This window comes from Beta vulgaris, chromosome 7, assembly GCF_026745355.1.
Source record: "Beta vulgaris subsp. vulgaris cultivar EL10 chromosome 7, EL10.2, whole genome shotgun sequence".
In the NCBI taxonomy this organism is placed as follows: Eukaryota; Viridiplantae; Streptophyta; class Magnoliopsida; order Caryophyllales; family Amaranthaceae; genus Beta; species Beta vulgaris.
This window is the reverse complement of record NC_079208.1, coordinates 60,604,781-60,665,728: the sequence shown is the minus strand read 5'-3', so window position 1 is coordinate 60,665,728 and position 60,948 is coordinate 60,604,781. Positions and strand designations below refer to the sequence as shown.

Here is a 60,948-nt window from a genome sequence, read left to right as displayed (position 1 = left end):
GTATACACGTCACGTGTTACCTCTGTAACTCCACTAAAATTGTCCAATCTCTATTATATAAGTCAAAGGGGAGCTATGATGTCCCCATTTAAAAAGTCCTTTTTGTCCTTAACTAAATATCTAAATTGATATTCAAATCTTCTACAATATATCCTTTCCTAATTTAAAGATAGGGTCAAAATTCTAATGATAAATTAATAAATAACCATTAACAAAGTAACATAATACAATTAGAAAAATGCTTATTTAATTTAAAAAAAGATACAAATTTAAATTGACTATAAGACCTTATATCTAAATGTTCATTACAATTTCTAATCACTTTACATCAGATTGTACAACAATAATTATAAATCACACTTCTAAAATTATATTTAGATGAAATTTATTAAGAACATACCCAAACAGTCGGCTAGTGTGTACATAAGTCATATCGATTAACAAAAGTAAACTTAGCTTGCAACAAGATTTAAACCCATGACCTCTTGCTATTATAATATGACACAATTACCATCTCAACCAACTTTTAATCATGCTTTAAGTGTCCACAACAAAAATTTAAATTATCATCTAGGAAAAGACATAATACAATAAGACGCCTTCAGAGAATCAACCCTCTTGGTAAAAATAAACCCGGAGGCCATTGCTTTGCATTATTAAAAAAGAAAACCTCACTTACAAAACTACAGAAGTAGAGGTAAGGATGTATAAATCAATAAACATTAAAAAAATCTAAAAATATATTTAGCATGGAAACTCTCATGAAGATCAAGTTTCCCATTTTCAAAACTGAAAACTTTTTATGAAAAACTAGCGAGTTTCCTGCCTTAATGATCTTCAGTCACAAATGATATTTTCCCAACTAAAAATCTCTTAGCTAACTCTATAGTCTATGCCCTATCATATACATCTTTTGTCAGTAATAAACAAAACTACAACAACTTTCTATGCAACAATAGTTATTTAATCCTAAATTTGGGTTTCATGATAAATGAACCAATGAGGTGTTCAGAGGCTTTTTCGAGACAACAGAAATGTGCCAAGCATCAGCGCAACGTTACAAGTCATGTCGGCTTTCCTTGGAACGTTTAGGGAGAAAATATGACCAGGCCCGGAGAAGTCAAAAAAATGTCCCAAAAACAGCCAAAATTGAAAGTTATAATACAAGTTTTCGGTCTTTCCCGGGGCTCGAGCTACGAACGCCACGAGATGCCTCGTCGCAACATGGGAGGTTAATGGAAGTATTCATGTGGCTTGGAACGAATATGTAGATGCATTTACGTTCATTTCGAGGCGAATTTGGGTTTCAAGAAAAATGAACAAATAGGGTGTTTAGATGCTATTCCAGGCAACACAAATGGTGCCATGCACCCGCAAAACGCTACAAGTCACGTCGGCATTCCTAGGAACGTTTTGGGATGGAGAAAATGTGACCAACACCGTAGAAGTCCAAAAATAATCCAAAAACAGCCAAAATTGAATGTTATATACACGCTTTCGGACTTTCCGGATCCCACGGACGCCACGGGATGCCTCCTAGAACCATGGGAGGTCAATGGAAAGTAGTCATGTGGCTTGGAACGAAATGTTGATGTCTTTACATTTATTTTAATGCAACGAGAAATGCACAAATGGGGTGTTTAGAGGCTTTTAGGGGCAGCACAAATGGTGTCAAGCACCCGCACAATGTCACAAGTCACATTGGTCTTCCTAGAAACATTTCGGGAGAAAATATGACCAGGCTCGAAAAAGTCCAAAAATTTCCCAAAAACAGCCAAAATAGAAGGTTATAATACACGATTTCGGACTTTCTCGGGGCCTGAGTTCCAAACGCCACGGGATGCATCCTAGGGCCATGGGAGGTCATTGGAAAGGATTCATGTGGCCTGGAACGAATATGTGGATACCTTTACGTTAATTTCGAGACAATTTTAGATTTTACGAGAAATGAACAAATGGGGTGTTTAGAGGCTTTTTCGATGCAACACAAATGGTGCCAAGCACCCACGCTATATTACAAGTTACGTCGGCCTTCTTAGGAACGTATCGGGAGAAAATATGACCAGGCCCGAAAAAGTCCCAAAATGTCCTAAAAATAGCCAAAATTGAAGGTTAATACACGCTTTTCCGACTTTCCTGGGATCTGAGCTCCGAATGCCACGGGATTCCTCCTAGGTACATGGTAGGTCATTGGAAAGGAGTCATGTAGCTTGGGACGGATATGTGGATGCCTTTACGTATATTTCGAGGAAATTTGGCGAGAAATGAACAAATGGGGTGTTTAGAGGCTTTTCGAGGCAACACAAACAGTGCCAAGCAATCGCGCAACGTTATAAGTCACGCCAACCTTCCTAGGAATATTTTGGGAGAAAATATGATCAGGCCCCAAAAAGTCCGAAAAAATCCCAAAAACAGCCAAAATAGAAGGTTATAATACATGCTTTCGTACTTCCTCGAAACCCGAGCTCTGAACACCACGATATGCCTTCTAGATCCTTGGGAGGTCATCGGAAAGGAGTCATGTGGCCTAGAACAGACATATGGATGCCTTTACGTTCATTTTGATAAAATTTTGTGTTTCACGAGAAATGAACAAATGGGGTGTTCAGAGGCTTTTCGAGGCAATGTAAATGATGCCAAGCACACGCGCAATGTTACAAGTCATGTAGGCACTCCTACGAATGTTTCGGGAGAAAATATGACCAGGCCCGAAAAATTTCAAAAATATCGCAAAAACAACAAAATTGAAGGTTATAATACACGGTTTCAGATTTTCCCGGGGCCTGAGCTCCGAACGCCACGCAATGCCTCTTATGGACATGGGAGGTCATTGAAAAGGAGTCATGTGGCTTGGATTGAATATATATGTATGCCTTTACGTTCATTGCGAGGTAATTTAGGGTTTCACGAGAAATGAACAAATGAGGTGTTCAGAGGCTTTTCGAGGAAATGCAAATGGTGGCAAGCACACGTGCAATGTTAAAAGTCACGTCGGTACTCCTAGGAATGTTTTGGGAGAAAATATCAACAGTCCCGGAGAAGTCCAAAAATGTCATAAAAATTGAAGGTTATAATACACGCTTTCAGACTTTCTCATGGCTCGAGCTACGGACGCCACGGGATGCATCCTAACTATATGAGAGGTCAATAGTAACGAGTCATGTGGCTTGGAACGAATATGTGGATGCATTTACGTTCAGTTTAAGGGAATTTTAGGTTTTACGAGAAATGAACAAATGGGATGTTTAGAGGCTTTTCGAGCCAACACAAATGGTATCAAGCACCCGCACAATGTCACAAGTCACGTCGGCCTTCCTTGGAACATTTTAGGAGAAAATATGACCAGGCCCGAAAAAGTCCAAAAATGTCTCAAAAACAGCCAAAATAGAAGGTTATAATACACGCTTTCGGACTTCCTCGGGTCCCGAGTTTCGAACGTCGCGGGATGCCTCCTAGGGCCATGGGAGGTCATTGGAAAGGATTCAAGTGGCCTAGAACGAATATGTGGATGTTTTTACATTCATTTCGAGTCAGTTTTAGATTTCACGAGAAATGAACAAATAGGGTGTTTAGAGGCTTTTTCGAGGCAACACAAATGGTTCCAAGCACCCGCGCTACATTACAAGTTATGTTGGCCTTCCTAGGAACGTTTCGGGCGAAAATATGATCAGACCCGAAAAAAGTCCCAAAATGTCCCAAAGATAGCTGAAATTGAAGGTTACAATATACGCTTTTGGACTCTCCTAGGGTCCAAGGTCCGAATGCCACGGGATTCCTCCTAGGGACATGGTAGGTCATTGGAAAGAAGTCATGTGGATTGTGACGAATATGTGGATGCATTTACGTACATTTTGAGGCAATTTGGGTTTCACGAGAAATGAACAAATGAGGTGTTTAGAGGCTTTTCGAAGCAACACAACGGTGCCAAGCACTCGGGCAATGTTAAAAGTCACGTCGGTCTTCCTAGGAATGTTTCGGGAGAAAATATGATCAATCCCGAAAAAGTCCAAAAATGTCCCAAAAATAGCCAAAATAGAAGGTTATAATACACGCTTTCGGACTTCCTCGTGGCCCGAGCTCCGAACGCCACGGGATGCTTCCTAGGGCCTTGGGAGGTCATCGGAAAGGAGGCAATTTTGGATTTTTCACGAGAAATGAGCAAATGGGGTGTTCAGAGGCTTTTCGAGGCAACACAAATGGTGCCAATCACCTGCGCAACGTCATAAGTCACGTCGACTTTTCTAGGAATGTTTCAGGAGAAAATTGATCAAGCTTGGAAAAGTCCAAAAATGTCCCAAAAAACAACCAAAATTTAAGGTTAGAAGTAGTAAAACCTAAAGGTGACCCAATCTGATTAAAATTTAGCCGAACTAATACTCCCTCCGTTCTTTTTCTATTATAATAATGTGTTTGGACACAATTTTTAAGGATTTGGAACAAATGAGTAGTTTAGCATAAAAGTAACTCTGTAATTAACTAGAGTAGGAGAGAAATCATCCTCAGAAAATGAAAGCAATTTTATAAGGCAAAGTGAGTTAATAATGATTTTAATAAGATAAAATAACGACAATATTGACAACTAAAGTTGTTTCTTATACAAAAATTGGAATTGTTGCAATAGATGTGAAACTATGCAAAATAGTAATTATTGTTATATAAAAAGAACGGATGAAGTATATTGTAACATCGTCTCATGTACGAATCTATAATATGTAAACTTTTGTGTATTATAGGAGTTTTAGTGATTTACCATTTAATATTACCATACATCTTCTATGCTAAAATAAGTAAGATGTTGAAGACTGTGGAATTAAAGAAAGCAAAGAATTTGTGATTTATGTGCAGAAAGAGTCGGGACCTTATAAGAGATCATCTAATTTTAATTTAAAATTAGTCTCTTTTTTAAATAAGATGAAGGGGATTCACTTGAGGGGGGTATGGAAAATTACTCAAATGAGTCCTATGAGGTTTGATCCCTATAGCTCAGGGATAACATGCAGATGGAAAGTGATACGATTACTCCACCATCTCAACCTCAATTAGGCAACTATTCAAATTCAATATTAAGAAGAGAACACACAATTACCATTTCAACCAACTTCTAATCATTCTTTAAGTGTCCACATTATTATATTTGTATCTTTTAAATGTTGAGTTTTCCTTACTATATTTTATTGAGAATGGAAAAAAATGCATATTAAGTTCGAAAACACAATACCAACCCGGGACAACGCCCGGGGCCAAATACTAGTTATATCTTTAATATTTGATTATTAAGATTGTAAATCCAATAATAATAAATTACATATATGATGACACTCATTTTACATATATAGTAGCAAAAAATGTCAACTATAAAAGAACACAGAAGACATATTATTTTAGAGGAGATCCGACTACGTACTCACGAGGACTTTTCGTGATCGAGGTCTCAATAAAATTTCAAACATTTTCATATAATCATTTGTTCAATATAGAAAATATATAAGCAAAATTCCAGATCTTATGCTTCAAACGATGGATACAATCTTTGGAGAGCGAGGATTAAATTTCTCTACGCAAATTTATGTACACTTTAAGAAATTAAGATTAAAATTGATTTAAGAAAAATGAAGCTGAAAGAAAGGCCCTCTCCATGTGAGAACTGAGAGTTAGGGAAGAAAGCTATTAAAGGAACACATTAATTAGTAGAATATATATGCTTTAACTTGAAACAACATAAAAGTGCATCCTATATCCACTATAAAAAGAAGCATATAAGAGAAATGTCATACTCATCACCCAAAACATCAATCTCTCTCTTAAAACATCTTCCCTATTAATCAATTAGAAGAAAAAGAAACCCTATCAAAATGAAGGGAGCTAGGGTGGTGGCAATCCTCCTCCTCCTTGCCTTGGCTTTCGCCGAGGCGGCGACACCGATCCCTGAATATGAAAACCCTGGTGTTATCACTGACGTTCCCAAGAATCCTAAGGAGCCTAAGGGACCCAAGGAGCCTAAGGCACCCAAAGAATCTAAGGCACCCAAGGAGCCTAAGGCACCCAAAGAACCTAAGGCACCCAAGGAGCCTAAGGCACCCAAAGAACCTAAGGCACCCAAGGAGCCTAAGGTACCAAAGGAGCCCAAAGGGCCTACGGTGTACACACCACCTCCTCCACCCACAACCACCCCATCGCCTCCGACGACCACCCCATCGCCACCTACGACCACTCCAACTCCACCTGCATCATCATCTAGTGCTAAGCAAGTAAGGTGTATGGACAGGTACTATCCTGGTTGCTATTACAGGCAGTTTACTTGTCCGGCTGCATGTCCTGAGAGTTGTCAAGTTGACTGTAACACTTGCGGTCCAGTTTGTGGTAAGTTCTAATTATAGTACTCATTTGAAGCATCTAATTTTTTCGGTAAAAAACTTATATGAACTTGGTCCATACTAAATTACTGGACCTAATACTAATTCATGTGATTTGCTTTTTCATATAATATAAATATCATATAAAAAGAATATCAAAGAATATCAAAGTATATCGACGTTACTTTTTCATGACACATATATCATATGGAGTTAAATATATTAATGATCAAATGAGTACGTATATCTGATAGCATGTAATAAGTACGTAACTAGGTATAACATATGATGAATTAATGTCATGGAATTGATATAGACGTAGAGTACATCTATTCATCATAATAATTCATTAAAGCTGATTGAAGCTTAAACTTATTATTTTGGATGATACACAGACTGCAACAAGCCAGGTGCAGTGTGTCAAGATCCAAGATTCGTTGGAGCAGATGGCATAGCATATTACTTCCATGGCAAGAAAGACCAAGATTTTTGTCTAGTCTCCGACTCCAACCTCCACATCAACGCTCATTTCATTGGAAAGCGCAATGCAAACATGGGAAGAGACTTTACCTGGATCCAAACCCTAGGCATACTCTTTGATGACCATAAGCTCTACATTGGTGCCCAAAAGACCACCACATGGAACGACGCCATGGACCGCCTTTCTCTATCCTTTGACGGCCAACCCATCGACCTCCTCGAAATCGACGGAGCTAGTTGGACGTCCCCAAGTGGCTCAGTAACCATCACTAGGTCTAGGGCTACAAACGCGGTCGAGGTTAAGGCCGAAGGTAACTTCAAGATAAAGGCAGTAGTAGTCCCAATTACACAAAAAGATTCATTGATCCACAAGTATGGTGTAACTCAAGAAGATTGTTTAGCTCACCTTGACTTGAGCTTCAAGTTTTACTCATTAAGTGGAGATGTTAATGGAGTTTTAGGGCAAACTTATGCTGGTAATTATGTGAGTAAGGTTAAGATGGGAATAGCAATGCCTGTTTTGGGTGGGGAAAGGGAATTCCATTCCTCAGGTATCTTTTCCACTGATTGTGTTGCTGCTAGATTCAGTGGGAAAGGGAATGGGAATGATGAGCAGGGAATCAACTTTGCTGATCTTAATTGTGCTTCTGGTATCAATGGTCGTGGAGTTGTCTGCAGGCGTTGATAATTTCTCAACGAACTATGGAATAAGTAATACTATAATACATATTGTATTGAACTTACTTTGATTAAATCATTATATACTCTTACAGAGTTAGGAGTATAATTAAATAATAATACAATGTAGAATTCCTATACTTGTTTAAGTGTACTATATTGTTTTTACAAATTATACATCATTCTTGTGAAGAAATTATGAAAACATCAAGTTGTGATTATATGATATTGCTGAGTTGTTTGAAATATGGAAAATTATTATATATGCAGCTCTTAGGGTTGTATTTTAGAAGTTAAAAATGGAACAATGAAGCAATTATAGAATTAATTAGATCAATTAACGCAGAATTACTATTTACTAACTCTGTTTGATCCGTATATTATGTAAAAACAAAAGCTTGCGTAACTAGTGTTGAGCTTGAATTATGAGATAAATTTGATGGTTTTGAAATGGATACCTCCAATAATAACAATCCTTGATTGTCAGAGGTAAGAGAGGAAAAATAAGGGAAAGTGTTAGGCTATGTTCATTTCACCTCATTTTTGCTTATTTTAGATCTAAACAGATCATATCAGATCATATCGGATCAGATCAGATCAGTTCAGATTAGATCATGCTTATATTTAAAAACTCATTTTTACTATTAATACTATTATTTACTAGTACATTTGTTCAAATTAAAAGAGTTATTATTGTTGATGTTGTACTTATTAATTATTAATATTGATACTTATTATTAATCTCATTATTATAATTATAAAGTCATTGTTATTATTATTTTAAGTTATTTTGTTGCTATTAAATAATAAAATTAAAAGCTACGTGTTAAGAGCATAAGATTGGCGCAAAAATAAGAAATATATAAAATATGTTAGCTCAAATTCATGACAACGAAACTACTAAGTTTGAATTACATTTCAAAATAAGCTAAGTGCAAGATACAAATTATAAATTTAAATTCGGTATACCTCTTCCTACCGAATTCCAAATCTCTCTAGTTATTTGAAGTTGCACGCTATCTATTTCTTTCTTGCTCAAGTCATAGTTGTTTGTATATCTTATTTTATTTTATATGGAAAAAAAAGAGTTGAGTCTGTCCACTTCTCAAGTGTGAAACAGTTTTTTTGAAGGGAAAGTGTAAAACATTTTATAAGTGCTCTTATAAATTAATGACTTGGGTTATATAATTATTTTTAGTAATAATATATAATTATTATTATGATTATAATTATTGTTGTTGTTATTATAATAATGATAATAATAATTATTATTATTAATAAAAGTTGTGTAAAAGTTGTGATAGAAATAAAATGATAATAATAGTAATACTATAAAAAAGATCTTATAATGTATTGCATAATAATGAATTACAAAGTAATAATATAATAGTAATAATATATTTTATAAAAGATAAGATCTTGTAAATTTTATCAAATCAGATAAGTTCAGATTAGAAAATTTCAGGTGAACTAAACATAGCCTTAATGGGAAAGAAAAGAAACAACAGGAAGGTTAATTGAGGTCACGTCCGCCAATTATTAAAAGCAACTGAATATATTTATGATTGAAGGATAGATGACAAACTTTGAAAATATTGAGGATATAAATTGAAAAAAACTATTTAGGGGGTATATGATGAATAAAAAATTACTCATGATATATGGCAAAATTTCAAAAAACCAAATTCATATAATGTAGAATGTTTTTTATATCTTAATTTTATTGGTTAGAATAATATCACTATACATATTTTAGAATCAATATTGTTTGCGACAATTGTTACAATCTTAGGTCATGTTAACCTTATATTTTCATATATCTATATCTTTCTTTCATCAGCCTTACTAATAAATGACCCATCTACAATAGGTGGGTAGCTATATTTAAATTGGTATTTAATTCAAGCATTACTAATAAATGATGTTGTCCACCTTAATTATGCATATATAATTGATCTTTCATGTCTCTTTTATGTGTAACATTGATGATGGTGGATAACTTTTTCGAAAATATTGGAAGAAAAATCTCCGATTCTCATATTGTTTATACGTGAATCCCAAGCTAAAATTTCTGGATACGTCGCCGCGTGTTTTATTTTTGTTTTTGGAATAATTGAAATCAATTTCATTATTTTCTATTATACCACAAATTAGGATAAAAATTCAACGAACAATCGAGTGAAGGCCAACAGTTTAGCAATAAAAAGAAGAGCGAGTCACTGCTCAGTACTCACTACCCAAACAATCTTGTTGTTCAGCTAACAAAGCTAATTCGTGTGTTCGTTTGGGCCAAACTAAAACAAACCTACTCCAATAAAAAAAAACTAAAACAAAACTACCAATACTACCACAAATCACAATGTCCTCTTTCATTTATTGACGATAAAAACATGTTCTATTTTATTTTATACGTATGAACGGTACAATCTGACTTTTTGTGAATTCGGTTGACGTTAATACTAGTGTGTACCAATAAGTCAAAAGCACATAAATGTACGTAAAAAATACGCAGAAATGTTGATATATCATTTATGAACAATCCACTATATCATTCAAAAACCACTATATCATTCACAAACAGAAAACATCATTCAAACACATACTATATCATGCAGAATCTACATCATTTATAGATAATCCACTATATCATTGGAAACCTACTATTATTCAGAAACGCACTATATCATTATGAAATATACTATATCATGCAGATCCTACATCATTTATGAACAATCCACTATATCATCCATAGTCATCCATACTCTTACTGTATTATGCAGACACTCAGTATATCATTCAGACACTTATTATATTATGCAGAAACTACATCTTTCTATATATTAAAGCACGTGTTATGATATATATACTACATAAAGTACATCTTCCTGTATGTTAAAACATTAAAATCAGATCCTCTGCTATATTGCATATGTTGGAGTTCATAGCTTAGTCAAGTTGTTGAGTTAGTTGTTGAGTTAGTTAACTTAGGATTTTAGTTATTAGTTGTAAATCCTAGTATATAAATACTTTACTACTTTCATAACTACACAATTAATAAAAATATAGTCATTGCTCTCCCTCTGTTATCTTCTCTTTAAGTATAAATAGTGTCAAGATTCTAAATGAGAATGATAAAAAAAACAGAGGAAGTAGATAGTATCTAAGTTTCACTATATCTGTATAAAACTCATTATATGAAGTTAACTTCAATTACCAACCAGGTGCACACTAAATTTAGTGTGCACCGGGTTCATATAAGGTTCTTACTAAACGGTAAACCAATTTTTAGATCTTTAATAGAAAATTTAGGAAATAGTTTTTGGAGGTATAGGATGAATACAAACATAGATAGATTATAGATGTAAGAATATAGTTTCTTTTTAAGAATGTAGTTTTGGAATACAAATATACTTTATATAATGTACAAACTAACTTATGAACCTAAAAAAAAAAAAGTGAACACATATTCTTGAATAAAACGGATGCACAATAAATTATTGTGAGATCTATCTTTCAATTTTATTCAACAATAAAAGAAATTAATAATTCAAATTGAGAAAAAAGAAAAAAAAGTTGAATTGTTTCATCTATTGTATGCGTTGTTTAGGACCTACTATTTAAATGTGGAAAGCTACTAGGTTGGCTCAATAAATTCCACTTGATCAATAATAACTCTCGAGCAACCATGAGTGGTTGAGTACTAGCTACATGGCAGTTTACATTCCCAAAAAAATGGAAGTATTTTGATAAGAATGCGTAGGTCTTGATGTAACATGTTACATTATAAATTATTGTATAACATGTATCATGAATATATGGACTTTAAAAAGAATGACATCGAGTATACAAAGAATGACATGAATTTCGTGTCATTTTTTCATTTGTTTCACGTCATTTGAGTTCCTTTATTAACAAAGAAACGGTGATTTGTGGTTTGTTATATTATAAATTATAATGTAATCGTTGCACCCAAGAATTTGTGTTTCGATAATGGATCTTGTGAACAAGCACCCCTGGAGTTAGCTTAGCATTTAATACATTTTCTAAAATGATTTAAGTTTTGGAATGTAAGTTGAAATCACGCGTTAATCAGTGTAACACCCCTATACAGGAATTTCCACTCTCCTTTGTCTCACCCAACTGAATTGGTGTGGAGAGCATTCCACCAGTTTTTGGCAAAGAAGACTTCCCCTGATAGTATTATCAGACGGGAGCTTGCGGTTGTGTGTAGACTCTCGAGCTCTCAACAAGGTGGCCACATGTGAAGTGAAGGGAAAGGGTTGAAATACTCAATTCTTAATTAATATTTATTGTAATTATTATTTCCAATTTTAGCTACGTATATTCAACGTTCTGGGGACGGTTGTTATCTATTGCCAACCTAATAATAAATAATTATACTAGTATATATTCCGGTCCGGACGATGTTCGAGTCAGTTATAATTATCAAATATACTATTATTCATATATTTCATAATTGATTTTTTAGCTTTTCGTAATTTTCTAGTCTAGTATGAAAACTAGAAAATGGACGTTATCACGTTATGGCATGATAAGTTTTTTAAAATAATAATAAAAAAAACTTTCAAAGAATTGGGGATAAATTTAATATAACAATTTCAATGGAATTGGGTTGAGGGAATGTTATTACCTTAATAAAAGTGTTAGAAATCAAAAAGCTCGTCTATGACTTCATGGTACATATAAATATAAGACTTTATTATGTTTTGCTTTGAAACATTAAATATTAAAATTGTAGCTAATAGCTGGCAAAACTCTCACATTTTATTTCAAAGGTCATGTATTTGATTTCTATTAGCTACATATCACATATGGTTAATATTTTTAAATGAGATCATAAACATGTGTATTAGAAGTTTGAGAATAGCGTCAAGTGATACCATTCATTTGATAACTTTCAATACTACCTCTGTTTTTATTTAGTTGCAACAATTTCTACTTTTAGGTGTTTTTTATTAGTTGCAATATTTCCCTTTTTAGGAAAGCTTTTGGAATAATTTAAATATATTACCCTTACTTCACCTACTCTCTCCCCATCTAATTAGAGTACTAGTAATAGGGGCAAGTAGGACAATTATACTCTCTTTTCTTATTTCTTAAAGTTTGTGCAAAAAGGTAAATGTTGCAACTAAATAAAAACAGAAGTAGTATATTGTTATATATATGTAAAGAAAATTAACTTCCATCTCCATACCTACTCATCATAATTACTCACATAATAAACGAAAAAAACGAGATTTTTTTCCCTATATAGTAGCACCCTTATTTGAAGAGCCACGGCAGCCATCTCACATAAGTTGCTTAAGAATCCTTATTTCTCTTTCAGTACTAAAACCTTCTATTCCTCTTTGATTTTCTGCTTCAATTATTTGTTCTCAAATGAATTTGGGAAACGCAGTTGAGTTCCTTTGCAACAAAACAATCTTAGTCACTGGAGCAACTGGCTTCCTCGGAAAAGGTGACTTTCATTTTCCTTAAATCTACACTAGATTTTAAACTCGTGTGATCAATGCATGGGATCCATCATGAAATTTGTTAAAATAAGCATTGGGATTGTTACTTTTTAGTTTTTATGGGTAAAATTTGAATTGAATGCCAATTAATCAACTAATATTTTCTACACATGGAGAGAAGTATTCCAAAAAGTCTAACTTAATAATGTTCTTGTTCATACATTTTTAGAGTATGTTTGATTCAACTTATTTTGTCTTATCTGATCTTATAAGATAGTTTATTATGTATCTAACATCTTATCTTATCTTGTCTTATTTGATTTTATCTTATCTTATCTTATCTTATTTTTTCTGAAATAAGTTAAAATAAGTTAAATAGAATAGACTTTATTCAATAGTTTATTGTGTTCCTTTAGTTTTATCTTACATACGGATGGTATCTTAACATATTGTTTGACCTATTCGAAAATCTAGTACTTTTATCTGATAATTAACTTAAATATTTATATCTCTATTATATAAGGGAAGAGGGGAGTAATGATGTCCTCTTTTGAAATGCCTATTTTGCCCCCCTTTCTATTCTAAATCGCAAATTCAATTACAAATCAAAGGGGGCTTCAAACAAAAATACTAAAATTATAATTATAACAATCACTCATAAGTTAACTAAAATCATAAAATTGCATAATTTACGTTATGCAAATCACTAAAATGAGGAAACTTTATAAATTAAAAATTCACTTACAAACTACAACCTATAAAAAATTGTCTTGAAATAAAAGTATCCACTTTCTTTACAATTTATGAAATACTGTACTTAATTCAAAAATCAACTAAAAAATTATAATATTAGAAATCATAAACAAATTCAATAAAATTTCTATTTTGTTCATAGAATTTAACTTTGAAAAGTAAAAAAAAAAAAAAAGAATGGTGAGAGACTTAAGTGACAGATTATAAACCAATCAAATTTTGCAACTAAAAACAATTATACTTTGTATGTCTAATGCTCAAATTTTGACTCTTATGCCGAAGAAAATCGAGTTTTTGTTTCGAAAAAAATCCAAGCACGCATCGCGTGCAAAAAATTCTAGTCTTTACGAATTCTATCTATTTTCGTACCTTTGATTTTTCGATTTTCACCATGTATTCCTGTGGTTTTCCAAAATTTTATGGGATACTTCTGCTTTTTATAAAATGCACCAGTGCCCTTACTATTTCAATAAAATTCACGAAATACCCTCAATGACTAACAATGTCAATTACTTTCTGTTCGTCATTAACCCTCTAACCCTAATTAAGCCCTCTAACCTCAACCCAAAAACCCTAACCCTCTAACAACTCACCCCACCCTAAACCCTAACCCTAACTACCCAACCACCATAGTCCCCCTCTCCCCCCCACCCCCGTAGTTGCCCTCTCCCCTCCCTCTCTCTCCCAACCACCAACCATGAGCTTTTATTCGAAATCCATATTTTCCAAACCCAAAATCCCAAAACCAGAATTTATGGAGTCGACAAAAGCGCAAAGCCAAGCGACGAAGCATGTGGGGCCCAACACGCGCACTAAACTTCCTTCTTTCAGTGCTGAGACCTCAAGTACATATACTAAAATCTTAACCACTAGACTAAGTTGTATTTAGTGTTATTATCATAAAGTATTCTATTAATAAATGAATTTTTTTTCTTACTCGGGGTATAGTCCGAGCCTAATAACTAATTCTCTTTTAAAATGAGTGCAGTACTAGTGGAGAAGATACTTCGAGTTCAGCCAAATGTGAAGAAATTATATCTTCTTATAAGAGCCAAAGACAACAAGTCAGCACTTGAAAGACTACATGATGAGGTATGTTTACATTGTCATCTATACTAATATTTCAAAAGACATTTTTTAAATAAGGAACGGTGTCATATGGCGTACTCTCTAAGAGTATTTTACTCCATATAATTCACATGCATATGATAAAATAAAAATAGAAGTTGCATAGCATAAGGTTTGATCTCGTGACTTTAAATTTGTATACTAAAGTCTTAACCACTAGGCCAATTATTATTTAGTGTATCATTTCAATGTATAATATTAATAAATAAATTTTTTTTTACTCGGAGCATATCCCGAGCCTAATAATTAGTTGAAACTTTTTTTAAAAAATATTTTTGATGCAACCTTTACAACCCAAAAAAATAAAGGCCGTTTTAGCCTTGAGGGGATTCATGAAAATTGAAAATAACTTTCCAAAGTAAATTTTTAAAGGAATTTTCCAAGTATATTAATTTTTTATATTTTTGGAGGGGAAAACCCAAAGAGGATTAAGCATTTATATCTACAAACGCAATGTTAAGTATTGTTAACCACGTCCTCCGGTACATCAGCATCCCGACTACCCCCAACCCAGCTCCATAGTTTGGAAATGGGCTAAATAGTGGACAACTTTTTATTCCCAGAACGTTTTACAAGCAACCATTCAATACAAACTCTACTTAGTTTATCTTGCAACAATTTGAATTTCACACTATTTACAAACTCTACTTAGTTTATCTTTGGTGATTCATTATTCAGGATTAACATATCCATGTGGGATTTTATTAGATTCGTGTCACATATTTTCCGACAATCGTCTAATGCTTATAATTTTTAATAATCTACCTAAAGATATTAATGATTGAAGTTATGTGTTGGCAAGTGAGAAAGTCAAACGTGTTGCAAGTAAAAAAAAAAACGGATGAAGTATATGCGACATTTCATGTCCACGCACTATCCAATGCATTCCTTTGTTTCTTAGATGGTATTATGAAAGTAATCCATCCATTTTCTTTTGTTGTTCTTGTATTTCCCATTGTGAACTTCAGTATGTTGTTTACTTTGAATATATACGTAGTGCAGTTTTAGGACTTCAATTTTCCATTGGTTTCAATCTGCAATAAATGTGCTCCACATTATTCGGTAGTCATTTTTTGCTCTTTTACCCCTCAAGCTTTTGTTTTCATTATTGGTCGTCTAACATACAATAACTCAAAGGGGTAGAGGCTTTAATATTAATTAATTTTATATTATTTGAAATACTGGCCGGTCTTTCCTTTTTTAAAGTTGTATTGGTTTATTTTCCAATTCCAAATAAAAACAACTAACAAAAGAAAACAAAGGGATCGAGTATTTATTAAGACATATCAAATACGACTACACTTGACGATATTTTTTCTTATACATTTAAGAGATAATATAAAATAAGGATGTAGATAAATAGTGGTTACTATGTAAATGATGAGTAAATGTTGCATGGAATTAGGGCTTGAGGAAGTATATGCATTTGGTTACAACTCGTGTTGATAACCTGATTAAAGTGCATCTAAAGTAAAGTGCAAAAGAAGTGTTATCGGTGAAGGTAAAACACAACTGACGTGCGTGAAAAGCAATGCAATTATATGCATGCATGCATGTTATTTCTCACATAGTTCTACTCTACTGATAATAGATCCTAAGGGAGGAGTTGTTTCGGCTTCTGAGAGAAACACAAAGTGCAGAGTTCGATTCTTTCATAGTTGAAAAACTAGCTCCGGTTGATGGTGATACATCATTAATAAATCTTGGATTAAATGACAACAGCTATATAAACAAAGAAATTGATGTTATTATTCATGGAGCTGCACGGACTAGGTTCCAGGAGAGGTAATGAAATATTATTACTACGTGTGTTGTTATTAGGGTTCTAAATATTATATTCCTATCAATATATTTTTAAGTTTATATATATTACTCCTTCCGAAATAAATTACTAGCAACATTTGGTATTATTTGTGAGAAATAAAATATTCAATCGTTGTTAGTTTTTCGTTATAAAAGAAGTACATGTCAACATCTATCTAATCTTGAGAGTTATGATGTAGGTATGATTCGGCTTTGGGAATCAACACCCTTGGTGCTAAAAATATCTTGCAATTCGCCAAGACGTGCCCGAAATTGCAAATCCTTGTTCATGTATCAACTGGTTAGTAGAATTGAAGTTCTTGAAATTTCAATTCATTCCCCTTAAGTAGAGTAAGTACTATTGGTGAAACCTAATTTTAAGTGGTGGGAGCCTTCGAGCCGCATTTGTGCTTTACATGGATTTCAAAGAAGGGACAAATGACAATGTGTATAATGTTAAGGTGGATGGCTCTGTTTGGGGAAGCATTTTTAGCTACCTTATTAAATGACAAGGTGTTAATATATTTTAGGTGCTAAAATGATTAGTAGTGTTTGGGGAGCACCTAAAATAAAATTTCAGGTGGCTAAAATGACTTAAATGATAAGTTAAAAAATTTACCTTTTCACAATCAGATCAGGTGACTGAAATTTTGAAAAATCTTTCCAAAATTTTGACAACAACTAATTTTGCTAAAATAATTTATCAACTTAATCAATTAATTTTGCCAAACAGTTAAACTAATCAGTTACATTATCAGTGTCAGCACCTTATCAATTTCAGTTTTATCTTATCAGTTTTACTTAACTTATCAGTTTCAGTTTATTTTCAGCTAGTAATGCCAAACAGAGCCGTTGTCATATTTTATGAGCTAATATGATTCGTGATGAAACAATTTCAAATTATGTTATAATTTTTTTTAACTCAATTTAAGTGTTAAGTTAAGTTGAGATTGAAAATTAAAAGGAATAATTCACATGAGGGAGTCGAACTATGACCCATTTTCATTTATAAGTCCCGGCTATGGATTATTATCTACAGGTCCCAAGTTTACCATTTTGTGATTTTTATAGGTTCTGACTTACCTATAACCAGTTTAGAATGTAAGATTTTTAAACGTTGGTCCCAATTTATAGGTCTTTGTCACTTGATGGAAGTTCGAAGATTGCAAACGTCTAAAAATATTACCTTTTAAACCGGTTATAAGCAACTCATGAACTATGAAAATCACAAGATAGTAAACTTAAAACCTACAGGGAATAATCTATAGTTGGAACTTATTATAAAAGAAAATGGGTAATAATTGGACCCTCTCTCGTAAATTTTTCCAAATTAAATTGTGTAAAATAAAGTTTGGGACATACTCGGCTCGAATTAGGGTGCGTTCTGTTCAACTTAAAAAATTAAGTTTCAGGTCCAATAAGTTCAGATAAGTTCAGATAAGTTCAGATAAGTTGCAATAAGGTCTAATAAGTGCAATAAGTTCCAATAAGGTCTAATAAGGTCCAATAAGTTCCAATCAGGTGCAATAAGTTCCAATCAGGTGTAATAAGTTCCAATCAGGTCTAATAAGGTCCAATAAGTTCCAATCAGGTCTAATAAGGTCCAATAAGGTCCAAATAGTCAATGTTTAATAAACATTTGTATTATTGTCCACTATTTTGTTATTCATAATTTCGTATCACTATTAGCGGATTATGTTATTATTAGAATTTTAATTAAAGTACCACAATGATTATATAGTATTATACTTGTATTAGTGTCTATTATTTTATTATTTATTTGTATTATGTCTATTATTTTATTATTTATTTGTATTATGTCTATTATTTTATTATTCATATTACTATTAGCTGATTATGTTATTATTAGAATTTTTTATTAAATACCACAATGTATAGTATTATACTTGTATTATTGTCTATTATTTGATTATTCATATTGCTATTGAATAATATTATAATCATGGTCAAATAATTAAGGTTAACAATAATAATAATAATAATAATAATTACAATATTTTGCAATTCGTCTTTAAATAACTAGAGATAACATGTTTTCGTTACTATGAAAGATATGAATGTTATGCAGATTAAGCTATTGAATAACTATTATAATCATGGTCAAATAATTAAGCTGCTCAGATGAAGAATTGAAGGACGAAGAATGGCTTCGTGTTATGCAGATTTTGAACAAAAAAAAAGAAAACACAGAAGGAAGAAAGGAGAAGAAAGGAGAAGTAATGAGAAGAAATCTGAGAGGTGTTGAAGCTACTGTGACTTTGAACATTTTTTTCTCTTTCTTCTAGTAACATTCAAATAAATGAAAGGTGAAGAAAGGTGAAGAAATGAATGAAGGAGTTGTTGTTAGCAATAAATGTTCAGCTTATTTTCATTGATTAGGAAAAGGAGAATCAGGCCCATAATCAAGCCCTTCACAATGATAGTTCACTGCCTTTTGCTCGTCTTAGATTAGTAACTACTAGTATTTTATAAAATTAATTTTTTCATTTTCTACTAGTGTTTTATAAAATTAAAACAACACTATTAGATATATTAGTGATGAAAGTTATGTATAGGCAAATATATAAATAGTAATTTTTTTGTTAAATTAATTATCATAAGAGATAATTAATAATCATTATTTTTTAAAGGACGAATTATAATAATTATAATTCCATAAAAAATTTTGAGGGGTGGTATTTACGTTAGTGGTAATATTTATGTTATTCATGGTCAATGTTTTTGTCTAATAAGGTCAAATAAGTTTCAATCAGGTTCAATAAGGTCTAATAAGTTTCAATCAGGTCCAATAAGGTCTAATAAGTTTCAATTAGGGTCGATAAGTTCCAATAAGGTCCAATAAGGTCAATCAGGTTCAATCAGGTCCAATAAGTTCCAATCAGGTTCGATCAATCAGGTCCAATAAGTTGAATCAGGTCCAATCAGGTTTAATAAGTTCCAATAAGTTCAGTTCAGGTTCAATAAGTTCAGTTCAGATAAGTTCCAATAAGTTTAGGTCCAATAAGTTGAATAGAACGCACCCTTAGAATGCAACTATGCAAATGAGCCAAACACCCTTAAACACCGGCTTGGTTCCCCTCCATAACACACCTAGAAGTCCTAGATTACAGGCAAATTCGTTCTGAAAAAGCTTCTATTTTTAGCTAACAAGGATTAATTAAAGGATCAGACCAACAAACCTTCCCTATTTTTCTTTACTGAATAATATCACAACGAGCACTACTTGATTTTTATTGCTACTAAATATGAAAGTCTTGTTTCACCAGCTTATGTGAGTAAACAAAAGGCAGGGCTTATTCCAGAAGCAATAAGTGGAATAGCTGGATTGGACATTGATGAGGAAAAAAAATTGGTTGACCAAAAATTGGATCATCTCACAAGCAAGGGAGTTTCCACAATAAAAATCCGAGATAGCATGAGACGATTTGGCCAAAAAAGGTGATATCTGATGTTAGAGGGAAACATAGTACATGATATTACTAATTACTAGCTAATATGAGATTTTACCTTGAAATTTACTTCTACATGATATTTGTTTATTTGATAGGTCAACGAAGAACTAAATTTCTGTTATTGAAATTATTTGACTTCTAATGACTCAAAAAAAAGTTGTTAATTTGGAAAATGTTGTAGTTGTAAATCGTAATATATACGAAGATTAGACAAAAAAAAATTGCATCATTTATCTATACTAATATATTAAAAGGCGTTCCGGAATAAGGAATGACGGCACGTGTCGTTTTTCCTTAAGAGTGTTTTTTAGCTTCATGTTATTCCACGAACAATAAAAAAAAATGGAAAATGTGTTGTATGAGATTTGACCCCGTGATTACAAACATGTACACTAAATTTTAACCACTAATTAAATCAAAATACGTGATGATATTATTAGTTATTTACTAATAGTTGCTATATAAAATAATGTGTACGTTAACCTCGCCCTGATGAATGACTGATGAATTTTTTTTTATTTGGTTAGTAGGAAGGCAACATGGAGTAACTCATGAGCTAAGCCGTGACCTAATGCCTATTAGCATCCCAAATTCCCAACAAACGAAAAGGCAAAAATGTAGACTTTTAGACTGTCAAATAATATAGTTATAGTGAAAATTGCTACATATACTCACTGGGTGGACTATTCATTAAAAACAAACAATAAAAAAATAGTAATTGATTATGTTGAGTTGGGTTTCATTAATTATTAATATTTATCTCTAGTGGGTAGATTTTTTTTTCGGAGAACAAGCGTAGACTAGCACCTTAATCCGGGGTCGGCCTAAAACATCCTTTCAGATGATAAGGGGGGAATTCATACAATAAGGAGGAAACTAAAATAATAGGAAAGGGTAGTCATGCACCTTCCTAGCCATGAAATCAACAGCCTTGTTAGCTTCGCGAAAGCAGTGAGCCAGTGACGAAACTCGCACACCTGGAACCGAAGAGCATCCACACCTACATCTTTAACAATGTTAGAATTCTCCCACAGAATACACCAAGAATTCTTCATAGAATTGATGACCCCTAAGTTATCTCCTTCTACAATGAGCTGAGATATGTTAAGGAAAGAGGCTCCCTTAATGCCTTCACTAAGGGCCCAAGCCTCAGCTTGAATAATAGAAACTTGAGAACCCAAAGACTTTGCACCAGCTAGAAGAACTTCTCCTGCACTATTTCTAATCACAAAGCCTAAGGAAGCATTACCATTACTAAGTTTAGAACCATCAAAATTTAGCTTGCAAAAATTGGAAGGAGGAGGGGACCAAATGAGATTAGTACCCGCTCGAGAAATCGGGGGGAGATTAATCTTGAGAGAATAAGAAGAAGCAGAGGATGAGACACCTACATCACATTCCACCCTAGACCAGTGAGCAAAAAAACTATTAATTTGGAAACTAGCACAACGAGGGTTAATGCCCTCATCATTAAAAATCACTCTATTTTTATAAAACCAGATAAACCACTATACAAAAGAAAACTTTTTGATTACTTCCAAAGAGAGCTCAAAATGACAATAATTTATCTAATAACGAAAAGAAAACTGACTAGAAAAATTAACCTCGGGAGAGAGTTTGGGCCAAGCACCATTAATCTCTAGTGGATAGATAAATTTTATCAATTCATTGATATTAATGAAAGGAATAACATATTGTTGTAAAGTATTGTTATGCCATAACGACGATTGTTTGGTCATATTGCAGAGCAAAATTGCATGGTTGGCCCAATACTTACACATTTACAAAAGCAATGGCCGAGATGCTTATTTGTGAACACAAAGGAGAGCTACCAGTAGTTATTGTTCGCCCTACCATGATTTGCAGCACTTTCAAAGATCCCTTTCCTGGTTGGATCCAAGATAAAGGGTAAGTATTTAAGCTTTTAAAGAAGACCCAAACTTTTCATTTGCTTACAAAGAGCCCTTTATTCATTTAATTACATTTCTCTTTCCTAATTTAGGGTATCTTTAGGCTTTGTTTGGTAGCAAGAATTTGGATGGAAAAGAAAGAAAGGGAAAGGTAAAAACAAACTTTCTTATGTTTAGTAAAAGAAAATAAGAGGGGCTTGACTGGAAAGGAGATGAAGTGAAAGGAAAAAAAATACTCTTAAATCCTTATTTTCCTTTCCTCCCAAAATCGAAGGAATTTGACAGAATGACAGGAAAGAAAGCGAACAACCTTTTACCCATGTTTTTTTTATTTCCTTTCTTTCCTTTCCTTTCCTTTTACTAATGACAACCAAACATGTGATTACTCTTAAATCCGCCAATTATACCAAACATTGGAAACTACAACTTTCTTATTTTCTCTTCTTTTCTTTTCCCTTCCTTTCTTTTCCCTTCCTTTACTAAAAAAATACCAAAAAAAGTATTAGTTAACTTTTAGTCTTTTAGGATAACTTTAATTAATTTAATCGATTTTTCACCATATACCCTTGACAAAAAAAAATGCACCATATACCATCATAAGTTTCCAAATTCACCATATACCCCGACATTTTAAAAAATACATTAATTTACTCTTATTACTAACCGCATTAGACTCCCGTTAGTCATCAATCCCTAATCCCACCTTCTAATCCTCATTAACTCTCCTAAATCCTAATCCTCTCTAACCCTATCCTTAACCCCTAAAAGCCTAAACTAATACCCTAACCCTCTCCACCCAACCACCACCCTTCCCCAACCACCCCTACAGCCCAACCCCTTCCCCCACCCCCGCAGCCCTCCTCCCCACCACCGCAGCAGCCCCCTTCCCCCAACCCCCGCCCAAACAAAATATCCGATCCTACTGTAGTTATTTAGCTTGTAGAGAAATCTTGAGAGCTTGTATCACCATTATTGAAACATTATCTTGATTCCTATTGCATATTCGTATTATTCTCCCAGTTCTCGAGTTTCCACATTAAGATTCTTTTGTGTCTATTTATTGCTTTCTTCAATTCATTATTCTACTGTTGTTTAAGATTGATTCTAAATTGTTAAACAAGTCATTAGAATTTACAATAAAGTTGTTGGTGTTATGTTTCAAAGTCAACAAGAAGTTAGTTGCAGCAAGTTATTGTAATTCCTAGTCTTACGTCGTTCATTCTAGGCTTACGTTAGTAGATGTATATCCTATCTTAAACTTTAGGTAAGTTTATTAGTGGTTTTGGTTGTTGCATGTATTTGGTCAAAGCATGTTTGTGGGTTAGTGGAGTAGTGCCATAGTGGAGTCTTGGGTTTGTTTGTTAAGTTAGTTTGTGAGCCTATATATATGGCATAGAGAGAGTTCTTAATTGGTGAAGTGTAGTGTGTATTTTGATCCTTAAAGTATAATATCAATATGTGTTTTGTGTTTTATGCTTCCGCTACTACACTTCCCCTCTCCTCTCCATAGTTTAACAAAAGTGAGTACGTAGTCAAAAGTTCGAAATCTCTTAGAAATATTTTCTTCATATTTGTGATTAACAAAAGTATTCTAAAAAAAATGACATGCCCCTATGACATGACAGATTGACAGTACACCGTATAAGCATTAAATAAGAGGAGGCAACACTACAGGGTGCAGTCTACTATTTTCCTCACGCATTTTGATCATATATATTGATTATAGTGAAATTGATAGCCAATATTCATATGGATTTGGTTCTCTTTGCTTCATATTTATTTTCTTGTTCCATGACAGAAGTATGGCCATCCTTTCTGTGGTATATGGCAAAGGACTCGTCTATTTTACACACGCTGATGGTAATACTATCCTCGATATGGTAAGTTAATTTGACCATTTCTTGAGAGTATTTGCCTTTGCCTTTCTATATTGAAAGCCAACTGACTTCAATAACTTTAAGCATTAACTTTGATCATACATAGTACTATATTTATAATTTGATGATTGGTAAAGTAAATAAACAATCCTTATATATGAACTCGTATTATATATAGTTGGACTGTTGGAGATATTCAATAAATTGGTTAGTTGGTCTACGTCTCGTACAATTTAGGAGTCCTGTGCTAAATTTAATTATAAGTTTAAAAAAATTAGTGAATAGGAAGAGACGAAACAAAACACCAGATAGAAATTAACCTCTTTGAATCTGCATTAAACATTACACTCGATAAATTGGCAAAAAACAACGAGCAACCTGTGATTAGATTTAGTTTTTTTTTTTCTTTGGACGGACAACTAATAGAATTGGACCCTTATATTTTGGGACCCTGTGCAGTTACTCACCCTACACATGGCCTTAAACGCCCCTGGTTGGTCTCATGCATTTGGGTTGATTTGCAGATCCCAGTTGATATGGTGGTGAATTCAACAATTATGAGTATGGTGGCAAATGCAAACAAACCTTGTCTAACAATTTATCAAGTGGGTTCTTCATTGCGAAACCCTCTAACTCTAAGTAAGTTAGTTGCCACCAACTTTCAGTACTTCATCAAAAACCCGTGGATCAGTGAAGGAATGCCTGTGAAGGTTAAGAGGTCCAAATTAGTGAAGTGTCGACTTCATTTTCTAATGCTTATGCTCCAGCATATCTCGAAGTTAATGGTGTGTTCATCGTCCCAAATTTTCACTACTGCGATATTTTCCAGATATAATCATCATCAATAATATCTTTAACATTGTTTCTATAGGTGGATGCAAAATAGATTAGTAAGTAAATTCCTTCTATAAAATTCTCCTATATTTTCTTTGTGCTACATTATTGTCCTCTGTATCGATCTCTATTTTTGGGTTGTTTTTTCAGCAAAATTTATGATTTTTCTGCTCGATCGAGAGGTGATCATGGGTCGGGTCGAAAATCTCGCGCCAAAACCCGCTAATTCGGGTCGGGTCCTGCGAGGCTTTTCGGGCCATTTTCGAACCAACCAAAAATTAGTCTAAATTTTCATATTCAAGTCGCCAATGCCCCATATTCTTTTGCCAAAAAACAGGTCGGGCCGGACTGCGGGTCTAAAAATCGTGTCCAAAACCTGCCCATTTTTGGGCGGGCCATGTTGATCACCTCTAGCTCAATCGTTATATCTAGAATAACGGATAAGGAGCACAAGAGCATTATATCTATGTTAGAGAAAAATATGTATCAATTGGGTTATTGAGCTGCTTATTAATTTCATCTGACAAACAAGGAGCATTATACCTCCTCTCTATGTTGAGGAAAATATGTATACAATTGGGTAATTGGGTTATTGAGCTGCTTACTTATTTCATCTTACTAGCAAAATTTGTCCCTAAGATGGTCACTAAGATGCACACTTTTGTGGTGCACGTGTATCTAACCACGTAACAAAGTAATGTACAAAAATGTTAGTTTCACTTTTTACGCATCTCTGATTTCGATTTTGTGTTGCAGATGTTGAAATTAGTGGATACAACATTTTGCCATCGTATCAAGGTTAACCAAGATAAGCTTGAGATGGAATTAAAAGTAACAGCTCAAATGGCAATGACTTTCAGACACTATTTGATCTTTCATGGCATGTAAGTACTTAATAGTCTTTTACTTACTCAACTAAAATTAATTTATTAGATAAAACACTATGGGAAGTAAAATGTGAAAAAACTAATAAATACAATATATCAAATTAAATAATAAAAAAGTTTCTTCAGCATAACTATGATAAACGATAGTTGTAGTTTAAATTTGATGCTTTTGCTGTTTTGTATTGTATCATATCTTTGTTTCATACAACCTTCGTCAATGAATGATTCCATCAATATGTTATAATTTGGCAAATTATAGGAGTGTTACGTGAAAATGATATTGTTTGTAATATGCATGCAGCTTTGATGACAAGAACACCGAGAAGCTAAGGATAACAATGGCCAAAGCTAATAATGTAGAGAAAGAAATTTTCAACTTTGATCCCAAGTGCATTGATTGGGAAGACTATCTTCTCAACAATTACATTCCAGCAATTGTTAGATACTCATTCTAATGTTGTCGTTTGGGTTACAAGTTAATCCCTTTTAAAAATAAGATTTCCTTGCTTTATACTATTAGAATATTGTGAAGATAATTTCGGATGCATCAGTTGGTGAGGATGGTTGGACAAGATTTGGAGGAGTCGTAAGAGATCACTTGCGTAATGTCATCTTCTCTACTGTCCGTCGTCTCATCAGAGCGTGGTGGCCTCTATTAAGGAAATATTGTGATATATTTTCCTATATTTGTTATTATCTTTTAGGAATATCTTGTATATCTTTTATAACGTGATTTTAGGAAGTTGGGTGTTTTAGGGTTCTTGTTAGCCTTGTATATATATGGCTGTACATTCTGTTTTACGGATATACAAAAATATACTCCTAAAACACATCTAGCTTTCTGGTTCTTAACATGGTATCAGCTTAACCTCGTTCTTGGGTTGTGCTTGTTTTTCCGCTGCGTTTCTTTTGGTTCCTTCGTGTACGTGTACCCTCCATGGCAGGGGGTTCCGACGCTGCTCCCCAGCCTTCTGGTTCTCGCTATGAACCTTTCACCGAGTATTATTTGCATCCCAGTGAAGGTACGGGTGCGGTGATCAGTCCTATTCTTCTTAAAGGCGACAACTATGAAGCTTGGTCTCGGTCCCTTCGTAATAATTTGCGTGCCAAAAACAAATTGGGCTTCATCGACGGGACTATTACGGTACCGGATTCCAAATCTCCTGATTTTTCTCAATGGGGTATTGTTAATTCTATGCTTGTTGCTTGGATTTTTAATACGTTAGATGTGTCTATGCGTTCTACTATGCGTTTTCCTGATAATGTTAAGTCCCTGTGGGACGATTTACGTGATCGTTATTCCCTTGGTAATGGTCCTCGTATTTTGGAGTTAAAGAACCAAATTCGAGATTGTCGTCAAAATGGTCGTTCGGTTGCTATTTATTTTGGTGAATTACGTCAGTTGCAAGATGAATTGATGTCTTATAGTAAACTGCCAGTTTGTACTTGTCTTGCTGCATCTGAGTACATCCGTATTCAAGAAACCGAACACTTGCATCAGTTCTGTTTGGGTTTGGATTCCAAGAAATTTGGAACGTTGGTTTCTGGTTTACTAATGCAGGATCCTCTTCCTTCCATCAACGTTGCCTATGCGAAAATCATATCCGATGAAAGAAAACAGTTGGTTTCGGCTTCTCACGAGTAGACCGAGGTTGATGCCGTTGGGTTTGTTGCCTCGTCATCTACTGCTGTACGTTCTCCTAGTCTGCCGCAAGGAGATGAGCGTGTCTGCAGCCATTGTGGTCGCAAAGGCCATCTCAAGGAAACCTGCTACGAGATCGTGGGCTGGCCTGCTGGTCGCGGTCGCGGGGGACGCGCTGGCAGGGGGGGTCGTGGTCGGTCTGCTGCACGTGGAGGCTCACAATTTGCGGGCAATGTTGGCAGTAGTCCTCGGCCTTCTTCTTCTTCATCTGTGAGTGATATCGATCGCGCTAGCACTCCCACCCTTAGTGACGCACAATTTCAGCAACTAATAGGTGCTCTTAAAGGTGTTCAGGTGTCTTCTTCTTCCGAAAAATTAAGTGGTATGTATGGTTCCTTTGATTGGTTAATTGATTCGGGTGCTTCTAACCACATGTCTGGTAATCTTGATGCGTTTATTGATTTACGGACTGTATCTTCTCGTGTTGGTTTACCTAATGGGAAAAGTATTATGGCTACTAAAGCAGGGACAGTTGTTTTGTCGGATGGTTTTCAGTTGGAAAACGTTTTGTATGTTCCGGGTTTTACATGTAGTTTGTTGTCCGTTTCTCAGTTACTTGAGCAACAAAAATTAATTGTAATTTTCACTAACAAGTTGTGTTTCATACAGGACCTTACCTTGACGAACCTGATTGGAGCGGGAGTGCGGTCTAATGGGGTCTATATTTTCAAGCCAGTTGGTAGTTCGTTGTCTGCAGCAAATAAAGTGGTCAAATTGGATGATTTGAGTCTTCTGTGGCATCGTCGTTTAGGTCATCCGTCTCTTAAAGTTATTTCTAGTTTGCCTGGTTTAGCTGGTTTGTGTTCACAACATTGTGATCTTGATTGTACGATTTGTTTTATGGGGAAACAACCTCGTAACTCTTTTTCTTTAAGTACAAATAAAGCTGCAAGCATATTTGATTTGATTCATAGTGATATTTGGGGCCCAAATAAAATTCTTGCTACTTGTGGTGCACGTTACTTTCTTACTATTGTTGATGATTTTTCTCGAGCTACTTGGATTTTTCTTATGACGGGAAAAAATGAGGTTCCTCAACTTATTAAGGATTTTCATGCTATGATTTTTACTCAGTTTCATAAACACATTAAGGTCTTACGAAGTGATAATGGCCCAGAATTTCTGTGTCTACATCGTTTCTTTGCTGAAAATGGGATGCTTCATCAAACTAGTTGTGTCGATACTGCTCAGCAGAATGGTAGGGTGGAACGTAAGCACCGTCATATTCTTAATGTAGCTCGTGCTCTTCGGTTACAGGCCCGTTTACCTAAGTCATTTTGGGGGGAATGTGTGATGACTGCTGCTCACCTTATAAATTTGACTCCTACTCCTCTTCTAAATGGCAAAAGTCCTTTTGAATGTCTTTATGGTGTTGTTCCGCCTTATACGGATATTCGTGTTTTTGGGTGTTTAGCTTACGCTACTAATAGAAATCGTAAAGATAAGTTTGATTCAAAATCAAGACGGTGTATTTTTGTTGGTTATCCTTTTGGCAAAAAGGGGTGGCGGTTGTTTGACTTAGACACCTCTGATTTCTTTATTAGCCGTGATGTGCAATTTTTTGAAGATTCTTTTCCCTATTTTGATTCTATGACTGATGTTGCTCATCTCAACGGAATGCATACTTAACCCAATCCTTAGTTTGGGATGACATGGCCGATGTAACTGAGGTGTTTGATGTTGCTCCTCCTCCTTCTGCCACGTCCGCTCTCCCAAGCACTCCTCCTCGTGCTAGTGGGCAGTGTATGTCTGATATACCGTCGCCTTCTTCTGTTCGTATTGGAACTATCGAGTGTGATACTTCTGCTGTTCCGCCCCCTGATCTGCTTGGTCTTGGCCATCGTGTTAAAACTTCTTCAGTCAAGCTCCGCGATTATGTTACTAATACGACTCTTGTTCAAGACCATATAGACCCCCCCACTTCGACTGCACTTCCGATTTCTTCATCTTGTTTGTCTGGTAAGCCTTTTGACATAGCTTGTTGTGTTAATTACGATAATTTTTCTGCCCCACATCGGTGTTTTCTTGCAGCTATTACTAAGGGGGTCGAGCCTAAGAGTTATCGGGAAGCTGTTCTAGATCCTGGTTGGCGTCAAGCTATGCAAGAAGAAATTAGCGCTCTTAAGCGCAATGGGACATGGACCTTAGAAGATTTACCTGTTGGTAAGCGTGCTATTAGTAGTGGTTGGGTCTATAAAATTAAATATGCTAGTGATGGTACTGTGGAACGACTTAAGGGTCGTTTGGTTGTTCATGGGAATCGCCAAGTGGCTGGTATTGACTATAATGAAACTTTTGCTCCTGTTGCTAAAATGGGTACTGTTCGTCTTCTGTTAGCTGTTGCTGCCGCTCGCAATTGGCAATTGCACCAAATGGATGTTCATAATGCTTTTCTTCACGGGGATTTGGACGAAGAGGTTTATATGACTCTTCCTCCTGGTTATAAATGTTCTTCTCCTACCAAGGTTTGCCGATTGCGTAAGTCTCTGTATGGTTTAAAACAGGCTCCTCGACAATGTTTTGCTAAATTGTCTACTGCTTTGCTTGCCTATGGTTTTCAGCGTTCCTATGCTGATTATTCTTTGTTTTGTTATACTAAGGGCACGGTTTCTCTTCATGTTTTGGTGTATGTGGATGATCTTATTATTGCTGGTTCTTCTCCTGATGTTGTGTCCCGCTTTAAACAGTACCTTAGTTCTCATTTTCATATGAAAGATCTTGGTGTCCTTAAGTATTTCCTTGGTATTGAGGTGGCTCGGAGTTCCGAAGGTATTTTTCTATCTCAACGCAAGTATGCGTTGGACGTTTTGAGTGAATCTGGTATGTTGGGTTGTAAGCCTATTGACACCCCGATGGAGCAAAATCACCGCTTGGCTTTGGTTAATGATGCGCCCCTGTCTAATCCGGATCGTTATCGTCGTTTGGTTGGTCGTCTTGTCTATCTTTCTGTGACTCGGCCCGAACTCAGTTATACGGTTCATACTCTTGCTCAATTTTTAAGTGCTCCTATGGTTCCTCACTGGGAAGCTGCTCTTCGTGTTCTCCGTTATCTTAAAGGGAGCCCAGGGCAAGGTATTCTTCTTCGTTCTAGCAGTGATTTGTGTCTTTCAGCCTATTGTGATAGTGACTGGGCTGCTTGTCCTAAAACACGACGATCGTTGTCTGGTTATCTCGTTTTTCTTGGTTGTTCGTTGGTCTCTTGGAAAACCAAGAAACAACCAACGGTATCTCGTTCTTCTGCTGAGGCAGAATATCGTTCTATGGCTGTTACTACATGTGAGTTGAAGTGGTTAAAATCCTTGTTATCTTCTCTTGGTGTACTTCATTCTCGGCCCATGCGTTTATTCTGTGACAGTCAATCGGCATTGCATATCGCAAAGAATCCCGTGTTTCATGATCGTACGAAGCATATTGAGGTTGACTGTCATTTTGTTCGTGATGAGTTGTTAGCTAACAATTTATCTACTTGTTATGTGCCTACTGGTCACCAGTTAGCTGATATTCTTACGAAAGCTCTTGGGCGTCCTCAGTTCAGTTTCCTTCTCCGCAAGTTAGGCATTCGTGATCTTCATGCTCCAACTTGAGGGGGGGTATTAAGGAAATATTGTGATATATTTTCCTATATTTGTTATTATCTTTTAGGAATATCTTGTATATCTTTTATAACGTGATTTTAGGAAGTTGGGTGTTTTAGGGTTATTGTTAGCCTTGTATATATATGGCTGTACATTCTGTTTTACGGATATACAAAAATATACTCCTAAAACACATCTAGCTTTCTGGTTCTTAACAGCCTGGCCTCCGACCGTGGCCGAAGGAAAAGCTCTCCAGTTTGTTGTTAAGTTGGCCAGTTCCCATAATATTAACAATGTGATCTTTGAATCCTATTGTCAATCCCAGTCTCCCATTCCGTTTATTTTTTCGGATTTTGATTCTATTCTAGAAGATATTTTGTAATTTGATAAAGATTTTATTTCGATTAGGTGGTCTTATGTGCGATGGGAGGGAAACTTTATTGCTCATGAGCTCGTTAGATATGTTTCTTTTGGTACCGAGCAATATTGGGAACTTCATTATTGCCAATTGAAAGTCTCACCTTATGTACTTGTGGATTTCATATCTATCTTTTAATTAATGTTTTTTCCGAAACTCTTTAAAGAACATGATGAAGATCAGGTGGAGCTAATAGGTGAAGGATACCTTAAAAATAAATAAAAAGACATTGTAAGATTTATTTTTAAATGTCAATTAGTTTGTAGAGCTGGTCAAAGTGAGCCCGATCCGACCCGAAAATGTCCAGGCTTGGGCATATTTTTTGGACCCGAGTTCAGAGTCGGTCCAAATTTTTTGGTTTGAGACGGATTTTGCATAACCTAAAAATTTAATGACTTTTTATATATAAAAAAATGCTCAACTCGATTTTGTTCTGAAAAAGCAGGCTTTGAGCACAAAAAATTGGCGTTAAATATGGCCCGACCTATCTGACCAGACAAGTGGACAATTTTATTAGGGGCGGCTGGGCCGACCAAAACCGTCATTTTATCACTTCTATTAAATTGTAATGAAGATGTAAACAACTCGAGTCTCGATAGAAATTGTTAAAATAAAATCGAGTGTAAAGTTAAAAGATACTACTACCATTTGCAAATCGTAAATTTCTTTTTTAGTTTTTCCTTATGAATTCTAATTTGATGATTTATATAAGTGGTTTATTGTTATTTCTTTTGAGGAAATATCTAGTGGTTTATTGTTGATATCAATGGTATTTCTTTTGAGGAAATATTTTGAGGAAACATATATAGTGCAAAAAAGCCAAAAACAATGTCCCAATCTTAGAAGAGAGAATACCATTGATCTAAAAGGTTAAGTAAACTTCGTTTTGTACTAAAATTTGATATATTTTATTGCAACTCAACAAACTTAGGCTATGTTTAGTTCACCTGAAATTTTCTGATCTGAACTTATCTGATCTGATCTGAACTTATTTTTTCTGATCTGATCTGATCTAAACTTATTTTTTCTGAACTGATCTGATTACAAGATCTTATCTTTTAGATTTCTCTCAATATATAAAGAAAAAATATAGTCATGTGGGGTCTTGTTTGATTCGTCTCAATGAATACTTTATTAAATTCAATTATTATAATTTTTACTAATATGTAATGAAAGATATTTAATAGTAAAAATGAGTTTAAAAACTGACAGATCTGATCTGATCTGATCTGAACTTATTTTTTCTGATCTGATCTGATCTGATCTGATCTGATCTGATTAGATCTGAAATAAGCAAAAATAAGGTGAACTAAACATAGCCTTAGACGGTTCATTATTGATATCATTAAATAATGGGGATCGTTGCCTTAAATTAATTGATAGAAGATGCCTCTAATTGTATCGAGAGAAACAAATGAACATTTAAATTAGAGAGGACTATTTTTGAAGAAAGACTTGGACCTAGCTAGAGAAGACTTAGAAGTAGGAGGCATGTAAATATGTAATTTTAGTATAGGGAAAACAATTATCAGGTGGTCCTAACTATCTAAATGGTACTAGTATGATATACTATTATAAGTAGTATTACTATAAGAAATATTAGTATGTGGTCCATCCCAAAAAAAACAAAACAAATAGTGGTGGAGCAGTAGTTGATTATCTAATTAATCAAGCGCATTCATGACACTGCGATCAAAGAATAATAATAGTATACGAAACCAATTGTGCTTAATTAGTGGCAAAAATATATATAAAAGTACCTGCACTTTTATTTTCTTAGTAGTTTTTTTAACCTCGATCTAAGGTTTTGTTTTTTTTTTTACTGAATAAGTTTGAATTGAACTGAATTGAAATGAATTTGTCTTAAAGCTGATCAAAGAAAATATTTCAATACTGAAATTTTAATTATTATAATTGAAAACTATATGTATCAATTGTCCTTATTATAATTGAAAAATGTTGCAAGTAGTGAAAAATAATAGAGGATTATAAAAGTTTGATGTTTTGAAAATGCGCACTATATGATATTTGCATAACTATATCTTTTGAATACTCACTTCGTTTCTTAATACTTGCAACATAATTTCTTTTGAGATATTTCACAATATTTACAATATTGCACTTTTGAATAAATTCTTAATTATACAAAGCAAGCCTTCATCACATAGTGACATATGTTTCACTCTCTCCTTATCTTTGATTTATGTGTCGGTTCTATAAGTATAAGTATTAAGAAACAGAGATAGCACAATTTTTTTTTTTTTATAATTTAGTTCATTTCATTAAAACTTATCATAGAGTTAAAGGCATACAAGCAATGAAGTGCCAAAACTACAACATCTTGAAAGACAAATACATGAAAATGCCAAACCAAAACGCTCCAAACACAACAAAAACCCCTTAATAATATCATCACTAGAACGATCAAGAAACAACACAACAACCACATCCAAAAATCGAGAAACACCAAAGCTAACTGACTGAAAAACAACAAACTAAGACCATATCAAACTAAATAACAAAATAACTCATGAACACCTTCAGACGATTTTAAATCAATGACACCAAATTAACCATTTGGATAACTCATACTACACCATCTCTTTGATACTTAAATCTGTTGGATTATGCTCCAAAAGTAGTCAAATGATTTTCCTAACAATTTGGATTAGTGGCTAGTAGTAAGTTAGTGAGTAATTTATTTTATAATTAAAATGTGATTAGTGAATAGTAGTTATGAGGATATGGTATAGGACATGTTTTCCACTACTTAGTAGTGTGGCTAACTTTTAGGTTAGTTACTTTTTATTGTAAGCCTATAAAAGGCACTTATTGTATTGAGATTAAGTGAGCAAGTTTAATGCAAAACTTCTCCATATTTTATTCAAATTCCTCTCTACTCTAAAAACTATCATGGTATCAAGAGCTTTAGGTTAGATCCTTGGAGGCCAAAAAAAAAAAAAAAAAAAAAAGAGAGAGAGAAAGAGAGAGAGTAAGAAGTAAGCCATTGCAGGCCATCTTCTGTTTTATGAGTGAAAAAAAAATGTAGGGCAAACCACCATGGCAAGAGTGGTTGAAAAAAATATATTTGTGATTATATGCAAAGTGGTGAAGAGAAGTGCTTCACAAAGTCGTGGTGAAGAGAAGTGCTCTACAAGGTCGTGGTGAAGAAAAGCGTTTCACAAAGTCGTGGTGAAGAGAAGTGCTTCACAAGGTCGTGGTGAGAGAAGTGCTCCGAAAATGTGACGTTGGTGAGAAGTGCATCAAAACTGTGAAATTGGCGATAATGTGCATCAAAAAAAAAAAATGTTGGAGATAATGTGCATCAACATATTGAAATGTTGACAAAGTGGGTTCGGTATGACGCAAAATAGGATGTTACAAATAGCTGTTACAACTTTTGGAGCAAAGGGGTGTGTTGGATTATGCTCCAAAAGTAGTCAAATGATTTTCCTAACAATTTGGATTAGTGGCTAGTAGTAAGTTAGTGAGTAATTTATTTTATAATTAAAATGTGATTAGTGAATATAGTAGTTATGGAGGATATGGTATAGGACATGTTTTCCACTACTTAGTAGTGTGGCTAACTTTTAGGTTAGTTACTTTTTATTGTAAGCCTATAAAAGGCACTTATTATATTGAGATTAATTGAGCAAGTTTAATGCAAAACTTCTCCATATTTTATTCAATCTCCTCTCTACTCTAAAAACTATCAAAATCCCATTCTTCTTCTCCATGTTACGAATGGCGAGAGTTATCAAATATGGCGAGAGCTTTATAGTTTTGATTTTAGAAAAACAATCAAACCTCCAAAACGCAAAGAAAATTGATTTAGGTCGAAAATTCTATAAGACGAGATCATTGACACGTGAGTTATTATTTTAGTAATAGGTAAATTATTATATTTCAGCTTCACATATAAATGTTCTATATGTAGACATATAGTAGTGTAAACTTTATGCTCAAATATAGCGACAAAATCAACAGGGGCAGATTTACGTATATCCAAGAATCAGTTGGCATTGCTCAAGAAACAAAAAAAAAAGTTAGCTAAAAGCCGAAAAGGGAGACAAAACTCTCTCCATGTTCTTCAGTTTCGTCGCTGACTCTTTGGATCTACGGAATAAGGATCCGTGTATGTGAAGTGTGAACTAGAGTAAGAAACTCCCTCATTTTTTTCATAAATCTTTCGTTTCGAATTACTCGCTTCATTTTGAAAATTTCACTATTTATAACCATGTATTATTTACTATTAGATATAATCAAGTGTTATAATATAATATGTTGTTGGATTTTTATTAATGTATATTTTCAAAAAAAAAATTCAAAAATTAATTTTTCACTCGAATACATAATTAAAGATATTAATAGTCAAAGTAGTAAATTGGATAGATTGAAAGTCAAAAGTAGCGAGTAAAAAGAAACAAAAAAGAATGTATAAGGAAAAAGTTCAAATATTTCGATTGAAAAAATAACACTCTCTTATAGAATATTGTGCTGATTCATAGAGCTTATATTTTTGGAGATCAAATTAATAAATTTTTTAAATCAAAGAACAAAGAAAAGAACAAAGGTGGATCCCTTCGTAAAAACGATTTATTATGTCGTAGAAACATACAACTAGGAATAAAGGGAAAGGTTCAATCTCAATAGGACAAATCAATAAAAAAAGAATCTCCCCTAAAAAAAAAAATCTTTTTTTTTCTTTTTATTTTACTTAGCATATGTAAATGCTCCTGCCATTTTATATTTCATCGAAAAAGGTGCATAAATTTTTAAAAAATTGGTCACTACGTACTGGAGAAAGGCTTGGTAACCAACGGTTTGAGTCCAAAAAAGACTCAAACACCCAAAATAAAACACAATGGTACCATTATAACCTGACATTGGTATCAAATTGTTATCAGGACTGGTACCAAGGTATCAATATTTTCGGAGAATGGTACCATTATAACCTAGCATTGGTACCAAGCAAATGTCAGCCACACGCGCGTGAAATCTTCCAACGCATAAAATGACCAAATTACCCCCGTTTGAGTCCCCTAAGAGACTCAAACGGTTGGTTGCCAAGACAAGCTCCTACGTACTGTGAATAAGATAGAACAACATTTTTAATGTCTTGTTCTTTTAATTAGATGGTTTATAGTTTCCACACTCGAAAGAAGAGCCTCCTAAATTTCTCTTACACATTGACAAAAAAACTATTTGTGAGAAGTGACAACTTGTGAAGTAGAACTTCTAGTGAGTTGTGTTTCCACTGGTAACAATTGCCGTATACAAATTTTTTTTTTTCAGTTGATAGCTGATTGCCATAAACTACTTTTCAATAATCAAGTTTAACTTCCTCTGGATATGCAAGTCAATCAAACTACTCATTTTAAGGGCATAGTCAATAGATCAACTACTTAGGCTAATGTTAATAGTAATACTAAAAAAAAAAAGTAATGAAAAGTTAACACTATATTAAAGAGAAGAACCCTGACTAGATCTTAACTCTAACAATTTCTTAATCTAATATTTACGCTTATTTTATAAGACTCAAACTCAAAATCTCTACTGTAATTTTGCCAAATAAGTTAAACTTTACTTGGGGCATGTTCTCTTTAGCATAAAACAGTTCAACTGAACTGAACTGAAATGAACAATGATATATGAGAGTAAAAGTATTGTCCATAACTAAACTGACTGAATTGAAAATAAGTTGGAGAGAACGTGTCCTTGGTGGCTAGCAATGCGCTAAATTTATAGAGGCAACTAATTGCATTAAAAAGAAGTATGAACCCTTAATGAAACATGGGGCGGTGACCGCCCATGCATCTTAACTACTTTGCGGTGCCTTTTTACGGCTTAACATGCGGAAACTTTTATGGCCAATTGTTACCAGTTTCTATTAGCAGTGTGGTGTGTAGAGTAATAGTAAATTAGTAATAATCAACTGCATAGTGATTAAAAAGAAGAATACTGCAAGTTTCACAAAAAGGAAAAGAAAAGAAAAGAGAATAATTGCATCCAATGAATAGGTTAAGATTAGTACTTGCTAATTAGTACAGCGCAATTAAATTCATATTTAACGCATTAAAATGGTCCTAGACTCATAGTATTGGCCTGTTGGGTCCCTAAGCTAGTTTGCAATGTAGTTCAAGCAGAGTATTTAAATCAATCAGTTCAAAATTTAGTTGGATGGGGTTATTTATTTGTGTTACTTTCTTCTTTACCATAGAAATATAGATATAAATTAAAAGGACGCATGCAATATTGTTAATTAGTTTATATATCTATGACTTTGGTCTTTGAACTTCACTTACAATTAGCTTATTTAGCTAGTAAGTATCAATTGCAATAAGCAAAAAGTAGTTTAATTTAATTAAAACATTTTTAAGAGATGAAATTCGTAATATATATAATACAAATACACTAAAGAATCAACACAATTTGGTTTTAGTATATATGTAAAAAATGAATAAAACCGATGATAATAATTTCAGATCAATTGAAATCAACATAGTTTATGTATGAGTTAATGAAATCTAATGAATCATTTTGATCTCAAAACTTGTACTCCATGTTGAATAGATTTTCAAATAAATGGATTATTATCTATTAGATTAGTTACTGAAAGATAATTGATTTTTCATAATAAACTCCATGAAAGAAATGTGAAAAACGAGTTAAATGTTGTTCTTTAATTTACACTTTATAATATTATACAGTTTATATTGTACATGCAAAACTGATATAAGGCCAAACCCTGACAAAAAAATAATAAAAATAGTATTAGTAGATTTGGATAAGAGAAAAAGAAAATATATATTATAGCACAGATCCCGAAAATCTAGTCTAAATTTTAAACTACTCAAAAGCTGCTGCAGATATTAATATTAATTTTTTTTGTTTTTATTGTAAATTATAAGATATTCACATATGATTATATATAATAAAAGACAGTATATAGAACAGTATAAGACAAGAACACGTGAACAGAAAAATTGGATAAGAGAAGAAAAACAATTATAATAACACAAATTCCGAAATTGTAATTTTATTAAAATATAACAAGTACAAGATACACTCCTCAATACATTCTAAAATTATCTTTTTGTATGAGATTGGAATTCTTACAAGATGTATATAACTAGAAACATTAGGGTTAAGAAGCTAAAGAAATTAACTTCAATACTTTTCTTTATCAGTAAAAAAAACCGCATAATATGTTTCTTTACTCATTACATAAACCTTTATTATATTTGATCTTAATTATGTACATAATCTATAAATATTACTAGCCTAGTACTACAACATTTAAAAAATGTATTATTGATCCATAATCCTCCCTCTTCCTCAACCATGTTTTCTCAAGACAACATTATAAAAATTTTGGACCGTCCTAGCTAATTAACATATACTTGTGCTAAGTGCTAACATGATTACATGAAGTAACATGTGTTAATACGTAAACACTTACCTCACTAATCAATTGCATGTGCTATGCAATTAGTGCGTACGTATAATGATTAAACAAATTACTCCCCGCGCATTTAGGCCTTCGAATCAAGATCCTCAAACGAGTGTATGATTAATTAGGATTAATCATTGATTAAAATTGTCTCCTTAAACAAGACGTTCGGTGACCACAACCGGCAAGCCATCTTTAAGGGTGGCAGTGAGACCAGGGACAAAATGTGGAGTCCAATTTAAATCCGCCAATCTTATATGAAACCGTCTTACCAGAATAAGAGCGACCACTTTCATACTTAACATGCTCATATCTTTTCCTAAACACACTCTAACCCCGGCTTGAAACACCGGGTACTTATACGGGCTTACCGGGCTGAAAACCCCATCGTCGTTTAACCATCTTTCGGGCTTGAATTCCAAGCAATCCGGGCCCCATATAGACTCCATTCGGCCCATCGAGTACGGGTGGTACGAAACCCGAGTACCCTTCTTTACAAAGGTCCCATCGGGTAAAACGTCGTCGTTTATAGCAAACTTGGAGTCTATTTGGACAGGTGGGTACAACCTTAAAGTCTCGTATATAGCCGCTTGAAGGTAGTGCATTTTCCTTAGTTCCTCCAAGGTAGGAAAATTAATGCTAGAATTAGACGAATGTTGCGGGCCCATGGCCCGGTTACTCTCCTCTATGATCCGGGCCTCGGCAATCGGGTTTCGGGCCATTAGGTAGAAAAACATCGTAAGGCCCGACGCCACCGTATCTCGGCCCGCCAAGAGAAAACTGACGACAATGTCTCTTAAATATTTGTCATCCGACACACTCCCCATAAATCGTGACAACAAATCCATCTTAGTAGTGAATCCAATCTTCCTCCTCTCTTGCATGATATTCTCAGCTAAGGCGTTGACTTTAGAGATCGCACCCTTAAGCCTCTTTTCAGACCCAACGTTGAAAAGTCTCTTGGCCCGCCAAGTGATCCAAGACGGGCTTAAGGCCCGCTCAGAAGATAACTTAGAAGCCACGTCGAAGGCCTCCGCAAGCCCGTCTAGGCCCGTCGGGTCGACCCCAAATGAAAACTTGCAAATGTTAACAAAGGAGAATTTCCTGAATTCTACTTGCAAGTCAATAACTGATGATGGTGGTTGTGGAGATGATGGTACCTTCAATAAGGCCGGTACGAGCTTAGCCTCGATTTCTTTGTTAAGAACCTCGTGAGCGTAAGCTCGTACTGAGACCGAGCCGAGCTCGAGGCTAGCAAGCTTTCTTTGGAAGCGCCAGTGATCTCCATCGACAATGAATATGCCGCGGCCGAGTAAGTCGCCGAGGATGGTAGACATGGGCTTTCCCTTAGGATAATTATCGAAGTTAGTACGTAGAATGTGTTCTACGTTCTTAGGGTGTGCAATAACGGTGTTGTTTAAGGTGTGAATGTGGATAGTATTTGTAGGGGAGTTTTGTAAAAGATGAGCATACCAATCTGGGAGATTTGTGAACTTTTCTCTCCAACTTGAGGTTATAAAAGATTGGCAAATTTCACATTTACACCAAGGGTTAAGGTTCATGAATTTATTAGTTAATAAGTAATAAGAGAAGAGAGAGAAAGATGAAAAAAGGAAGAAGATATAGTATAAGGAAGAAAACTCCATTGAAGAGATAAGAGAGTTTTAGAGTAAGATGAGAATTAATATATTTGTTTGAATTATTGAAGAGAGGGAGAATGAGTGAGATGAGGTACGGTGTATGTGAAGGAGTCATTTTATAATGTGAGGTTTGGAGTTTTTGGATAATCTATCTACTATGACTATGAATTATTTAGAGAAATGTCATGTTACGTACGTTTCTTTTCTTTCCAAAAGAAGAGATATAAATTTTTTGAAAAAATCATTTTTCTTAAGTTATATATTTTCGTTAGGTATATGAAATTTGAATGAAGATCTTCAGTCCTAGCTACAATATATGTTGCGCTGGGAAAAACTGACCCAATCTGTTTATTAAATTCGAACTTGAAATAAGTGGATTTGGGTTGAGATTTTTAACCCATTTAAGTAAATTGGTTGACACGACTTGCCAAGTGAGTTAGGTTAAGGTTGATATTTTCAACCCAAAATTAACCTGTTTAATTAGCTCAAAATATAAGTTTTCTAAAAATTTATGTTAAAGTTGGTGAAAATTTTAAAATTACTAATTGTAGAACATAAATACTGAAAAGAAAATAGCATACTTTTATGTGAATTTATTGTTGAAACTAATAAATTCTAATAAAAACTTAATAGTAATAAATATGTAAATGGGTTAAACGGGTTTTATGGACAATCCGTTTAATAAACAAGTCGGGTCAAGGTTAAATTTTTCAACCCGTTTAATAAACAGGTTCCGTTTGGTTTGAGACATGTTCAACCCGTTTATTATTAATTCGAACACCTCTTTTCCCCCTTTGAAGGGCAGTACACATGTTTAAAATGGTATTGTTTAATCACAATATTAACTTTTACTCTTTTAGTAATACTTGCTGGGAGTAATTGATAAAGTTATGCTTTAACAAAGAAAAAAGTTAAATAGTGGCACAAGGATGTAGTCAGGGGGCGGATCCAGGATTTTGAGTCGGGGGTAGTGTAACTATACGGTATTAGTTAGAAAAAAATCCCTATAAATTAACATATGAAGTAGTTTTTCCTAATAAGATAGTTTTTTCACAAGAATTTGTATTTTCCTAGGAAATGTAGATAATTTTTTTATTTTAACTTGTCATGGAAATTTTTTCCACTTATTTAGAAGGACCTAGGTAATCGAATTTCTCCATTATATAGAAAGTTTTCTCATATATTTGCCAACCAAACAACACTACTTTCTTCTATCTATTAGAAAAATCACTTATCATGTTTTCTTTAACTGGCTAAATAAAATAAACCTAAATTTGTAATGTTACAAAACTATCACAACTTTCATTTTGTGTCCTTTCTAAGAAGAATTTTGGTAGTTAGCTTGGCTGAGTTGGAGAAAAATTTGGATTGGACTCGATTCAATTTTCATTATGGGTCCCTGTTTAAGAAAAAGCTTGAGATATTTTATGTTCATAATTGTGAAATACATTAATACACATAATACAAGAATTTATTGATTAATTCAACTAATATTTTCTAAAATCCCATTGTAATTCAACTAATATCAACCTTCTCATCTTCTCCACATCTCTTTCTTCCATTGCCTTTTTCAAAGTTGGAAACGGAAATTTAAAAAACTATTTCTTCCATAATGAAGCTTCCTTTTTTAAAAAAATTCGATTTCCTTGAGCATTACATTCAAGCACAAGTCTGACAGTCATTCACAAAGTATTGAGCTTTGCTAGGTTTTTGACCTACTGTACAAGCAAACACGAAGGCATTGAAAGAGATAATATCTCTTGAAACTGCATTATCTACTAAAGATCAACCATGTCCTCATCAGATCGGTAGTCACCTATTCCAAAAGCTATCATCTTCCCAAACTGAAGATCTAACTCTTGAAAATTTCTCTCATATCACACTTTCCATGGAAGAAATTAAATTGTCTCCACTAACTCTTTGTTCTCTGAAATTCCTTTTCAATCATCCTATTTCATCATCATTAATTATAGCTTTTAATAGAATTTACCCACTCTACCAACAATTTTCAACCACCAATCGCAAAAAATTTGGAATCTTAGCTCTCTCCTCAATTATGCCGCAAAAGCGGTAGCTAATACAGTTAGAGACCGCCGAAACGGTAGCTAAAAAATTTTGCGACCGCTTAAAACGGTAGCTAAACTAAATTTCTTATTAAAATTCAGGGGTAGCACGTGCTACCCCTTGTTACCAAGTGGCTCCGTCACTGGATGTAGTATCTCTTTATCACTGTAACAAAGTTGACGACAAGTTTCTATGTTTGCCATAACTCATAATGCCCATAACTTATAACTATACACAGCAAATAAGATACTTACGACTTTTAAAAAGGATCTAAATAATAGACCTAATGCTTGGGGGAGAATTCGGACAACTTACAAGTTAAAATAAGGTTTCATCATCCTAAACCAATTGATGATATATGAGGTGTAACTCTTCAAGTTTATGAATTCATTTAATTATCTCCTCATATATAATGTGGGACGACACTTAAATTCACATGTAGGTTGCTTGTGGGATCTTAACAACAATTCACGTTTATATTGTCTCTCAACGGGAAGTTTAACTATACTTATATTACGTTGTATTTTATTAATTTTAAAAGTATAATAAAATATTTTGAGAAATTATTGATGAAATTTTTTTCTTTTAAATTTTTGTAAAATAAACTTCTAAGGTTTCAATATACTTACATATATTATATTCTTTTTCACTTTTAAAATTTTTCCAATATAATATACTTGAAATAATATACCATTGGTGAGTTTCATATATTATGCTTCCAAGCAAAGTAATTGGTAAGACTTACCTCTAATGAAACCTACCTCAATGTAGAATTTTAATATACTAAATTTTAATTCAATAATTTTTACAAATATTCAATTAAAAATATTAAATCGTCAAAATAATGCATCAGAATGTGAAAATCAAACACGCTACTATTCAAAAAGTTGGTATTTTGTCGGACGATCTAATCAAATAATTTGTTAGACAATCTGATTAAACAATTTCCTCATATCATATATATTTCTTTATAGTTTGATATATTTAAGGACATAAAGAGTACGAATTTTTTTTTTGGTGTTTGCACCCGATTCACCCTTCGGACTACATCCAGATCGAGGCGATATTGAACTTATAACATTTACCTAATTTTCTTAGGGAGAAGAAATTTTCAAAGTAACGGAATAGTCTTTGGATAGTGCGTGATTTGGCAAGTTGTTTTCTTGTTTGGGTTTGCAACTAGCTATTTCTGTTGGGGTGTGCATTATTATAAATTTTGTAACGCCCAAAGACCTTTCCAGTCTCCACTCCCACCAGCTAACAACAATTGACAAATAATACACAAAGTGGGGGTGTGTAAGTGTCAAAAATACCATATAATAATGCATGAATAACATGTGGGATTTAAACTAACGTCTTTATTTTTACATGTGACGCCAAATTCTTAGACTTTGGCCCGCCGCAAATGCAACGACGAATTACTAGCTACATAGACAACTGGTACACTTTTTCCCCATTTTTTATACAGTTAAGTCGGCCACTTAATTTGGTGCTTTTTAACAAAGATTAGTAAGCTCAAAATATTCTCTTCAAAAGGGGTTAAATTAAAGTAATCAATTTTACTTCTTTTAGAGTACATGTTGTGAAGTGATTTCTGGGGCTTCATGACTTCGTCTGTCCATGTTTTCAATTTAATAATAGGTTATCATCAAAGTTGGTTGTTATGAGTGGTAAGCGCTCTCATCCTTTAAACAAGTAGTGTTGACAAATGTTGATCCAACTCGAGAAAATAACCCGAATAACCTAATTGAGAAGTCGGATTATTTTCAGATTAGGTCAACTTGAAATTAACCCGGATTTTCATAACTTATACAACCTATCTTTTGTTATTTTTATTTGTATTGGGCCAAGCCCATTTCTTGGATCACCTAAATTTCATTTCAAGTCATTACCCATTCTTACATAACTTGGCGTGTATAGTTGAATTTCATTTCAGGTCATTTTGGTTTGGTTTCGGGTCAAACCGAAATCGATAAGGTCGGGTTTGAGTTATGATTTTCGACCTGAAATTAGAATTAGGTCGGGTTTGGGTTAGGGGTAAATGACCTGAAATATAAATCAAGTCAACCTAAAATTGACCCAAACCAACCTGATTGACAACCCTAGTTGGAATACCCATTAAGTTGACTTCAATACCTCGAGGGAGATTTTCCCTACTATCGGTGGAGGATACTCCCTGACTAAAAAAAAAAAAATACAGTTTATTTCCTGTTCTTAATCTTTTGCTATTTGTTAATTTTAAGCTAAAAGTTTCTCGACCTACTTGCTTAGTCGTGATTATGATCTTTTGTGTCAGTGAAATAATGTATACTCTTGTTAAATATCCAATTTGACAATATTCTGATATTGTCAGATGTTATGGTACAGTCATTATACACATTATTTTATCAATTTTAAACTTATACACATTATTTCTTTCTAGCCTCTAAATCTGCTTTTGCCATTTTTAAAATCAGTCAATTTGGAATGGTGCTCGCGGTGTGGGTTTGCTCGCGGTGGTTCGTGAGTGTTCGTTTGCTCGCAGTGTGGGGTCGTGTTTGCGGTGGATCTGGCGAGTGATTGGGAGCTTATTCATTTTCGGTGGTGCTTGTCTTGCCCCCCGTGAAGGGTTCGACGGCGATTTGGGCCTGGGGAGATGGCGTGATGCTGTGGCGGAGCATTTGCTCGAGTTCCTTAGTGCTCCTTTTTTCTTCGTTATTTCTGTCCTTGATGCTTGTTGTAAACACCCTTAGGGGTGCTTTAGGGGGTGTCTCTTGTGTAGACACCTCCTAGTTTTCTCTCCTTATCAAAAAAAAAAAAAAATCAATTAATTGATAGTGTATTAGGTTTGAATATGCCTGTTAATAGAGCGAAAAATTGTACTTGGGAAATTCAAAGTATATACTTATGTAATTTGTAGCATATCCAAAATTATACTTATGTATGTTGCACGAAAGAAATTTTTAGTAAATGGATTATATATTGATAAAATAATACTAAATAATTTTCGCATTATTCTATATATATTCTTGTACATTTTATTATATATTTTCAAACAATCTACTATATCATTCAGAATTCCATTATTTTATGAACAAACTCACTATATCATTTAGAAATATACTATATCATGCGAAAACTACATAATTTTTGAACAATCTACTATATCATTCAGACACTCACTATATCATGCAGAACCTCATTATATCATTTAAACACTCACTATATCATGCTGAAACTACATCTTTCTATATGTTACAACATGTATCACGATATATACTACACAACCTACATGGCTACATCCTCTTGCATGTTAAAACATTAAAATTAAACCCTCCACTATATTGCATATGGTTTCACTATATGTTTTCCGTTAATAAGTTCGCCATATTGTATATATGTAGAGGTGGGCATGGGCCGGGCCGGCACGAGCCGCTCGAAGCCCGGCCCGACCCGTTGTCCGCTATGTAGGCCGCGGGCCTGTCACGGTCAAGAAATTTTATTCGCGGCCGCACCGGCGGCACGAGTCCGAGTGGGCCGGGCCACGGGCCGAACGCTCCTTTCCTTCGTTTTTTTCCCCTAAAAATGTTAAAAATACAAAAATACAACATAAAACATGGGACGGCCCGCGGGAAGCACGAGCCTGACCCGCGGGCCCATGGGCCTCGGCCGATCAGTGGACAAATTTTTAAAATTTCAAGCCCGGCTCGACATGGCCCGTCACTCATGGGCTCGGGCCCGTCCTGGCCCGCCATTTACTCAAGCCCGCGGGTTGAGCCCGTGAACAAACCCGGCCCCGCCAATGTCCACCTCTATATATAAGTCCAATATCTCTGTAAAACAAGGCCCCAACATGATTGTATTTTTAGTTATGTATTAATAAGAATTTAAAATATTCTCTCTATTTGTAAATTAAATAGTGTCAAATTTTGAAGTTAACAAGTTAAACTAAAAAATTCAAAGAGAGCAATTGACAAGTGACTTTAACCCCCAAAAAACACAAATCACACTTATTGTCATTCATGCGGGTATGATAGGTTGTCCTCATTAGTCATTATTGCCCAAGTTTCTGAAGTTCAATTCGCGCATCTGCGCATGTTAAAATAATAATCTAGAAAAATCTAGGATATACCATGAAAATTTTCATATAATAATCTAGTTAGTGTAATAAGTAGCTAGAAAATTTTAGTTTAAGCCTTAGATAAAACATCCTAGAAAAATCTAGACATATTACTATCCTAAGGTACCTAAACTAGACTAAAAATGTGAAGAGTTAGCTTAAGTTGGGTGATCCGACATAGTACACTATATATATGTAGTAGACTAGTAGTACGTAGTAAACTTGTAAGTGTGAGGTAATGAATTCACAAGTAAACTCTTCCTTTGTATCTCCACATTATTACTTTCAATCAACAGCCACAACATATCAACTTCAATTTCATAAAAACATAAAGCTGACTACACTACCATCACATAATTTCCATTTGCGCATGCTAAAAACATGGTAAATAAAATTAGCTCTTAAAATCATGATGACTTCAATGCTTGTTTTTTTTTTCTAATTAAGTGAGTATATTGATTAAGAACATACCAATTACAACCATCCTAACCTAAAGGAGGCAAACCAACTAGGTTGGACTCCCAAACCTTTAGGAAGGAAAAAACAGAAAGATTACATTGTAAGAGAGAGCTCCCGGCCTTAACCACATTCTATCTCTCATAGTTGTTTTCTTTGGCAACACATTATAGATTCTATCTATACAAGTATGTTTAATTCTATACACATGTTTCTCCACAATATCTAGTTTACTATTCCATAGAGCATCATTCCTTGCCCACCATACTTGATACACTGTAGCACAGATGATAGCAATCTTGACTTGTCTTCTGAATCTTGATTCACCATTTGAGTTTACCCTATCAATCAGACCCTGTACTGATGTATCATGGTACTGCATGTGCAACCATTGAAAAATTTTCCCTATAACTGCTTTGCTAAAATAGCATTGGAAAAACAGATGACAGTGAGTCTCTTCTGTTAATCCACAAATTAAGCATGTAGCATCATCTATCACACCCACTTTGGTTAATCTATCTGCTGTTTTCAATCTGTTTAGCATTACTAGCTAGCATAGAAATCTATGCTTTGGTATATTCAGTCTACCCCAGATAGCACCATACCAACTCACACTCTGCTGCACATTCATCTGCCTCTTGTAGACTTCTTTTACTGAATATACCCCCATATTCAATATCTGATGCAAAGAAAAGTTCACCTTGAGTTGATCTTTCACCTGGCATATCATTTTCCAATACCAACTACATTGCTGAGGATGGTTGTACTCTCACCAATTTTCTTCTTTTACATACAGCTCATGCACCCACCTTACCCAGAGATTGTCCTTCTTTAAGGCAATTGCCCACACATACCTCCCTAGTGCTGCTTGATTCCAAATCAAAACATTTTTGATTCCAAGACCACCCTCTTTTTTACTACAGCATACTGAGTCCCAGTTTACATTCCCTGAACTTTGACTGTAGTGTTCACCAGTCCAAAGATATGATCTACATATCTTATTTATATCTTGTAAGACTTTTCTTGGGATGATCATTATTTGAGCCCAGTAAACATGCAAACTCATGAGAACTGAGTTCACCAAGCATAGTCTTCCTTGGTATGAGAGGTGCCTACTGCTCCAACACCTAATTCGAGCTGTCATTCTTTCCACAAGTCCTTCACAATCTTTTATACTAATTCTTTTGTAGCATATAGGGACCCCCAAATACCTGAAAGGGAAACTCCCCAAACTGAAGCCTGACATATTAAGGATCCTTTGGACCTCCTGCTGCTTTAACCCCACTGTAAACAATTCAGATTTTTGTTTATTGGCTTCTAACCCTGAAGACTCAGAGAAGTGAGTGAATCCTTGAAGCATTCTCAGTACTGACTTGAATTCACCTTTGCAACACATTATGATATCATCTGCAAAGCACAGATGGTTGAGTTTGATACAAGTGCATCTAGGGTGGAATTGGAAATCATCTTTTTCACCTACAATCTTCATTGTTCTACTGAAATATTCCATGCATATCACAAATATCAATGGTGAGAGGGGGTCACCTTGTCTTAGACCCCTCTTGCCCTTGAAAAAGCCAACTAATTCCCCATTTATCAGTAAAGAGAAGCTAGGAGATTTAATGCATTCCATAATCATCTCCACAAAATTGGAAGGGAATTTCATAGCTTGTAATAACTCTTCAATAAAGCACCAATCTATTGAATCATATGCTTTTTTAAGGTCCATTTTGATGATACAACCTGGAGCAGCATCCTTCTTCCCATAGTTCTTGACAATATCTTGACAAATTAAGATATTGTGTGCTATAAATCTCCCTTTTACGAAAGCACCTTGATTTGCAGCTATAATTTCAGGGAGAATCTTGCTCAATCTAGAACACATCAGCTTGGTTATGCACTTGTATATAACATTGCAGCATGCAATTGGCCTGAATTCAGTGACATTACCAGGACATTTGACCTTTGGAATCAAAGCCAAAATAGTATGATTTATCTCCTTCAATAATTTCTTTGATTGAAAGGAATCCAAGACAGCTGTTGTACACTCAGCACCAACAATACTCCAAGCATCTTTATAGAAAGCTGCCCCAAACCCATCAGGTCCTGGTGATTTGTCACCAGGAATAGAGAAAATTGCCTGCTTCACTTCTTCAGGAGAAAAAGGTACCAGAAGTGCTTGACATTGTTCTGCATTCAGAACAGGACCAGCATCAATCACCTCCTGTTGCACATGACTCCTGCAATGCCTTGGAGTACCAAGAAGCTGAGTGTAATAATGCAGGAAAGCTTTGTTCACCTCTTCACTACCTTCAACCCATCTCCCTTCAATATCAGCAACACCATAAATAGTGTTCTGAAGCCTTCTAGTTTTTAAAGCATTTTGAAATGCTTTTGAATTCTCATCTCCATCTTTTAACCATGATAGTTTACTCTTCTGTTGCATAAAAGAAGAATATTTAGCATGAACCTTCTGATACTCCTGAGCAGCTACTTGTTCTCTCTCTCTGGCTTGAATGCTATTAGGATTCAGATGTAGCACCTTCTGAGCTTCATGCAAAGCTAGTGTTATGACTTACGACATCTTTCTTTTGGGTGAAGATTATTGCTGAAAAAAGGCAATTTTCATGAAAATGACAGGAAATAGGAGAAATAGATAATTTGGAATTACATAACAGATATACATGATTAATTATAAAGGAGGTAAATATAATGACTTTTATTAATAGTAAGAAAGGGAAATTACAAATGGGCAAATTTGTGCTCATTATAACTCTAAACTAGATGAGTAAATATTTATCATTTCCTTTTTAAAGGGATAATTTTTGAAGCCGATTACTTTTTGATCAAATGATCATAAAGGAAATTGGAAGTACTAAGAGATAGGTAGGTTTAGTATATATATTTCTTTGGTTCTTATATAATTGTAAGGTTTTGATTTTTTTTACGCTTTTTATATATTAACTTTGACTTTCTTTTATAATAGCAACATTTTAGATCTTATATTATTTATCATATCCTAACGCTAACTATAGTTATTATGCTATATATTAAAATAAATGCTATTATATAATATGTTGTTTGATTAGTCATTAGTATCAATATAATGTTATATTTTCAAGATATTAAATATTAAAGATATAGATGTATGATTAAAATTATGTATTGATATTTGATAAGCGTTAAAGTTAAATTATTGCAACTTTAAAAGAATAAAGGGTTTTTTTCATTTCAAATGGATCTAGCGTACTGTAGATACAGGAACCAAGAAAATGAGAATGTTAATGGAAGTGGAATATTTTACTGTAAATATAGGAACCAAGAAAATGAGTATGTTAGTGGAAATAAAGTGGATTATTTTATTTGACTTTTGGGTAAGAGAGATCATGTTAAGTAGAATCATGAATAGGGTTATATACAAGGATTGCATATAGGCATTCCGCATTCAACACAATTTTTAAAATAGTATTAATTTTAAAAATTTATGACGTATTCACTCATCAACTAATGTAGTTAATGTGTATCTATTGTTACATTTTCCCCTCTCCTTAAGGGGGTGTTTGGTTGCAATGAGGTAAAGGGAATGGAATCAAGAAAGGGACGGAGAGAAGAGAAAAGGAAAAGAAAACCCTTAGATTTAGAGTGGTGTTTGGTTAAGACAATATCAATTCTCTTGCTTCCTCCTCATACTCTTCTTCCACCCTAGCACCACCACTCCTCCCTCTGTTACTATTCCCCAAGCCACCTCTCCCTACCCCAGTAACACCACCTCGTCGGCTGCTCTTCCCCTTCCCGCGACGGTTCTCCCCTCCCCTGCGCCGTCACGTTGTCCCCCTCCCCTCCCTGCATGTCGAGTTCTCCCCTCCCCTGTGCGTGCGGTCTCTCCCTCCCCCTACCGCGTCGTCGTGCTGGTCTCTCCCTCCTTCCCTGCGTCGTCGCGTCTCTCCCTCCCCCCTACGCCATCGCGGTCTCTCCTCCCTCCCTGCGCCGTCGGCGGTCTCCCCCTCTCCCCTCCCCTACAGCACCGCGTTTTCTCCCTCCCCTCCCCTATGTCGTTTAGGTTTTTGATGGTTGGGGTGTTTCTGGCGGCTGGCGGTTGGGTGGTCAGGTGGTGGTGGTTGGGTGGTCAGGTGGTGGAGGGGACGGGTTGCGGTGGTAGGGTGCGCAGGTGGTGGTGGTTGGGAGGTCAGGTGTGGTTGGATGGTTGGGTCAATGGGTGGTTGGGTGGTCAAGGGAAGGTCAATAATAAGTCAAAGAAAGGGTAAGTGAAACCCTTGGGGGGTAGAGGAATGAAAGTAGAGGACTTTGGGGGTAAGGAGAGGGTAAAGGGTTCCATTGATTTAAGCAAACAAACAACAAGTAAGAGAATCAAGTCTCTTGATTCTCTTACCCTTTCCACAATACCCCCAACCAAACTCCCCCTAAGTGATTAGTTCCATTCTATTTCCTTTATTACTAGCATCATATGATGTGTATACATAATCTTACTGATTACCATATTTGGCATTCATAAAAACCAATGAACCGCTCCAAGTACATGTACATGATGTACTTCATGAACAAAAGAAATTCCCTAACCAAATATTCCTAGTAAATTTTATTTGTCCTATTACAAGTAGTTTTCCACCGTCTTTAACGAGTTGACTAATCTCCTACGAGAGTTTGCATAGATATCTCAAATGGCAGCATTCCTTCCAGATGAGATTTTTTCCATACCCAAGACTCGAATCCAAATTTTAATTAAAGAGCGAGAGACCTTTAACCACTCACGCCAATCTCAGCGGTAATATTCCTCATAAAATTGACAGCTACTAGTACTATTTCCATATTAGAAACATGTAGCCGAATTTCATAGTGTTCGGTTTACTAGATGCGTGTTTATCCATTTGTCTCGCGCCGTGTACAACCTGGATTTAGATTAGAGTCACTAGAGTCATAGTATTAGTAGGCAAACATTCAGCCCACCAAAACTACAGTACATAAGAAGTGTGGCAATTGGCAACTATACCTCCATACAAGTACGATTATAGAATTTTGGATTAATAAATTCTTAAAAAAGAATCATATGAATCATGCACAAATCCTTTTTATGATTCTGATATGGCCTAGAGATTACTCCAACAGCTAAAGATAGGGACTTTTTTGTGTCCACAATCACCCATTTCTTTATTTTTGCTAGCGAATCCCCATCCATATGAATCACAACCTAACTAGTCGACATGATATTAGTCAATTTGGTAAAAGCTTTTGTGAATGTGACTTAAGATCTAGTTGGCAAAACTGATTTTGGAGGGTATTAAAAATTTAAAATAGTGGAGAATTAGGAAAATAGGGGTTGATAATTTGATATATATATAAGCACGTGACTATATGTACTTTTTTATTAGTTTGATATCGACCCTATATCAATATATGTATTGTTGTTGGATTATGAGTTTCTTATATTCAACTTATTTTTGCTTATTTAAAACTTATTTGAACTTATTTAGAATTTATCTACTTATCTTGACTTACCTTAAGTTATTAGTTCTTATTTGAACTTATGTCGGACTCAATGCTTAGTCACGGGTTGTAATTTTATATATGTCTGAGAAGTATGGGCCTGGACGGAATCCATCTTTAGGAGAAAGAATCACCTCACAAGACTTAGGAGATTTTGTACTAAAATCAATTGATTATATATAATAGGAGCAGCTCCGATAACTTATAATGTGATACTTTATTTCTCTCATATTTCTCCAATGTGGGACAACTCACATATGAACAACAAATACGGGGTTCACGCCTCCCCTTTTACACGTGTCATTTATACTTAAAAAATGATTTACCTTATACAATGACATTTTTTAAGGTTGATAAAAAGAAGTATTCTACTGAATTAAAACCTCTCGCAACAGCGCAGCCAACAGGTCAAGCCGATTCAGCTACACATGCAAGACTCATTGGAAGATGGGAGCGAGGAAGGGTAAATAAATCTCATTTTCAAAGTGTCTCTAGTGAGGTTTTATCTCAAACCTTGAAGCTTTAAGAAAGGGGGTTACTAAACGCAACTATATATATTTGAATACTACTTAGTTTATACAAGGAGAGCATGCATGGAGGAACAAAGTTAGTATCTCTAACTCCTTAGTCCTCTTCGAATGGTTATACATGAATAGTATTATTTTCATCTATATTAAAGAGCATATGCATCTATATATATTTGAATCATGTCGGAGTATTTTTATATATTATTTCTTGTCTCGACTAATTATAATTTTACTATCCTATCTATATAAAGTTGCATATATAAGAGAATAATTTAGATAAGATTTAATAAAAAAAATCCTTAATATTTTGGGAACTTTATCGACTAAACTATCTACATCCACCACAACCAGAAAACAAATAGTAATTCACAAATGTCATATATTTCCTCCGTATCAAATTAAATGCAACAATTTCCTCGACCCGGATTCCTCGACAAAATTTCTTAGTGTGAGACTAACAAAGGTAAATGCAAGTGTTTAGTGTAATTAACCACCACCACATACTGCCGCCACAGCCACCACCAACACCACCGAAACGCCACACCCACCACCAATAAACGAGTTAATTAATTGTTTTTAGTATATTTTTATTAGTTTCCCTAATAAGGGTCATATGATAAGCGAGTTAATTGTTTTTCGTCGACAAAATGTCATGATCCAGTGCCACCGACTAATAGGTTGATACAAATCAAAAGAACGAGAACTATGTATGATGCAACTTTCTTATTTTGACCGACCTAAACCATCTTTGTAACTGTAACATAGCATATTTGCATGTGTAGACAATCTAGACATATATTATCCTTGACAGAAAAGTTGTGATTTAATTTGATCTGCTTAGCATTGGAACATTTCACACCATGCATTTCGTCACGATCTTTGATACAGTAATATTTTATGTGATTATTGTTCTACTTTGGATCATTCAGACCATGCAAATAATATTTCGTCGACAACATGCATGACTTTAATTAACTTTTAAGACTGTTACTTTGCTGCTTTACTTACAAAGAAGTTTATTAAAAATTAATTAGGGTTCGTATAATGTAAAGGTTGAAACCAACAAGTTGGTGGTGTCATGACATTATATTCAAAGAGTGTGAAACATGAGTAACATTTCAATAATAAGGAAAAGCAGAAAAAAAAAGAAAAGATATTTCCAAACATGCACCATCACTTTTCTATTCTTTTATTTTGAAGTGAGAAACTAATGTATTATCATCTTTTTCCTAGCTAGCGTTTATGATACATTTTCCTGAAAAAGGAATGATTAACTAACTTGATCATCTTCTCCTTTTGGAAGGATAACTGGTTAATTACAGATATATGAGCTCTTAGAACCTTTTAGCCACTAACTCTTAATTATTTTATGCATTTGTATTTCACAAAAAAAAAATTGATCATTTTCTTTTCTGTTTTTATTTGTTCCAAAAGAGGGAGAAATCCAAGCTAATAAAAAAAAATAATAATAAACGAGAAATTAACCTCACTTTCGATAAGGCTTACATAATGTTGTAGATAAAAGTTGATCGTTAACCAATAATTACTCACAATTAAAATTGATTATAATTGTAAAAAAATGATGAAGTTCCTTAGCTTATAATTAAAATGTATCAATATAATATATATCGTTTATTTGTTTATATTATAAAAGAATTATGTGATATGGTATAGATCTATTCCTGGGGCCTCAACCATCAGCTTAAGCTTTTGGTTGAGTTGGTATTTTGACATGGGATCAAGAGCCAGCGTGACAAAAAGGTCATGGGTTCGAATCTCATCCACCTCTCCTTTCTCAGTGGAATATTTAGCGCCAGGTATGAGGGAGATATGTGCTGCATCCACACTTCAAGCCCAAAGGGCTCTTGCGTTATTGGGTCGGGCGTGATAGAGTATAGATCTATTCCTGGGGCCTCAACCATCAGCTTAAGCTTTTGGTTGAGTTGGTCCTTTGACATGGGATCAAGAGCCAGCGTGACAAAAAGGTCACGGGTTTGAATCTCATCCACCTCTCCTTTCTCAGTGGAATATTTAGCGCCAGGTATGAGGGAGGCCTGTGCTGCATCTACACTTCAAGCCCAAAGGGCTCTTGCGTGAGGGGGTCGGGCGTGATAGAGTATAGATCTATTCCTGGGGCCTCAACCATCAACTTAAGCTTTTGGTTGAGTTGGTCCTTTGACATTATGGTCAAATTAAATTTTCGTGAAACGCGCATGCCTTGAAGGATAAAGAAACGCAGAGAGTAGTTTTAAAAGAAAATTGTGTGTCTTAATTTGTGAAAAAACTTGATTAATACAATGCTTGAAATTTTAATATTTTTTTTTTCTATAAGTAGTTAATATATAAACATTGTTCCAAGTTGTTACATGAGAGGATCAAATAACTCATATCATGTAATTGATTGCTCGAAAATTTTTCTATTTTTTGAAGTGGGAATTTTTTTTTTTTTTAACATTATTGGACAAAGTTAAAGTATATATTGCCATGTTGTAGCTTGTTTGGCCCCTTATTTTGTTAGGACTAGGAGTATGTTGAGTGAAGAAGGCTGGGTGGGCATGGGTGCCATTGCACGCGACAGTACCGAATCGGTCATTTTTTCGGCGGTGAAGCGAGTGAAGGCTTGGTGGCCTCCGGAGATAGCCGAAGCCAAAGCCATTCTATTGGCGGTTAGCTGGGCTAGAAAACAAGGTCTTAAGAAGGTGGTCTTTGAATCTGATGCTCAGATCCTTATCTCTCGGCTCTCCAAGGGAGCAGTCTATCTATCTGATTTAGATGCTATTTTTAATGACATTCTTTTTCTTGTTAAGGAGTTTGAGTTTGCTAGTTTTTCATATGTTAAAAGGGATGGGAATTATGTTGCCCATCATCTTGCGAAGGTAGTGTCGTTTGGTTATGAACAATGTTGGGTTAATCATTGTCCTAGTGTTGTTGCTCCTTATGTACTGATGGACAATTTATCCCTGAATAAATGCACTACGCTTTTCCCTTCAAAAAAAAAAAAAAGGAGTATGTTGTCTGAAACCTTACCATTTGCAAGTTGATGAGATTAAGTGCACCTATTAAGTTTTATTATCAGAAAATCTTTTAAAAGGTCACTTAATCTTTACCCGGTGGGTATAAATCACCATTAAGGTGAATTGACGTAAGAAAGGTAAGAATATCATTGTCTTTTGAAGAAACTTCAAATGTCACTTAATCCTTTGATCTAATCTATGTATAGTAAGCACCTCTTACTAGTATAACCAAATTAGTAAACCCCTGATATTCGAAGGTTAATACAAATCACACTTTATCACTAAAAGACCATCGCAAAATTGGAAGTGTCAAAATTCTAATCACAGGTAAAATGCAACATTGAGTATTAATAAACTTTTTTCCTTTTACCGTATAATGTAGTGGGCCTAGTTAGGTTACAAGTTTCATCCTTGGAGGACAAGAAGGGTACCACATTAGCACTAGATCAAAGCTAATGTGGGTATATTTTACATCAATTAAGGTCAAGTTGGACTTATTTTCAGTTCAGTTCAGTTTCTCTGCAATTCAGTTCTCTTAGTTCATTTCAGTTCAATGCAATTAATTTCACTTCAACTCATTTCAGTTTCTCTCATTTCAAAAGAATGGGGCTTTATTAGCTATTCAGAAGTGATAGAATTATCTAACAAGCTTGGCCTAAATGGACTTGGTTCGTTGTTTTCACTTTTCAGTAACTATGTTTGGAATAGGGGTGCTAATGAGCCAGGGTGGCTCACAAACTGTTCAAGTTCGACTCGGCCAAAAACTCGACTCGAGAGGGCTCGATCCGAGTTCGAAATCGTCTCGCGACCTTCACGATCCAAGCTTGACCCTAGTGGAATTCGACTCTAAAACTCGCAATCATGTTCGAAAAAAATTTAAAATACATATTTTATACATTGATTTTTAACGCAACTTGGATTTTCCCTTAATAAAACATAACGTCCAATTTCAAATCCACTTCAAAGATATAGACCAATTTAAACGTAAGGCGTGAGTAACAATGTATATACGCTACGTGACACCTCTGTTATTCCATTAGAATTGTCCAACGAGGTCACATCAATTAACAAAAGTAAAAATAGCTTGCAACAAAATATGAACCCGTGACCTCTTGATATTATACATGACACAATTACCATCTCAATCAACTTTTAATCATATTTTAAGTGTCCATATTATTATATTTATACCTTTTAAATGTTGAGTTTTCCTTATTACCATATTTTAACGGAAATGGAAAAAAATGTATATTATGGTCGGAAAACAGTACCAATCCGGAGCAACATCCGAACCTAAATACTAGTTAAAACATACAAACTGCCCGAAAAAAAAAAATACAAACTAAGGGTTCTCTTTTCAGCCCAATTAAACACATACTTCACTAAAGAGTGAATGAGGTACAATTTTCTCAGTATTCATTTATTCAAGGGTTTTCGAAGAACCCTAAATCCCCAATTTCAATTGTCTATCTCGTCATCGGTCGTCGGACGTCGGACGTCGGCTTTCTTTCACTCTCTCAAACTCACTTACCGGCTATTGCGCTCAACTCTTGCTTTTCTGACTCAGGTTTTTTTCCATTTTCTTTGATGGTTTAGTATTTCACTTCTGCCGTTTGGTGAATTTCAATTGTTAGTGAATTTCAATTTTTAATTGTTAGTTATGGATTTATTAGTGAATTACTGTTATTTTATTGTAATTGTGGAAATAATTTTTAGTGAATATTTGATTTTGGGGGGTTAATTTGAGTTGAAAAGCTACAAAAACTTTTTTTTCTAATCAAGGTCTAGGAACCCTTATTGTATTCTTCTCCAATTACAATAACAACTCTTTGCTTTTGCGTGTTCCCTTGTTTCACATTATCCCGGAGCCTTTCTCTGAGTTGAGAGTGTGATATGTATTATGTTATGATGTAAAGTTGTTGAATTTTGTTCGGAGTTGTAAAATGATGTTTTGTTTAAATTAAAAGATGTAGACCTCCAAGCTTTAAGCTTTAATGGCTAATGTTCAGTGTTTAGTCCTGTTGTATTAGTGGACTCCTTTTGTAGTTTGGACTTCTTTGATGTTTTGCTGGTAGTTTTTCTTACAATCAAGGTGTGATATCGGATAATTGTTGGATTTGATACAAGTTATGTTCTAGATATTAGATGTAAATTTAGCAAGTTCCGTGGCTTCCATAAAATACCTGCTGTTTGCAGTTCCAATATTGCAACTTCAGGTTAAGTCTCATAGGTGATGCATAGTAGATAGTAATGTTGAAAGTCGATAATGATTGAAATTTCTGCATTACGTAAGTTAATTATTGCATGTTTTAGGCTTTTAGCTTCATTAATTTTACTTGGACCGTTGTAGATAGTATCGCAAAATTACGCTACCCCTGACTTTGGATCCTGGGTCCGTCGTCCTTTGCTCCCTCAGTCACTCGTATTTCACCCCATTCTTCACTAAAAGCAAGTTAGTGGCTCGAATTTGTTTTTTTTTTTTTTTTTCTGATTTCTGCTTGATTTTGTTCGAAAACTCGAACCCTAGAATTCGAATTAGGGCTTTTGATTGTTAGGATTTTGCAGTTTTTGTACTTCTAGGTTTTTTATTATTTTCATTCTTCTTAATCTGAACTTTGAGATTTGAAAATTTGTTTTGCAGGTTATTTTTTTGCAATAATTTGTCCAGTCACCAGTGATTGGTATGATTTGTTGATGAGAATGAAGAAATCATTTCGATAATCTATTTTCTTCCTCTCAAAAATCAAAATGAAGAAGAAACGAACCCAAGAATCCCAACTTCAATATGAACTAGGAACATGTTTGAAGCAAAACAATCTCACAAAAGCTATTTCTCTTTATGATTCAGCTCTTTCTCAAAACCTTCGTTTATCTTCTCACCACTTCAATGCAATCCTCCACCTTTGTTCTTCCTCTGATTCTCTCTCCTCACCAACCAAGGCCTTAGCTCTTGAAAATGGTTTCAGGGTTTTCCACCATATGCAATCCCACAACATCCCACAAACTGAGGCAACAATTACCCAGGTTGCCCGCCTTTCAGCTGCTAAAAATGACCCAGATTATGCTTTTGAGTTGATTAAATCAATGAAAAATAAAGGGGTCTTGCCAAAATTGAGGACTTATAGTCCTGCATTGTTTGGTTTCTGTGAGAATTTGAGGGTTGAGGAAGCATATGCTGTGGAGGAGCATATGAGGGGTAATGGGGTGAGGTTAGAAGAGGCAGAAGTGTGTGCCCTTTTGAGAGTTAGTGCTGAATTGGGGAGAGAAGAGAAGGTGTATGAGTATTTGCATAAGTTGAGGGAGGTGGTGAGGGGTGTGAGTGAGGAGGTGGCACTTGTTGTGGAGAAATGGTTTCGGGGGGAGAAGGCGGCTGAGGTGGGTGTTGAAGGGTGGGATGTTGGGAAGATGAAAGATGAGAGGGAGAGGTGTGGGGGTGGGTGGCATGGAAAGGGGTGGTTAGGGAAGGGGAATTGGGAGGTGAAGAAGGTAAAGATTGGGGATAGTGGGGGATGTTTTGGGTGTAGGGAGCGGCTTGTTGGTGTCGATGTTGATTGTGGGGAGACCAAGAGGTTTGCGCAATCGATAGCTAGTTTGGCTATGGAGAGGGAAGTCAAGTCTGATTTTAAGAGTTTTATGGTGAGTATTAATGTTTGCTATGTTGTTTAATTGATTGTTGGTTAATTTAGGTAAAAAGATTCCAAACTTTTTTTTTGCAAGTTTCATTGATGTCTTTTAGTCAATTGAAAGAATGTGATAGAAAGAGGGCCACAATGAAACAAGAGGACAATTGCCTAACAAGGGAAACTAGCAAAAATAGTGATAGTCTTTAGCCTTTTGAATTATGTTGTAGGGAAGTAGAACTAGAAGCTAGTGAGGCATGGTTTCACTAAGTGAATATTACTGAAGTTATATACCATCTGCTGCAAATTATATTAGCTTAACATGAAGTAGTTATTGAAAAGTATGCTAGTGTTATAGTTATAATCACCACTCTGATAAAGCTGTTAGAGAAGGGCAATACTCATCACACTTATGAACTGAGATGTGTTGTGCATTGTCTGTACGTGAACTACTGTCACCATTGCTGACGTTTTTGATATTTAGTAAATGGAAAATGTGTTGGAATGATCGGGGAGGGGTATTATCGTAAAACAATGGATGATAATATCCATGGAAGAGATAAAAGTGTGTAAGCAGATAAGTACTAAAAACTATAAACTTTTTGAAGTTCTGTCTGAGAAAATGACTATAGTACTTTGAACAAGCTGATGGTAGCCTTGACTGCAAATTGCCGGTGAAGTAATGCTGCTTTCAAGTAGGATTAACATGAAGAAATGAGCTTTTAGTTGCTTTTCACTACTATATTCACCTAACAATTGAGTAATAATTTTTAGCTTGAAGAACCACATCAGAAGTTGTCGTAGCATTTTGTAATAGTATCTGTTATAAATTGTAGCTGGTTATATAGAAAAGTTATGGGGAACTGAAAAGCATTTTGCCTTCCCAGTATATGCATGTAAGTAACTGGTGAAAATTTCCATCACAATTGCTGAAGTTTTTGATGCAAATCCTGACATACTTGAGCTATTGAATTTGAAGACGCTAAGCATCTTTTTATTTTATTTTTTCTTACTGGTCATGTTTCATTGCGCTAATGCAGGAGTGGATTGATAATCATGCTGACTACGAGGCTATAATAGACGGAGCAAACATTGGGCTCTACCAACAGAATTTTGCTGATGGCGGATTCAGTATTTCCCAGGTGATTAACTTTACTTTGCTTCCTGTTATTTCTGTTCCTCTTCCGTTGCTCTTGCATTCAGTTTCTATATGAAATGAAACTAATCT

General features: G+C 34.7%; 4 protein-coding genes across 7 annotated transcripts in view; 3 read left to right on the top strand and 1 right to left on the bottom strand.

Moving 5' to 3' along the window:
• The first annotated feature begins 5,787 nt into the window (after positions 1 to 5,787).
• Positions 5,788 to 7,687, top strand: LOC104900342 (hypothetical protein). The gene is made up of 2 exons (XM_010687750.4): positions 5,788 to 6,360; positions 6,749 to 7,687. Exons 1-2 carry the CDS (start codon positions 5,853 to 5,855, stop codon positions 7,516 to 7,518), a joined length of 1,278 nt encoding a protein of 425 aa, XP_010686052.2. The 5' UTR covers positions 5,788 to 5,852; the 3' UTR covers positions 7,519 to 7,687.
• A 5,137-nt stretch (positions 7,688 to 12,824) lies between these two features.
• On the top strand, positions 12,825 to 28,263 carry LOC104900340 (alcohol-forming fatty acyl-CoA reductase). Of its 2 annotated transcripts, none has more exons than XM_057396427.1 (10): positions 12,825 to 12,990; positions 14,727 to 14,830; positions 16,458 to 16,651; positions 16,870 to 16,970; positions 19,957 to 20,128; positions 21,889 to 22,050; positions 23,854 to 23,932; positions 24,454 to 24,714; positions 25,520 to 25,647; positions 25,952 to 28,263. In XM_057396427.1, the coding sequence occupies exons 1-10, from the start codon at positions 12,912 to 12,914 to the stop codon at positions 26,103 to 26,105; spliced, it is 1,434 nt and encodes a 477-aa protein (XP_057252410.1). In that variant the 5' UTR covers positions 12,825 to 12,911; the 3' UTR covers positions 26,106 to 28,263. The 2 variants fall into 2 exon arrangements, with proteins under 2 accessions (XP_057252410.1, XP_010686048.2); XM_010687746.4 differs by having other exon boundaries at positions 23,851 to 23,932.
• A 10,092-nt stretch (positions 28,264 to 38,355) lies between these two features.
• On the bottom strand, positions 38,356 to 40,594 carry LOC104900339 (cytochrome P450 94C1). Its single transcript, XM_010687745.4, has one exon. It carries the CDS (start codon positions 40,442 to 40,444, stop codon positions 38,954 to 38,956), a length of 1,491 nt encoding a protein of 496 aa, XP_010686047.2. The 5' UTR covers positions 40,445 to 40,594; the 3' UTR covers positions 38,356 to 38,953.
• A 16,933-nt stretch (positions 40,595 to 57,527) lies between these two features.
• The window catches only part of LOC104900338 (proteinaceous RNase P 2), a 9,050-nt gene continuing 5,629 nt past the window's right edge, over positions 57,528 to 60,948 (top strand). For 2 of the 3 annotated variants that reach the window (XM_010687743.3, XM_057396113.1), the window contains exons 1-4: positions 57,528 to 57,667; positions 58,451 to 58,552; positions 58,742 to 59,736; positions 60,761 to 60,862. In XM_010687743.3, the coding sequence (XP_010686045.2) occupies positions 58,849 to 59,736; positions 60,761 to 60,862 (990 nt within the window). In that variant the 5' untranslated portion in view covers positions 57,528 to 57,667; positions 58,451 to 58,552; positions 58,742 to 58,848. The remainder of the gene's footprint in view (positions 57,668 to 58,450; positions 58,553 to 58,741; positions 59,737 to 60,760; positions 60,863 to 60,948) is intronic. The other variant, XM_010687742.4, reaches the window with a different exon arrangement.

Coding starts and splice junctions, on each gene's coding strand:
- LOC104900339 (XM_010687745.4), bottom strand. CDS start 40,444: ATGGAGTTTTCTTCCTTATACTATATCTTCTTCCTTTTTTCATCTTTC.
- LOC104900342 (XM_010687750.4), top strand. CDS start 5,853: ATGAAGGGAGCTAGGGTGGTGGCAATCCTCCTCCTCCTTGCCTTGGCT. Junction 6,361..6,748: donor CACTTGCGGTCCAGTTTGTG/GTAAGTTCTAAT, acceptor GATGATACACAG/ACTGCAACAAGCCAGGTGCA.
- LOC104900340 (XM_010687746.4), top strand. CDS start 12,912: ATGAATTTGGGAAACGCAGTTGAGTTCCTTTGCAACAAAACAATCTTA. Junction 16,971..19,956: donor CCTTGTTCATGTATCAACTG/GTTAGTAGAATT, acceptor TTGTTTCACCAG/CTTATGTGAGTAAACAAAAG. Junction 22,051..23,850: donor GGTTGGATCCAAGATAAAGG/GTAAGTATTTAA, acceptor GTTCCATGACAG/AAGTATGGCCATCCTTTCTG.